Source organism: Coregonus lavaretus, assembly GCF_964263955.1.
Source record: "Coregonus lavaretus genome assembly, chromosome: 17".
Lineage (NCBI taxonomy): Eukaryota > Metazoa > Chordata > Actinopteri > Salmoniformes > Salmonidae > Coregonus > Coregonus lavaretus.
The window spans coordinates 13,788,393-13,860,481 of NC_140004.1; the positions used below are offsets into that span (position 1 = coordinate 13,788,393).

The 72,089-nt window shown below is 42.5% G+C and overlaps 2 protein-coding genes and 1 pseudogene across 3 annotated transcripts in view; 2 read left to right on the forward strand and 1 right to left on the reverse strand.

Moving 5' to 3' along the window:
- Nucleotides 1-22,278: 22,278 nt before the first annotated feature.
- Nucleotides 22,279-45,098, forward strand: LOC311144995 (protein shortage in chiasmata 1 ortholog-like; the record flags this gene model as incomplete). Its single annotated transcript, XM_084181205.1, has 30 exons — nt 22,279-22,307; nt 22,855-22,930; nt 23,265-23,394; nt 23,634-23,724; nt 23,890-24,092; nt 24,358-24,520; nt 24,731-24,836; nt 25,769-25,910; nt 27,665-27,781; nt 27,956-28,085; nt 28,352-28,446; nt 28,656-28,925; nt 29,053-29,082; nt 29,250-29,795; nt 29,950-30,126; nt 32,250-32,426; nt 32,700-32,792; nt 32,918-33,099; nt 33,282-33,354; nt 33,575-33,644; nt 33,743-33,925; nt 34,207-34,308; nt 34,413-34,524; nt 34,849-34,964; nt 35,047-35,134; nt 35,241-35,372; nt 38,706-38,855; nt 39,302-40,151; nt 40,318-40,393; nt 45,035-45,098. The coding sequence occupies 30 exons, from the start codon at nt 22,279-22,281 to the stop codon at nt 45,096-45,098; spliced, it is 4,773 nt and encodes a 1,590-aa protein (XP_084037331.1).
- Nucleotides 45,099-46,132: 1,034 nt separating this feature from the next.
- Nucleotides 46,133-46,471, forward strand: LOC311145082 (T-cell acute lymphocytic leukemia protein 2-like; the record flags this gene model as incomplete). Its single annotated transcript, XM_084181260.1, has 1 exon — nt 46,133-46,471. The coding sequence occupies one exon, from the start codon at nt 46,133-46,135 to the stop codon at nt 46,469-46,471; it is 339 nt and encodes a 112-aa protein (XP_084037386.1).
- Nucleotides 46,472-67,363: 20,892 nt separating this feature from the next.
- Nucleotides 67,364-72,089, reverse strand: part of LOC311144996 — an 8,071-nt pseudogene continuing 3,345 nt past the window's right edge. The window contains exons 6-15 of the transcript in view: nt 71,432-71,495; nt 71,131-71,272; nt 70,691-70,779; nt 70,539-70,612; nt 70,335-70,439; nt 70,104-70,173; nt 68,461-68,506; nt 68,192-68,330; nt 67,834-67,954; nt 67,364-67,455 (exon numbers count right to left, since the gene is read on the reverse strand). The product of the transcript in view is annotated as an uncharacterized misc_RNA (transcript). The remainder of the gene's footprint in view (nt 67,456-67,833; nt 67,955-68,191; nt 68,331-68,460; nt 68,507-70,103; nt 70,174-70,334; nt 70,440-70,538; nt 70,613-70,690; nt 70,780-71,130; nt 71,273-71,431; nt 71,496-72,089) is intronic.

Genomic DNA, 72,089 nt, shown 5'->3' on the forward strand with positions numbered 1-72,089 from the left:
TCAAGTTTGCAGACGACACAACAGTAGTAGGCTTGATTACCAACAATGACGAGACAGCCTACAGGGAGGAGGTGAGGGCTCTGGGAGTGTGGTGCCAGGAAAATAACCTCTCACTCAATGTCAACAAAACAAAGGAGATGATCGTGGACTTCAGGAAACAGCAGAGGGTGCACCCCCCTATCTACATCGACGGGACCGCAGTGGAGAAGGTGGAAAGCTTCAAGTTTCTTGGCGTACACATCACTGACAAACTGAAATGGACTACCCACACAGACAGTGTGGTGAAGAAGGTGCAACAGAGCCTCTTCAACCTCAGGAGGCTAAAGAAATTTGTCTTGGCACCTAAAACCCTCACAAACTTTTATAGATGCACAATTGAGAGCATTCTGTCGGGCTGTATCACCACCTGGTACGGCAACTGCATTGCCCGCAACCGCAAGGCTCTCCAGAGGGTGATGCGGTCTGCACAACGCATTACCGGGGGCAAACTACCCGCCCTCCAGGACACCTACAGCACCTGATGTCACAGGAAGGCCAAAAAGATCATCAAGGACATCAACCACCCGAGCCTCTGCCTGTTCACCCCACTATCATCCAGAAGGTGAGGTCAGTACAGGTGCATCAAAGCTGGGGCCAAGAGACTGAAAAACGGCTTCTATCGCAAGGCCATCAGACTATTAAACAGCCATCACTAGCACATTAGAGGCTGCTGCCTATAGACATAGACTAGAAATCACTGGCCACTTTAATAAATGGAACACTAGCCACTTTAATAATGTTTACATATCTTGCATTACTCATCTCATATGTATATACTGTATTCTATACTATTCTACTGTATCTTAGTCCATGCCTCTCTGACATCGCTCGTCCATATATGTATATATTCTTAATTCATTCCTTACTTAGATTTGTGTGTATTGGGTATGTGTTGTGAAATTGTTTGATATTACTTGTTAGATATTACTGCACTGTCGGAGCTAGAAGCACAAGCATTTCGCTACACCCACAATAACATCTGCTAAACACGTGTATGTGACCAATAACATTTGATTTGATTTGGAGGAGGAATAATGGTCTGGGGCTGTTTCATGGTTCAGGCTCCTTAGTTCCAGTGAAAGGAAATCTTAACGCTACAGCATACAATTACATTCTAGACGATTCTGTGCTTCCAACTTTATGGCAACAGTTTGTGGAAGGCCTTTCCTGTTTCAGCATGACAATGCCCCCGTGCAGAAAGTGAGGTCCATTCAGAAATGGTTTGTCGAGATCGGTGTGGAAGAACTTGACTGGCCTGCACAGAGCCCTGACCTCAACCCCATCCAAAACCTTTGGGATGAATTGGAACGCCGATTACGAGCCAAGCCTAATCGCCCAACATAGACACATCAGAGCCAGATGAAGACAGTGGATATCAATGTTCCCTGGACTACAGGGCTGAAGTTTGTGTGGGCTTTCCCTACTACTCTCCACATTTTCTCCTCCTAACTCTTCCTGCCAAATTCTCTGGCTACAGATATCCCCATCTCTGTCACCGCCCAGTTCAAGAAGCCGTTGTTAGTTCCAGGAATAGTGACCATCAAGTTTTAGGAGATTGCACTTGCGCAATCCTCTCCAGTGTGTCAGCTTCCAAATGGAGCAGTACGGGAGGAAGATACCTCACGTCATGGGACAAATCTGCAGGACTACAGTAGAGGAAGTGAATTAAGATGCTCAGTTATAACATTGTATAAATATCATGTAGATGAATTTGTATCGTTACGAACCGTCTCGTAGCCCGTAACAAAGAGGGAGACAACACGGAGATAAAGGAATAACAAAAATATATTTATTAAATAAAGTCAACTATGTACACAAGTAACAAAGGTGTGTGTAGTCAGTAGTGTAAGTGAGTGGCTACATGCATAGACAGTGAAAATGAGGGGTGTTGAGAGGTGCCAAAACAAATGAACACAAAGAAGCCCCAAATTGCCACAACGAAAACAACAGTAGGTCTGTATGGAGAGAGTCTCCTCGATGTATGGGGGAAAGGTGTATTTATCCCCGGGACACACCCGAGCCCAAGTGTGTCCCATTTCGCTGACGACCCTCCCAGCTCCGCCCACTGACATCCTATTAAGGAAAACAAGAGCAGAGAGAAATAATTCGGCAGACAGAGTGGGAGGGTCGTCACAGTATGAATCTCATCTTTGCCAATATGTGGCATCATAGTCAGTGTGGCATAGACTTTATGGTCCAGCAGGTGTTTTACACAAATGCATCTTCAATCCAAAGTACCCCAATACTGCTACCCTGTAGAACAGATATTTGCATCAAACAAGAACTGAGGTGTAAAGGCATTTTCTGTGTCCTCCTCTACAACTCTAATGCTGCTATGTTCACAGAAGCATAGGCTACAGTACAAGACTTCTGCTAATGCAGGCATGACCCCTACAGGGAATGGAGACTTTTGAATATTTTATATCCTTGTTCACTGCCTTCATGTATGTGAAAGTATTTTCTCTTGTATTATTCATTGTAAAACATTTGGTTATATGGGACGAAGAGAAGGAATTGTCATGCTTCCCTGCACTAGTGTGATGATTCTTAGAGGGGGAGACTGTTCCTAACATGTTCTCCCTGAGGTGTAGACAGGGTAAATATGTAGAGGAACATCAACAGTACTGTATCACGGAAATGTTTTGTAGAGATCCATTAATTAAACTATACTAATGTTTAATGTCAGCGTCTACTCAAGCATCTTTTCTGAGTGGAGATTAGATTTTGTCTAGTATGTAAATGCTCAATAAATATGACTAAAATGAATTGTAGTTTCAGTTCATGTGGTGAAGGAATCATATTTTTGTGAGTGGATTAGGTGGTGTAAAATCATTATATTGTCTGCATGCCCATAGAGATGTAATTCTGCTGTTGTAGAGGAAATATCATCTTTAATATGTGATCAGAAGCTCAGATCTCTTCCGCCTTACTGTATGTGGTGGTCGTGTGAGCGTAATCAGTGGAGCATCCCATGGCTTCCTTTCCTTGCACAAATAGTATATGTATTTTCTGAGTGCATGAGATGAGGGAAGGAGAGGGGAGGGGGTTGTGAAGAAAGGCATCTCTGTTTGTAGACCTTCATATCACTGGATAACTAAACAGCGCCTGACAATATTTACATTCTGACTGTCCACTGATCAAATCCTGCCAATATGTCCTACATGTGATGTGACGTGATTTACATTAACCCCCTGACATCTTGAAGAAGAAGCTTGAAGAAGGTTGACTGCTCAACTGAGGACTACACAACCTTTGGTAAAACATTTATTTATCAACATTGCTCTGTGATTGTTGTTGAATATGATTGAGGAAACAGTAAATCATACCTATAACTTTATTGTAGGTAACATAATGGCATGGTTGGTCTTACTACAGCTTATTATGATGTGTAGCAAAGCTTTGAATGAATCATACTTCTGTTTTTTGTTGCAATGAAAATACACCTAATTCCACATTTTATTATTCCCCACTCAGTGACCACAAAGCAGCATTTGCACCTCATGTATCATCATGCAGAGACAGATGACTGGATTCTGGAACTATTCAAGGACATATGAACAGGACTATCCACTATTTTAAAGGTAAGTCCCAAAATGAAAATGTATTAGCTTTGATAGCTTTGTTATACACAATCAGACTTTGTGCAACTGTTTCTAACTTGAAATGCAAGCCAGAAAGCACACTGATGCTTTACCAAATGGGTGTTCACTGGGATATTATTGGGACCCCATTTTCCTTCCACATTTGTCTTCACAGTCAGTTGTAACATGCCATTATGACTTAATACCAGGAGTGAAAGTACACTGAACACACATATAAACACAACATGTAAGGTGTTGGTCCCATGTTTCATGAGCTGAAATAAAAGATCCCAGAAATGTTCCATTCGCACAAAAAGCTTATTTCTCTTTTTGTGCACAAATTTGTTTACATCCCTGTTAGTGAGCATTTCTCCTTTGCCAAGACAATCCATCCACCTGACAGGTGTGGCATATCAAGAAGCTGATTAAACAGCATATATCATTACACAGGTGCACCTTGTGTGGGGACAATAAAAGGCCACTCTAAAATGTGCAGTTTTGTCACACAACACAATGCCACAGATGTCTCAAGTTTTGAGGGAGTGTGCAATTGTCATGCTGACTTTAGGAATGTCCACCAGAGCTGTTGCCAGATAATTTAATGTTCATTTCTCTACCATAAGCCGCATCCAATGTCGTTTTAGAGAATTTGGCAGTACATCCAACTTGCCTCACAACCGCAGACCACATGTATGGCGTCATGTGGGGGAGCGGTTTGATGATGTCAACATTGTGAACAGAGTGCCCTATAGTGGTGGTGGGGTTATGGTATGGGCAGGCATAAGCTACTGACAACTAACACGATTGCATTTTATTGATGGCAATTTCAATGTAGGAAATACCGTGACCAGATCCTGAGGTCCATTGTGAGGCCCATTTTTTTAAGGTGTCTGTGACCAACATTGGCAAATCTCAATTCCCAGTCATGTGAAATCCATAGATTAGACCCTAATTAATTTATTTCAGTTTACTGATTTCCTCATACAAACTGTGACTCAGTAAAATCAATGAAATTGTTCCATGTCCATTTATACATTTTTGTTCAGTATAGATTCATTTTCTTACAGGTATGGGACACCCAAGTGTCGATGTTGTCTGATCCATATAATCGGCCTTCGAAAAGGGGAGACAAATACAATTACATCCATCTAACCTGGAGGACGAAATTATTGTCCAAAAACAAACAAAAGTGGCACTGACCCAATGATAGACAATGAATATGCACACTCACCGGGGATATGGCCGATGTTCTCCGCTGGTGCCAATAAGATAGGCTACTGTTCGCTCAATTAAGTTACAAATGTTGATAGGCTAACTTAACGACAGATTGGAGTCTTTTCATTGTCATTTCTTTACAGCAATAGCCATTTGCTTTCCAAACAGTTTTTCCACGATTGTATTTTTAAATATTGCGATATGCCTGGCTGGGTCTCTCTGCTTTTCACTGAAAGGTGCAATTTAACAATCATCTATTTGGTATTTGCAGCGCGCGCTGCCCAAATTGCGGGCCCTTCCGACTGTAGGCTATGCCATTTAAAACGATCCACAGCTTTTTTTTTTGAGAAGCTATTAATCGCCAAATCATGCTTTCTGGTGTAGTTGCCTATTTTATTTATTTATTTATTTATTTATGTATATACAGGAGTAAGCAAATTAGGCTATATGATTTTGGCAATTCATTTTACTTTAGCCTTATGGACACGGCGCCTATGCCTTTTAATGTGGTGTAAACTGCGCCTTAACAAAATGTAAGTTTTCTCCTCAGCGCCTTAAGAAAATTTAAATTTTCTCCTCAAACCACAACGCAATTTGGAGCGTATACTACCCGTTTTCCAGTAAATTGGCAAATGTTTCATGTGGCTGACATGCAGTAATGTTAAATAATGGTGTAATCGCCTATAGTTTTTTGGGCATGTTGTATTAATTGTGATAGGCTCACGTTTTACCAGTATGGCGTACCCCCACTATATACTGGAATGACGCCTTACTTTCACCCCTGCTTAATAATCTCTTCTGTGGATAGAAGAACCTATTGTTCAACTACTGTACTGTATGTGCAATGTCACAGCATACTCTCTTACAAAATCATGCAATAATTGTGTAATTTCAAATCATATTTTCATTATTAATCAATTTTCCCTCGACCACTCAGTCTTTAAAAAAAGTGTTATTCATTAATGGAGTCCCTATTCTGTCATGCTTAGAACAGTCAAGTGTAACAGCGCCAGTCCATTAAACTATGGAATGCATTCCAGTTAGTGTGTCTGGAATGGCAGAGCCCTGCAAATGACTAAAAGCCTTAGCTATGTCTGGTTGGATGATAGTGTGGTTAAATGTCCCATCATGCCCTGCTCACTGGGAACACACTGGTTGAATCAACGTTGTTTCCACGTCATTTCAATAAAATTACGTTGAACCAACGTGGAATAGAAGTTGAATTGTCGTCTGCGCCCAGTGGCTAGTACCGTTTTCCCTCAATTTAGATTATGTAAGGCTTTTAGGGGCCAACTGTAGAAGGAGCAATGTTTGCATCATCCCATTACAACAATTACCACAACATCTATTAACCAATTGCTAGACTAACAAATTCATATCCTAAATTGATACTTTGCCCCAAACATGTTCTTACTAACAACTGCTCACTAAATGTGTGTGGCAAGGTAGTGTCTTATGGAGCTGCTACTTTTAGCAACTGTCCCTCAGTTACTTACTCACTTAAAGGGATCATCTCCACACTGTCCTCTCTTGAAAGGGTTTAGATCCTATGGGAATTTCAGTTATTGTTACCTCTTTTTTAAAGTACTCACTTCATTTATTTATCTTAAAAGGCCTATACTAAATGGAAGCATGTTCCCTCTTTGTACCACTCAGTTTGTTATCATACTGACTACTATTTCACACACTCCTGAATGGACTGTTTTGTTTGATACAATATTGTGCGCTAAACTAATCTAAAGGTTTTAACCAGCACACACTGGATAAATCAGAAAAAAAGCAATTGAATAAGAGTTTTATTGTATTTCACAGGTGTTCTCATAATTGCTAAGCATGGTCTCTGAGGACAACCATCACAACGTTAAAGCTTGTAAGTCTGTAGCTCTTTTAGCTCAAGTGAAATAAAAATGTCTAAGTGGTGTAATGACAAAGGGTGATGATCATTTCATTTTCTATTTCAGTGCAGCAAACCTCAAAGAAGTGCATGAAGAAACAAAGAAAAAGCGAGACCAGCGCCATCCACCTCACCCTCTCCAGTGGCGGAGGGCCAAAGGAAGATTGATGGAAGCAGATTGACGGTTTATGAGGACGGCCAGAAGGTGAAGGTGGTGTATGAGGTATATCCTGGTGATGTCCGCATCATGGAGAATGATGCCCACTCCCAGAAACTGTGCCAGGTCACCAGCAGAGATGGTAGAGGAAAGGTGCCCTCTCCATCGGACGTAGTCACCAACGGCAGGGGACAGAACGACCTACAGGACCAGAATGCTTCAAAGGTCAGTAACTTAATGTTGATTTGTGATGCCTCCAGCAGCCAGCCCTGCTCTGGGCCTGAGGACAACTCAACAGATGCACACGAGACTCTAACAGAGACTTCAACTATGACCTTTGTGGATGCACACACCATTGATGAGTCGGGGGAGACACACAGCCTTCTTGGTGTAATGGAGGTACACATTAATAAGGAGTTTGTCCTCATTGATGATGATGATGACGGTGACATGTCCCTAAGAGAGAAGACTGTCACTAACATGTCCATCATGGATGGTAATGCTGCAGACCTGGTCTGTGGCAGACTGCTGTCCATCTCTACTGACACGTCCTCTGAGTGTAAAGAAGAGAGTGTGGCCCCGGAACCCACTGCACAAGCAGACATGCACACTAAAAAGCAGCCCTGTTGCTTCTGTTCCATTCTATGATCATTCTATCGGTTCCTTTTTATGACCATTTCATCCATTCACACTGTATCAGAGGCAGAGCACATACTATAATAATGTTTAGTTTTTGTAATTTTGAATCAATCAATCCCTATTGTCTTCAAAAGCTGCCCACTATTCTGCACAAAATGAGTGTGGTGATGTTCAAATTATTTGTCATTTCATGTCTCACTTCCAGTATGTGTCACTGCACAGCCTGCATCGATTTTGCATTCTTATTTATAGTGTTGGGTTATATGAAATAATCAGCATTTCTCTTAGCTACTTAGGACCACTTTGAATGCTTCTTGAATCAAACACTGTGATCTGAATAATAGGTTTTCTACAGAAAGGCCTTGAGTGATAAGGTGTTGATTTCCATTTATGTTCTGCTTGCTCTTCTTCACTTTAGATAAACTTTTAATACTTGTACTTTATGTACTAATCTTTGTCCTTTGTTTACCATACATTCAATAAACTTAACATTTTTAGCATTCCTAAATATTGTAATCAAATGTCTTGAGAAAAGTCATCTGAAATAGAGGCCCATGCCTGCTCTATGCATTCTACGCCTATCTAGTTAAAATGTTGTGTTACTATACATTGCATCCTCCTCTGTACAGTATATGGGAGAGACCCTAGTGGAGTGTTTGTTTGGTGGTTTTTGGGCTCATTGGGGGAGTGATAGAGGGAGACCCCTCTGAGTCCTGGTGGGCTGGGCGATGATAGCAGCATGGTGGACTTATCTCCCCCTCCCACACTACTGTAAACTATAACTCGCTACCCAAGAACCAACTGGAAACACAGCTAAATGGTGGATGGGTGTTCTCACTGTGTTGACCCTATTGGTGCAATGATGAGCCAGTTTTACTCCATTTCACACCTAGTTTTTTTAGCATCATGGGACAGGGTTTTCCTTAAATATGTGACAGAGCACCTAGTGTGGATTGAAGTTATCACAAACACTGTGCATAAAGTGGATTCAGGAAAAGGTAGGATGGATAAACAAGTAGGCCTGCCTACTCTTTGAAGATTAATTTACTTTTATTAATTGTATATCACCAATTGTTCATGTCACTCCCACATCTATGTTTATCATTTAGACATTGGACTGTTTATTTACCTAGTTTTAAACTTCTTTAATGAATAATGTTATGTTCAAGATGAAGCCCAGGCGGGTTTGCTATGCCATATATAGCTCTTATTAGCATACACAGCATGACTGTGGAATTTGCAAATGTGTTTTAGATGTCTCCCAAAGTGTGGAGTACATAATCATACATGTGAAGTTTAACTGAATAGGTCAAACATGCTGATGTTGACAGACATGTCCCCAAACCACCATTGCCAACATCACCATTGAGCAAAGACAGAGCAGCGGTTGGATTTCATTGTGACCTCAACTAACTCTGATACCCTTCTCTCAATCCTGGTTATCAAATCCGCTCAGCACCCCGGGGTCTGCAAAACGGAAATAAATAAAGATGCGGATAAAAGGATGTGTCTCTGCAATATCCCTAAGAGAGGGAGAGGAACATATATTGATGGATGTATTGGAGAACAGCAGTTTTGACCTTGGCCTTTCTTATTCATTCCATTCCAGGTGAGTGGATTAAGACAAATCCATGACATTGGTAATATACAACTGAATATCGACATAATCTTAAATCATAATGGTGATGTTTTTTTTACACTACATAGAGCATCTTTTTAAATAAATACCATTTATGGGTGACTGTTACGACAAACAAAGACTTCTCTTTATAGTGTATATTTTATTTATCGTAGAAATGCAAGTGACTGGTCAAACGTTGGATGTGTGTGTGGCCGGGTGTCAGTGTGATGCGGTAGGACGAAGTCAGGCGCAGGACACAGAGCTAATCGAAAACGTACTTTTCTCGTAGGTAAGGTAAATAACATAACCTCCACGCAGGGAGGAAACAAACCCGCTCACCAGACGACAACCAAACATGAACAAACACGCACAAAATACAGTGGGAGCCAGAGGGTTAAATAGAGAAGTAATCAATACATAATGGGAACCAGGCGTGAACAATAAAGACAAGACAAGTAGAACACAGAAACATAGATCGGTAGCAGCTAGTACTCCGGCGACGACGAACGCCAAAGCCTGCCCGAGCAAGGAGGAGGAGCAGCCTCGGCTGAATCCGTGACAGTGTGCCACCTGTCACCCTAATGCCACCTCTGAGGAGAAGGTGGATGGTACCGCCAATGTCTGTACCTGCATGTGTGGTTTTGTGGGTAATGGAAAACTTACTGTCAAGGTGTGTACCTCCAGTTATAAACTCAAGATGAAGATTTGTGAAATGAGTTATCTTTTAGTTAATAGGTATCAGTTGTATTAACAATATGCTAGTATTGATTGATTATTCGATTATTTTCCACTATTCTTATCTCTTACAGACAAAGATGAGTGTCAGATAGGAGCCAATAAGATATGTGGGCAGCACACTGCAGGCCATAACACCTATGTGTGAGACAGTCCTTCCAACAACATGGCCATCTTCATCCCCAACGATGGCACCCACTGTCAGGGTAAGTTGCAGTGATTAGCGATGCTGAATACTTCAAATTATTGCCACTTTGGAAGATATGACATGTGATTGGTTAGACTTCATAGACACAAACTTGATTGTCAGGGGCGACGTGTATGCGGTGAGTGAAGTCAAGCGCAGGACACAGAGATACTAGCAGACGTACTTTACTAATAGTAAAGAACATGCAAAACAATACCTCCTAACAGGGAGGAAAACAAATACACGTATACGACAAAAACAGCAATGCCGATACAGCCTAGACACAAAACAATAAACACACAATACCAAACGAGAGACATGGGTAAATATAGGGACTACAATCAAACATAATAGACAACAGGTGTAACCACTGTTTAACTATTTTAAGATAATGGAACATTATCAGAGAGCTGTATATATTTTTTTTAATGTATGTGTCAGAATCTCTTTGCCCGCCCTATACTATACTGTAGCCACTGGATGTTATTCAACTCTGTAGTGTTGTCCTTTTCTCAATGTGTCGCCATTGATTGTGAGCAGCCACCCTCGGCTGAGAATGCAGTCCAGCTGTCAGCCACGGGAAGTTTAGTTGCTCTGAGGGATTCCTCTGGAAAAGCGGGGAGAACTCCTCGGTTTGTGTGGCAAAAGGTGTGTGGAAGTCTTGTTTGTGAAGGTAAAGGAAATTAAGCATTGTTTAATTTAGTTTTTTGGTGTACTTTTGCATTCTTTCATGTATTTGACATGTAGATGGATGAATGTTTTGTTTGTAGAGAACAAATGTTATCATGTACTGTGTCTAGAAATGGTCACTTTCATTGCTGTGCCTCCCAAGGTTGACTGTGGCTCGCCCCTGCCATCGCTCACCCAGTAATGTTTTGGGATGGGCTCTGAGGTGGTTTATCAGTGTAACTCTGGATATTACAATGTGGGAGAGGGAAATGTCTCAGTATGCACTGCCATTGGAAAGTGGGACCAGACATATTTTCTATGTAAAGGTATTACATTAGAAATGTCTGTGTGTTCTTGATACATTTATAACAATTACATACTGTATGAAACCAAATCTCATAAAACCACTATCCCCATTTTAAAACCTCTTAGATATTCTGGTACCGGTTCTGACCAACATTTTCGCTTATAAATAGATCTCTGGACACCGCAGATCGAAATGGCTTGCATTGAGCGATAGCCCGGTTGCCCATGGACACAGTAGTATATTTTCTGAGCCTGTGTGACGTAGGATGTGAAATCTGAAACCACTTAAAGCTAGGATGTCCCTCCTACCATTTCATTCACTATTCTGACTGTCCATCAACTCCTGGTTGAACCCTACATCACACCCCCTGACAAAGCACATGCCTGAAATCCATACAGTACATAGCGCAGCAGGAGAGAGTGATGTCATCACTGTAGCACATTCAGAGATCGATTTATAATTAATCGATTTTAAACAAAAAACACTTTCTGTTTGTCATAGACAGACAAGATTAATATGAGATGAAAGGTCGAGTTCCTAACAAGTTCAGGAAGCCAAAAGCTAGAGCTCTGTGAGACGTTCACAGCGATGAGTTGGACCGCAGAGTGAAGGAAAAGCAGCCAACAAGTGCTCAGCATATGTGGGAACTCCTTCAAGAGTGTTGGAAAAGCATTCCAGGTGAAGCTGGTTGAGAGAATGCCAAGAGTGTGCAAAGCTGTCATCAAGGCAAAGGGTGGCTACTTTGAAGAATCTCAAATATAAAATATATTTTTATTTGTTTAACACTTTTTTGGTTACTACTTGATTCCATATGTGTTATTTCATAGATGGATGTCTTCACTATTATTCTACAATGTAGAAAATAGTACAAATAAAGAAAAACCCTGGAATGAGTAGGTGTGTCCAAACTTTTGACTGGTACTGTATGTAAGGATGGATTTTACCAGGAGGGTGGAAATAGTCTCTCAACTTGTACACCATCAGGGTAGTGGGGAATTGTTTCAATAATATGCAAAGGTAGGTAACAATATAACTGTGAACTCATTATATTGTGTTAAAGTGCTCACATTCAAATGTATATGTTGTTTGTCATGTTTGCGCCTACCCATGGAGAGACGTTGCTTTCAGCACTTACTACTCTGTACCAGAAGGGGGTAATGTTGTATTGGGTAATGGGTTGTATTGAGAGTTTGTGTCTGTGTTGTAAATTAATGTTTAATCATGATCCTGAGTATGTTGCAACAAAATAATCAAAACTAGTATTTATATATACTGTATATTGTAATCTAATATTTTATGGTAATCGTCACAGGATCTCCTTTGTATAATTCAATTGATCTGACTTCTACCATGTTTTTTTACAGTTAAATGCGGGCCAGCCCATGCTCTGGCCAACTCAGAGGAGATATGGCAGAATATAAGTGTTGTGTTCTATCGCTGTCTGGAGGGATTCCACAGCTGGAGAGGAAGGAACACCTCTGTGTGTGACATCACCGGGACGTGGCAGGCTGCTACACTGCAATGCCGAGGTATGCCATTCATGAATCTGGAAACCATAGTTCACTTGAAAAACCTTTCAGTATGTGGAAGGAATTTGCGTAAATCAGTGAACTTTTTTATTTACTTTTTAACTTTTCTTAACACATTGTTTCTCATCTCTTGTGAATACCAGAAATCAAGCCTGCCATCAGCGACTTGGTTGTTTTAATGAAACATTTTTGCTTTGGAAAGCAGACAAGTATGAAGAAGACACAGAAAATTACAGGGTAAGTTTATCTTAACAAGGACCATAAAATATGACAAAATTATTGATTAGAAAAAGTGCTCTCTGAACTGCATACACCTATGCGTACACCTTGACATAGTTATTTGATCTGTCTACCTGTCTATTACAGGTAGCATTTGTGGGATTCAGGGACTATCAAAGGTCATTCCATGACAAGAGGAAAGCTCGTCAGCTCCACTTCAGACCACCCTGATATCTGCCTGCACCTGCTGCCTGTTACCACCTATACCATCAGCATCACTGCACTGTGCAGGTTCACGTCCACGGTCACAGCTAAAACCAGCCTACAAGGTACACTACAAACAACCTCAACTAACAGTGACAGTTTGATGATGAACTATTTGAAGATATTATGAGAAACATGAAGCAGAATATTGCTTTTAATTTTGACTTTGACTTGGATATGATATTTAAATGTGTCAATAATTTCTTATCTTATAGAGCCTCGAGCCAAATACATTTTTACAGAGAAGCTGAGGCTTGCCCACTGAGGCTACACAGATTAACTAACACTCTGGACCCAATTAGGTAATTAATAATTTTACCTCTATCCCTCTACCTCACTAAATGCTGATTTAGTATCTTGAAATGGACCCAGTGAGGTCTGCCACTCTTGACTGGCTATTATGACACAAACACTTTTCTCATTTGTTCCTGGGTTTACAGTTTCTACCAGGTGCCACTGGAGGGGACCCGTGTGTTTGACTGCAGCTCTCCTAAGAACCCAGACGTCTCCAGTCAGAGGAAGTCCCATGGACAGTCCATCACTTCCCAGGTCCAGCTGAGGGATGTTGGGAAAGAGATCACCCTAACTGTGACCGATGGACGCTGCTATTGTGACTTCTACAATGCTCCATTACAGAATGGCAGAGACTATTACATCATATTACGAGCTGTCAGTCAATGGGGAGGGGTAAGACCAACTGCTATGCATTGGAAATAAATTATATGTGGAGTTTATTCATGAAAAATAAATGACAGTTTTGACGATCTTTAACAAAGTTATATTGATTGTTGATCTTATAGAACTCCTGTGCTAATAGTTAGTAATTCTGTGCCATTTTAACTCTTTTCTAGGATTTCAAGCACACTTGTGATATCTGGGCAAAAGTGAGAGGTAAGGATCCCTTTTCTCATCTTTAGCCATTTGGCTTTGTTTTGGTTTAATCAGATTGTTGTCTGATGTTTTCTCTCGTTTGCCAGGTACATCCAAAATAATGCAGGTTTCATCACTTTTTGCTGGAGGATCAATTGGAGTCTTTTTATTTATTTATTTATTTATTTATTTTTTTGGGGGGGGAATGGATCAGCTTAATATTGCAGATAGATTGTATCTTCTATCAATGTAATTGTCTGCATCACTTCCAATCCCACATGTTTTATTTTATTTTAATTTTTTATTTTAAATATATATACTCCCCTTTATTATTTTTCAACCCCACCATCCTTTCCCTACTTGGAGTAAATTAGTGAACAACAATGCCCAGGCCTCTACTTCCGGTCTATACTTACTATCTACACCTTATGGACAGAGTTAATTTTAATTTTACAATAATTCTACTATATACTTTATATTTATTAATTTTTTGCTCCTGAACTTCTTCTACTCTCAACCTCTCCGATCATTTTCATGATGTCCATCCGGTTTGCTTCTATATGCCATATCTTTCTAACTGTGCTCTTTCCCAAAAGCTCCCAACATACAACCTATATACTTATTATGGACACAGTATGCTTACATTATTAGCTATCTTTGTTATTATTTGTTGTTATTTGTTATTAGTCCCATCCTTCAACTCTATTCAATACCTCCCATCTATCTCTTAGCACCATCCATATAGGATTTCTATTTGCCATATATATTTCAACCGTACTGGGATGTTTTACAAAAGTTCTGAACCTTTCTATTCTCATTGCTTCTACAGATTGTGAATTAAAAATAAACATTTTTGCTAATAGTATTATTATATTATTGATTGATTGATTATTGATCAATTGGAGTCTTTGCTTTGGTCATTTGTCTGGGAGACTGTTACACCTGGTAAGAAATATCCTACAGTGTGTATGCCTATATATGACATTTTCAATATGTGCATTTTTTTTCCAGTATATTGATCAAATCTGACTTAATACATCGCCTACTAAACCTGTTGTATCCCTTTTTCAGGTTTTGTAAGAAGACATGACAGTCATCTTGATAACTGACTTTTTCATTTGGGTCAAACTTGGTAATATCAGCATAATGTTCAATGACATCTACCTGTAATATTGTAACTGTGTAAAAAACGTTTAGTATTATTATTTGTGATAAAATACAAGTGAACATGTTTTTAGAATGAAATAAATGCAATACAAGTACTATGTTATAATAGATGATATGACTGAAGTTGAACATAGGCCTATTAGGTTTCTATTATACACAAAATTACAATATTTCATGAAGGAAAAATAAATATTCTGTGAGCAAACACTTTTTCTCATGAATGTCAACTCTGTGTTCAATCACACTTTCGAATAATCAGATCATTGAGCTCAAGGAAGCATACAAATACAATTCTGCGTGAAAAAGGATGGGAGCATAGATCCTGGGTCGTCACTAGTTAACACAGCCACAAAGTCATAATTATGGCTAAACCCCCGGCCATTTCTACAATGTATCTTCTTACAGTCTAAGCCTAACCGTAACCACACTGCTAACCCTATGCCTAACTATAACCTTAAATTAATACCAAAAAGCTAATTTATGTAGCCAATTTTGACTTTGTGGCTGAGGAATCTGACTTTGTGGTTGCATTATCTAGTGGAAACCGAGATACTGGGAGAAGGTCTGACTCGTGACGTCATGATTTTCTGTCAAGTGAAGGTCGTGAGGGCATCGAAAGGTGAGACTGAAGTAAAAAAGAGGTTGTTCTTTCATTCGTTTTTAGATGAAGGGAGGTCATTGGCGCTGCCATGTAAGTGTCATATAATAACGTAGCTAGCTAGCTAGCTATAAGTATTGAACAAAAATGTATGATTGGTCATATACAACTGTCTTCCTGTTATTTTTTAGAGAGCTTGCTTCCATGTCCAGAGCTTGCTAGCTTAGCTAACCCACATTTGATTTGTTTGGGCAGTGAAGGTAGCTAACGTTAGCTAGCTAGCCGACAGTGGCCTGGTTGGCTTTAGCTATCCAAAATCATACTAGAGAGCGAATGTCGATATTTAAAAACAGTTAGCTAACAGAATCCTTGTAATGTCTCTCTTAATGTACTTAATGAGAATAGTAGATAAATAAATTAGTCCTAATTTGTATTACAACGAAGACATTGGTTTTGTATAACACAATCCACTCATGAGAATATAGTTAATCTCTCTTTGCAACAAAAACACATGGCTAAAGATCATACAGTAAGTTTATTTAGGCCCTGGGTAATGTATTGTAGAAAATACAATACAGTATCGGCCAAGCGCTAGCTACTTAGGCCTATATCAGAGGCCTATATCAGAGGAGTTTCTCTTCAACAGGGTGTACTAACTAAAATTAATCACAAGGTGAAGCTAATTTACAGCTAAAATAAACTATTAGCTAACAGAACAACATAGCCTAGTCCAGGGGTTCTCAAATTATTTTGGGGCGGGGATCCCATTTTGTGATAGCAAATTCATCAGGGACCTCCTCATAATCAGTGGTGATTTTAGCATGTAAATCTTGGTGGGGCAAAAAAAACAAAAGTGGGATGCATGCCAGGAAAGCCACTACAACACGAACAATACATTAATTGCACTATAACGGTGACAAACGGTGCTCACAACCTGTTAGGGCCTACATAAAGCTGTCCCAAACGCAGAGTCCCAACAGCAGTCCCAACACCTTAATACTGCTACACCTGGCTATCAGCGGAGCCTTGTCTGGTGGGCGAAACAGTTCATTCAGCCTCATTTACTGCCTTTAACAAAAACATAGCTGATATGGCTGACTTGCTTAAACATTTACATTTACATTTTAGTCATTTAGCAGACACTTATCCAGAGTGACTTACAGTTAGTGAATGCATACATTTTCATACTGGCCCCCCGTGGGAAACGAACCCACAACCCTGGCGTTGCAAGCGCCATGCTCTACCAACTGAGAAAATGTGGTTTCTACTGACAATTCAGATGTACAAACTATGGCATAAGGGGACAACAAGCGGATAAGAGGCAATCCGTAATTTCGATTAAGACAATGAGCGAGCTAGGATGGACGTAGTCAATATAACGATTTGTTCAGCACTTTTGAAATGTACAGCGACAGAATTCAGAACATGGGCTGTTCTTACAGTGTTCTCCCTGTACACCAAGTCAGAACCGTAGGATAAATAAAGGGGGCATATAAGAAGACAATGAAATCTCTTACAATATTCGATGATTACATTTCTCTAAAACAGGTTATAGGCTACATGTGCACCACCAGTTATTGGGGTGAGGCACATGGCCTACTAACAGCTGCTTACTACACAACATACACTTAGTATTACTTTCTTAGCTACAGTATACATGTCTCCCTGGCATATTACATCATTTATGCAGCAGCATACAAGACATTTTTGGACTCACCTTGTTGTGCTGTGCTCACTTGAACAGGAAGGTGGTGCGATGGTCCTTCGTGGGCAAACTTTGTCATCAAACTTTGCTTTCAAGACAATTGGGAACTCTGAAAAAAACAAGGTCAAATCATGATGACGTCAGTGATCTTCAGGTCGTAGCTCTAGAAAGAGGCCCGCGTTTCGGATGTACAATTCCGAGTTGGATGACCGTTCCAGAGACCTGGCCGTGTGGTGCCAGGACAACAACCTTTCCCTCAATGTGATCAAGACAAAGGAGATGATTGTGGACTACAGGAAAAATAAGTGGACCGAACACGCCCCCATTCTCATCGACGGGGCTGTAGTGGAGCAGGTTGAGAGCTTCAAGTTCCTTGGTGTCCACATCACCAACAAACTAACATGGTCCAAGCACACCAAGACAGTCGTGAAGAGGGCACAACAAAACCTATTCCCCAAAGGAGACTGAAAAGGTTTGGCATGGGTCCTCAGATCCTCAAAAGGTTCTACAGCTGCACCATCGAGAGCATCCTGACTGGTTGCATCACTGCCTGGTATGGCAACTGCTTTGCCTCCGACCGCAAGGCACTACAAAGGGTAGTGCGTACGGCCCAGTACATCACTGGGGCCAAGCTTCCTGCCATCCAGGACCTCTATACCAGGCGGTGTCAAAGGAAGGCCCTAAAAATTGTCAAAGACTCCAGCCACCCTAGACATGCACTGTTCTCTGCTACCGCACGGCAAGCGGTACCGGAGCACCAGGTCTAGTTCCAAGAGGCTTCTAAACAGCTTCTACCCCCAAGCCTTAAGACTCCTGAAGATCTAATCAAATGGCTACCCAGACTATTTGCATTGCCCCCCCCCCCCCCCTTTACGCAGCTGCTACTCTCTGTTTATTATCTATGCATAGTCACTTTAATAACTCTACCTACATGTACATATTACCTCGACTAACCGGTGCCCCTTGCACATTGACTTGGTACCGGTACCCCCTGTATATTGCAGTTTCTGCAATTCTGCTTTTTTTTTCATGGGGCACAGATTTTCGGTTGTTGCCGCTTTAATGCTAATATGCTGCAATTCTACACATTTTGCCATGAGGCAGAGAGAAAACTTTACAGTTTCAAAGCATAAATTACAGTGCATTGATGTTTTGAGTTGAAAAAATGTATAATTGGTGGAGTGCTGTGCATACCAATATCCCTGTGAGCCTCCCAGGCCCATGGTGCCCAGGGTTAAGATGATAATATTTCATTATATTGTATTACACACTTTCAACTTATTCCACAGATCCTTTGGCCAAAAGTTGTTTAATCTGTTAGTAATATTCATTATTCATGTATTTTTATTTTTATTTTCAAGTCTGGCTGCGGACCCCCTGCAGACCCCAATTTGAGAACCCCTGGCCTAGCCTAATATCACGATTTTAAAGCTACAGTCTGGGAATCTGTTCAATAGTTTAATTCTCTAAGAATATAGGCTAACATAGCTACATTTGAGGTTAGCACAACTGTCATACCCTATCATAACACAAAGTATGTGTTTTATTACTCCATTGTTTACAAACAAAAAATATAAACAAACCGATGAATAGAGCTATACATTGCTCATCCAATTGTGTTTGAAATTATCATGTGGATGTCATAGACTGTCAGCTGTATACCAATGTCAGGGTGGCCAGTTTGTTGTTTTTCTAATCCCAGACTGTTGCATTAACAACCCAAATTGGGTCAGACCTGTGGTGTGGAAACGTCTCTCCTGTGAGGAGTGTCAGATTTACATCTGTCTGACTGAAAAGACTGATGCGTCTATTAAGCAAATCCACCCACAGCCTGAACACCTATGTTTGTGTGTGTGCGCGTGTCCATGTGTGAAAATAGGCTACGTGTTTTTGTGATTTTAGCAACTGACAAGGATAATAGAGGAGGGGTAGTGTCCACCTCAATGGGCATCTCTTGGACCCCGTTGATGCAAACACCGGGAACAATTCCGCTATATTTGATTGATGACAACAACTAGTAATGGGATATCGTTTACTGCCACAGATGGTAGTCATGAGAGTCAAAATGATCCTAAAGGCCTTCATGTTATTTCCCGCCTTCCTCGCTCCTTCCCCGGGCCCGGGCTGTTTAAGAGCCCTGAGAACTGAGAGGCAGCACAACAACATAACCAAAAGGAATCAGGAACAAGACGAAGATCCCATAGTAGAAGATTCCAAAGACCACAGAATTAACCACAACTACAAACCAAACCACTACACCACACCCTGTATCTAAGGGGTCTGAACTTTAAGAAATCCACAGGGTGGACCACCACCAGGTAGTACTCCGCACAGACACAGCACTGGAACAGGGGACAACCAATCCAGATAAAACTCCACATGAAGGCTGCCACTTTTCCAAGAGGGATGTTAACCCCCATTATGGTTGTATTGGTTATCTATGCAGTGGAGGATCTCAGTCATGCTCAACTTCAGGATGACGATCTCTGCAGCCAACCCAGAGCCAGTCAAAATCAGCCACACCACCCAATCGTTAACAGGAAGGCCAACTACAAAGAAGGAGACTTGACAAACAGTATACAGTGCATTCGGAAAGTATTCCACATTTTGTTACATTACAGCCTTATTTAAAAATTGATTAAATTATGTTTTCCCCTCAATCTACACCCAATTCCCCATAACGACAAAGCAAAAACAAGTTTCGATTTTTGCAAATGTATTAAAAAATTAAAACGGAAATATCACATTTACATAAGTATTCAGACCCTTTACTCAGTACTTTGTTGAAGCACCTTTGGCAGCGATTACAGCCTCAAGTCTGCTTGGGTAAGAAGCTACATGCTTGGCACACCTGTATTTGGGGAGTTTCTCCCATTATTTTCTGCAGATCCTCTCAAGCTCTGTCAGGTTGGATGGGGAGCATCGCTGCACAGCTAATTTCAGGTCTCTCCAGAGATGTTCGATTGGGTTCAAGTCCAGGTTCTGGCTGGGCCACTCAAGGACATTCAAAGACTTGTCCTGAAGCCACTGCTGCGTTCTCTTGGCTGTGTGCTTAGGGTTGATGTCCTGTTGGAAGGTGAACCTTCGCCCCAGTCTGAGGTCCTGAGCGCTCTGGAGCAGGTTTACATCAAGGATCTCTCTGTACTTTGCTCCGTTCATCTTTCCCTCGATCCTGACTAGTCTCCCAGTCCCTGTCGCTGAAAAACATCCCCACAGCATGGTGCTACCACCACCATGCTTCACCGTAAGGATGGTGCCAGGTTTCCTCCAGACGTGACGCTTTGCATTCAGGCCAAAGAGTTCAATCTTGGTTTCATTAGACCAGAGAATCTTGTTTCTCATGGTCTGAGAGTCTTTAGATGCCTTTTGGCAAACTCCAAGTGGTCTGTCATGTGCCTTTTACTGAGGAGTGGCTTCCGTCTGGCCACTCTACCATAAGTGCCTGAGTGCTGCAGAGATGGTTGTCCTTCTGGAAGATTCTCCCATCTTCACAGAAAAACTCTGGAGCTCTGTCAGAGTGACCATCAGGTTCTTGGTCACCTCCCTGACCAAGGCCCTTCTCCCCCGATTGCTCAGTTTAGCCGGGTCGGCCAGCTCTAGGAAGAGTCTTGGTGGTTCCAAACTTCTTCCATTTAAGAATGATGGAGGCCACTGTGTTCTTGGAGACCTTCAATGCTGCAGACATTTTTTGGTACCCTTCCCCAAATCTGTGCCTCAACACAATCCTGTCTCAGAGCTCTACAGACAATTCCTTCGACCTCATGGCTTGGTTTTTGCTCTGACATGCACTGTCAACTGTGGGATCTTATATAGACAGGTGTGTGCCTTTCCAAATCATGTCCAATCAATTGAATTTACCCCAGGTGGACTCCAATCAAGTTGTAGAAACATCTTGTCACGGTACACTTGTGGATGTGGTGGTGAAGTCAGGCGCAGGACACAGCGGATAAGTCAAAACGACTTTACTGAGACTCAATGAACAAATACAAAATAAATGGCCTCGTAAACACAGGAGGCGAAAGACTACGCGCAACGCGTAAAATACAATCATGCACAAAATATACCGAACCTAGACAAACGACAGGCGGACAATAACACACAACTGCAAACAAAACCAAAGGGTAACTTATAGGTGACATAATCAATACAGAAGACGAAACAGGTGCACAACTAGACAAGACCAAACAAACATCGAAAACATCAAGCGGTAGCAGCTAGTACTCCGGGGACGACGACCGCCGAAGCCTGCCCGAGCAAGGAGGAGGAGCAGCCTCGGTGGTATTCGTGACACATCTCAAGGATGATCAATGGAAACAGGATGCACCTGAGCTCAATTTCGAGTCTCATAGCAAAGGGTCTGAATCCTTATGTAAATAAGGTATTTCTGTTTTTTATTTTTGATAAATGTGCAAAAATATATGAAAACCTGTTTTCGCTTTGTCATTATGGGGTATTGTGTGTAGATTGATGCGGGAAAATGTTTAATTTAATCAATTTTTGAATAAGGCTGTAACCTAACAAAATGTGGAAAAGGTCAATTTGTCTGAATACTTTCCGAATGCACTGTAAATATTAATTGAAGAGTAGTCTTGTTAAGTTGCTATAGGAGAGGTTAGAGACTCCAGGGTGTTAATTCTCAGTGGTGTTCATCTCCTCTTTGGTTGTAGTCTGGGTCGTCTGAAAAATGCACTTGGGAGTATCTGTGGACATGAAATCAAAATAGTGGTCAGTTATTTCCGGTCTCTGAAATGTGATTTAAATCACATTATACTGTAGGTGTAAAACTCGTTACAGCCGGCACACCACCCACGTTGCTTCCTACTGTGTCCCTAACTGAGTTCTCAAGGATTGCCATCAGACATTTTCATTGGATGTCGACGACATGAAGCCAAATACATTCTTCAAATATACGTATGTACGCATTGTGTACCTTCTTTTAAAATAAAATGGCTGTCAAAAGTACATTTCTCTTGATCTCTGAGTTGGAGTGTATTTCACAAGTCAAACAAATGCAAATGTTTCAAGACAAAATACGATGAGGAGCCATGCATGATACATAATACTCTATTTTGCTCAGATTAATAATTTATTGTTTGAAAATATTTGAAACTCAATTGAACCTGGGCTGACGGAATTATCTTCTCTTAAGTAGTGATACATTTAAAAAATAATTTTTTTATTTACAATCTGTTGCATCTGACACAGAGTCCAAATACCTGTGTTAGTTTGTGTGCTTATGTTCATGCAGCAACTGGCTCACATGTCACCATCTCACACAATACTATAGGCTAATAAGTCATGCAAATACAGTATGTTAGCGTTACAGGACCAATATCCATCATTTAAGTCTGTTTCTCTAATATGATCAATGTATTAGAGTTATTAAAATTCTGCACAACAAGTGCTACTCAGATCTTGACTCTCCAGCCTTGTTCTACTTTTGTTTGTCCTCCTCCAGGTCTGAAGATGGGTGCTCTTTCTCAAGTCATATTTTCTCAGCAGTCAAATATAGAGCTCTCGACTATTCTTCTGAGGTGAGTTGACTACTTACTACTTTACCCTCAATCTGAAGCCTGTGTGTTAGCCAATGATTTATCCCCTGTTTATTCTTTCTAGTAAACATAAATTAGTGTTTTATATTGTTACCAAACCTGTTTTTGTTTTTTATTGGTTCCATTGCAAGAGGCAAACTCAACTGAGCACAGCTAAAGTATTTGAAATGATTTATTCAAGGTATTTTCTCGGCTTTGCCCCGTACCTATGACCGCAGCCATGCTAGAAAAAGTAGTTTACTATGCCCTGTCGTATAAAATTGGTTTATTTGAACCTTGGTCTGATGTTACATTGCATTGTTGTCTCAATCTAAAGGCTTCTACTAGTCTCAAGTTGACCATGAACTGGTTTGCCCTGCCGATGCCCTACCATCTGGGCAGCAGTGACCTCTACCCTCACACTGGTAACCCCCCTGAGGTCACCTACAGGAAACCATGGAGCAGAGGTATGATGAGTTTCTCTTTTTATTTACATCATCTGCCCAAATCTACCCGACTACCCAGCAGTTGGCCCTATTCCAAGGTTTTTCAATGTAGATGTAAATGTTTTCAATGTATATGGCTCAACACAGATTTGTATGATCATGATTATCTATAGGAAGGAGTCTAACCATTCACATTATTGCATCAGCAGTGGTTAGATAAGGACTCATAGACAAGTTTTTCCTATTCCTTGTTTTGACAGGAAATGTGATTTCCAACTGCAAACTGTTTGTCAGTGGATCTGTACTAGATGACTTGGGGATTAAAGGACAACCAACATACTCTCTTGAAAAGTAAACACTTAATTTGAAAACATGTATATAGGCTACTGTATACCTACAGTATGTGTGTTTAAAGACAAACCAAATGCTTAAAGTTCAGTTTACACCTGAGAAGTTACTGAAGGATTGTATGCGCTACATTTGACAGGGTTTTCTCATCATGATGTAATTTTTCAGGCTGAATGTTAGTCTGAACCAGGTGAGAGTGGATCTTCTGGAGGTGATACCGAGCTCCAACCCCAACTCTCAGCTTGATTTAGATAGAGATGAAGCAGCGTGGCTCCTGAGAGAGGCTAGGAAGGACAAGGGACACTTTGTCTGTAATGAATCCTTTAACAAGAGCACAGGAGAGAAAATGAGCCCAAGACATCTGCATGATGGTCAGTTCATAACATAATGCTTCAATGATAATATTCCTAATCTGTGTATCAGACACCCCTGTTATTGGATGAATAACGATAAAGAGGAAAATACCTTGAATTATTTTGAATTGTGCACCCAAACATTACATATCCAGAGATATCCTGTCCTAAGGTATCTACTATAAGCTGTGTCTATGTCAATAGAGGTAAGTTAAAAGAAACAAGTCGCAAAATATCTATGTGGACATGTGCTGATATAACCAAACCTGTATTTTCCTCTCAGATCTTGTCATGCCGGAGGAGGTTCTGTTTGTTGATCACTTGCCACAGTTCAGGAAACATCTGCCCTCCTTGAAAGCCAAGTTATGCAGACTGAGGAACCTGCCTGTGTCAGACCCTCTTTTCAGCTCCACTGGAGGCATCCTGTCAGAGGAAGCTATATTCAGGTAGGCAACAGGATTGGGGTCATTTCAGTGAACTCTGGAAGGGAATTGAAATTCAATTAACTAATCAAAAAAATCCTCATAGATAATTTTAAATTCATTAATTAGATTTCAATAACTCATGGTGGTAATATACAATTGTCTGTGTTGTGTAGTGTTACTGAATGATCTGTTTTTGTTTTGTAAACTATTTCATGTCAATTGGGCTTTCAGGCACTCTGCGGCCTATGAGGTACCCCTTGATGCAGAGACGGAAAGCTCCAAAACCTGTTCAAACACTGACGAGGACTTTAGCAACGAGTCGTTGTTGAATGAAGAGGTCATTTATTTGTATTTGTATTATTATTATTTTAATGTTTTATTATAATATAAATATAACAAAATATAGTCATACTTTGCAACACAGTATATAAAACAAAGACAATCTTTATACATAGGGTATACACATTTAAAGCTACAATATGTAACTTTTTGGGCGACCCGACCAAATTCACAAAGAAATGTGAGTTATAGATCTTTCATTCTTATTAAGTCTAAGAAGCGGTAGATCTGTTCTATGTGCACTATTTTTATGCTTCCCGTTCTTAAGTTTAGTTTTTGCGTCTTTTCCATAATCACAAATATTGTATTTTCAGCTGTTTGAAGCTGGTGTACAAAGCTGAAAGTAAAATATATTTCACAGCGGTTTAGATGGTACAATGATACTCTACACAATGACTGCTTGTTTTGTCACATAAACTGAAATTAAGCAAACTATTAGAATTTTAGCAACCAGGAAATGGTGGAGCGGTTTCTGCATAGTGCATCTTTAAACAAAAATACATAAGGCTTCACAGGCATTTTGGGTTCGCTTTGCTTTATAATTTTTTATTTATTCATGCAGCATTTTAAAGTAATTTTCAGGTTCAATTTAAAAAGTAAGAATCTTGGCTTTTCTTTAGCCGACTTGCATTTATGTATAAAGTATTTACCATACATAATAGGGATTCATTATGTATACTTTGTTCTGATCTAAATCCTGATGATGAAATAAAAGTAATACATCCTTACCATCAAGCTGAACCCTAGCACCAGTTGATCTAAAAAAAGGAAATGCTCAAGGTTTGTCCCAAAAAATCTTAGTACAAATACAATCATAGAGAATGAAGAGGTGATAATAAATGACACAGAGGAGGAAGATTATATAACAAATCTGTTTAGCAAATAGTTACCAGATTGAATAATTTATACAATGTTATTCCTTTCTTATAGTCTCTAATGTTACCTGTTGAAATGGACACCTGCACACTCAAGATGGAAGATTGCATCCCTTTTTCAAATATTCATAAACTATTGAATGTTGTACCAGAATTGATAGAGGACCAAACCTCTTGCCTGGATATGCTCACTAAAGGTGGGGGATAACTACACTGCTCAAAAAAATAAAGGGAACACTAAAATAACACATCCTAGATCTGAATGAATGAAATAATCTTATTAAATACTTTTTTCTTTACATAGTTGAATGTGCTGACAACAAAATCACACAAAAATTATCAATGAAAATCAAATTTATCAACCCATGGAGGTCTGGATTTGGAGTCACCCTCAAAATTAAAGTGGAAAACCACACTACAGGCTGATCCAACTTTGATGTAATGTCCTTAAAACAAGTCAAAATGAGGCTCAGTAGTGTGTGTGGCCTCCACGTGCCTGTATGACCTCCCTACAATGCCTGGGCATGCTCCTGATGAGGTGGCGGATTGTCTCCTGAGGGATCTCCTCCCAGACCTGGACTAAAGCATCTCCTGCCAACTCCTGAACAGTCTGTGGTGCAACGTGGCGTTGGTGGATGGAGCGAGACATGATGTCCCAGATGTGCTCAATTGGATTCAGGTCTGGGGAACGGGCGGGCCAGTCCATAGCATCAATGCCTTCCTCTTGCAGGAACTGCTGACACACTCCAGCCACATGAGGTCTAGCATTGTCTTGCATTAGGAGGAACCCAGGGCCAACCGCACCAGCATATGGTCTCACAAGGGGTCTGAGGATCTCATCTCGGTACCTAATGGCAGTCAGGCTACCTCTGGCGAGCACATGGAGGGCTGTGCGGCCCCCCAAAGAAATGCCACCCCACACCATGACTGACCCACCGCCAAACCGGTCATGCTGGAGGATGTTGCAGGCAGCAGAACGTTCTCCACGGCGTCTCCAGACTCTGTCACGTCTGTCACATGTGCTCAGTGTGAACCTGCTTTCATCTGTGAAGAGCACAGGGCGCCAGTGGTGAATTTGCCAATCTTGGTGTTCTCTGGCAAATGCCAAACGTCCTGCACGGTGTTGGGCTGTAAGCACAACCCCCACCTGTGGACGTCGGGCCCTCATACCACCCTCATGGAGTCTGTTTCTGACCGTTTGAGCAGACACATGCACATTTGTGGCCTGCTGGAGGTCATTTTGCAGGGCTCTGGCAGTGCTCCGCCTGCTCCTCCTTGCACAAAGGCGGAGGTAGCAGTCCTGCTGCTGGGTTGTTGCCCTCCTACGGCCTCCTCCACGTCTCCTGATGTACTGGCCTGTCTCCTGGTAGCGCCTCCATGCTCTGGACACTACGCTGACAGACACAGCAAACCTTCTTGCCACAGCTCGCATTGATGTGCCATCCTGGATGAGCTGCACTACCTGAGCCACTTGTGTGGGTTGTAGACTCCGTCTCATGCTACCACTAGAGTGAAAGCACCGCCAGCATTCAAAAGTGACCAAAACATCAGCCAGGAAGCATAGGAACTGAGAAGTGGTCTGTGGTCACCACCTGCAAAACCAGTCCTTTATTGGGGGTGTCTTGCTAATTGCCTATAATTTCCACCAGTTGTCTATTCCATTTGCACAACAGCATGTGAAATGTATTGTCAATCAGTGTTGCTTCCTAAGTGGACAGTTTGATTTCACAGAAGTGTGATTGACTTGGAGTTACATTGTGTTGTTTAAGTGTTCCCTTTATTTTTTTGAGCAGTGTATATCTAGGAACAACATTTACAATGTAGAATGACTGTGATTGAGGCTAATCGCAAAGTCCTGTGTCATTTGTTTATTTAACCTTTAGCCATTTAAGTCATTGAGAAGAAATTATCCTTACCAATAACAACCTGTTTTTTATATTATTTATTTCAGCAACTCCCTCAGATGCACTGGAGTCAGTGGACATATCCCAGTTTGAAGTGCCACGGCTGCCAGTCGATGACTCTCACTGTGAGATTAATGAAATCCTGCTGGATCTCAAGTCATCAGGTACAAAACTATCGCTTTACTGTAGATTTCACTTTACTGTAGATTCTCATTATGTGTCAATAATCAATAAATCAACAGAATGGCTACATACACTGTACAATGTATTATTGACATACGGTATAACCAAATCAATGTGTGAATTATTAGAATTTCCACCCCCCCCCCTCCTATCAGATCACTTGGTGTTGCCTACTCAGATGGAGATGGACCTACCCCTCACCCCCTCTCCCAAGCCCAGCCTGACCCAGCTCTGTCTGGCCTCCTCCCAACTCCCAGCTGAGCAGATCTCTCCACTCTACAGATAGTAAGTCACCTCTTGGGGGTAAGACTAGAGATATAATACCATGCATTTTTCATAGCTGGGGTACATTCCTTGGCATGTTCTACCACTACAGATGTGGCTACTTATATCAGGATACAGGATATAGCAACCTGCAATGTTGTTTGTTCTGAGATTTCATCACTAAGTGTGCTGCCCCATATACACAGTACATCATATCTCTATATATGGCTCTGTAAGCGTGCCACTAAGTGATGCAGGGTCTCATGGTGCCAGTGATTTCCTTGTAGTTATTTAGTGTCTGAGAAAGATCAGGAGGAGATGGAACAGGCACTTTGGAGGGCAGAGAAGCACCCTGACTTGGTGCTTGGCTTTCTTTTGGCAGGTAAGAGCATAGTACTGTAGTTGTATGAGGTGTGAGACATAACAAGACTTATCACAAATTACAATATGCACTCTTACCAGTTCACAGTTACCTAAGTTCCCTCTGTCACACTTCCTTTGCCTGCATTCATGCTGCAGTTTGCACATTGCATTGTTAGCAGCATTGCATTACTAAAAGTACATATTCCTCTCTTTGCTAAATGCTAACAGAGCCCCAGAAGTCGGAATCTGTTGTGCAGTTCCAGCCTTTGACCAAAGCCTTGAAGTTATTAGGGATTGGTCGGGACAACTCTGTGAGACTCGATGAAGGAATGGAACTATCACTTTTGGGAACCAGCTCACCAGGACTGACAGGGATGAATGGGAATGTTTCCTCTGACTTCACTGAGAGTATGATGATCTCGGAGCAACCCCACCTTATGGAGACATTGAGCAGTAAGATAGAGGACTTCACACAACTATCACCCTGCCAGATGGACAGTGAGTTTGACTGATCTATAAAACATATTGTCCCGCTGCAGTATTGCTAGCTACCTGTCTAGATAACTTTGTAAATTCTTTCAAAGTGTGAAACTTATTGAGGATGTGGTGTTATCTTGTTTTACAGATATACTGAGTGAATCTGTAGATGACTCTAGTAAGTGTAATATCAGGCCGATATATGAATCAGTTTATTACTATATAATATAATAAGCACCTTGCTGCTGCTATCTTCCACAGTACCTCAAAAAAACATTGAAAATGTGTATAATATGTATAATATGGCTGCAGCAAAGTTCTGGATCTCGCTCTCTCTGTCCCCAGAGTTGTCAGGCCCACCAAGTGAGATAAAAGTCAAGTCTATCCTGAAGAATGCAACACCCATGGTTGTGCCATATCATCAGGAGAGCGAGAGAGCTGGGAATACAGTCGTTTCAGCAAAGGCTGTTGCCACTTCCCAGGAGAAAGAGAGAACTGGGAATGTGGCCCTCACAGCCCAAGCATCTATTTCTTCCAAAGAGAAAGAGAGATCTGGGAATGTGGTCTTTTCAACGCAGGCTGTTTCCACTTCTCGTGAGAAAGAGATAGCTGGGAGTATGGCCATCTCAGCAGCACAGGCTACCACCACTACTTACCTGGAGAAATTGGACCATGCAGTTAGACCTCAGAAGAAGGAGGAGGGTTTACCTGACCAGAGAGCTAATGTATCCAAACTCCCAACCCCCAGACCCAGTGTGAGAGACAGTCACATGAGTCTCCCAGTGGCTAAATCTCAGAAGGACTTAGACCCTCTGTCCACTTTCATGATGTTAAGGTCCCAACAGATAACCTACGTCTCTGTGTCGCCTCAGAACCATACAAGCACCCCAGGTAGAGTATTATGTAGATACAATATGATATTTTACTGTTCATGTTCATGGCAATTCACCATGACAAGCAGTATTCACAACAACATGAGTTTGTGAGGTTATTTTAGGCCCTCATCGCATTGAACACATTAAATAAGTCAGTAAGTGATTTTCAGTGCCACAGGTGGAGCAGCAGACACCACAGCCACCTACGACAGAAATGAGGCCTGGCTTAGATGTCAAGCCTGTTGCCTATGCAGTCACAGGAAATGACATCAGAGCCCCTGAGGCAATCATTCAGCCTGTCCCCGAGGACAGACATAACAGCAATGTCATACATGTCCAAGCCACAGGTACAGTGCAGTGTTGTAGTACACATTTAACTAAATAATCCTATTAAATATGTTCACCTATATTAATAGCTAAATACTTTTACTAAATATGTACAGTGGGGAGAACAAGTATTTGATACACTGCCGATTTTGCAGGTTTTCCTACTTACAAAGCATGTAGAGGTCTGTAATTTTTATCATAGGTACACTTCAACTGTGAGAGACGGAATCTAAAACAAAAATCCAGAAAATCACATTGTATGATTTTTAAGTAATTAATTTGCATTTTATTGCATGACATAAGTATTTGATCACCTACCAACCAGTAAGAATTCCGGCTCTCACAGACCTGTTAGTTTTTCTTTAAGAAGCCCTCCTGTTCTCCACTCATTACCTGTATTAACTGCACCTGTTTGAACTCTTTACCTGTATAAAAGACACCTGTCCACACACTCAATCAAACAGACTCCAACCTCTCCACAATGGCCAAGACCAGAGAGCTGTGTAAGGACATCAGGGATACAATTGTAGACCTGCACAAGGCTGGGATGGGCTACAGGACAATAGGCAAGCATCTTGGTGAGAAGGCAACAACTGTTGGCGCAATTATTAGAAAATGGAAGAAGTTCAAGATGACGGTCAATCACCCTCGGTCTGGGGCTCCATGCAAGATCACACCTCGTGGGGCATCAATGATCATGAGGAAGGTGGGGGATCAGGCCAGAACTACACGGCAGGACCTGGTCAATGACCTGAAGAGAGCTGGGACCACAGTCTCAAAGAAAACCATTAGTAACACACTACGCCGTCATGGATGAAAATCCTGCAGCGCACGCAAGGTCCCCCTGCTCAAGCCAGCGCATGTCCAGGCCCGTCTGAAGTTTGCCAATGACCATCTGGATGATCCAGAGGAGGAATGGGAGAAGGTCATGTGGTCTGATGAGACAAAAATAGCGCTTTTTGGTCTAAACTCCACTCGCCGTGTTTGGAGGAAGAAGAAGGATGAGTACAACCCCAAGAACACCATCCCAACCGTGAAGCATGGAGGTGGAAACATCATTATTTGGGGATGCTTTTCTGCAAAGGGGACAGGACGACTGCACCGTATTGAGGGGAGGATGGATGGGGCCATGTATCGCGAGATCTTGGCCAACAACCTCCTTCCCTCAGTAAGAGCATTGAAGATGGGTCGTGGCTGGGTCTTCCAGCATGACAACGACCCGAAACACACAGCCAGGTTAACTAAGGAGTGGCTCCGTAAGAAGCATCTCAAGGTCCTGGAGTGGCCAGTCTCCAGACCTGAACCCAATAGAAAATCTTTGGAGGGAGCTGAAAGTCCGTATTGCCCAGCGACAGCCCCGAAACCTGAAGGATCTGGAGAAGGTCTGTATGGAGGAGTGGGCCAAAATCCCTGCTGCAGTGTGTGCAAACCTGGTCAAGACCTACAGGAAACGTATGATCTCTGTAATTGCAAACAAAGGTTTCTGTACCAAATATTAAGTTCTACTTTTCTGATGTATCAAATACTTATGTCATGCAATAAAATGCAAATTAATAACTTAAAAATCATACAATGTGATTTTCTGGATTTTTATTTTAGATTCCGTCTCTCACAGTTGAAGTGTACCTGTGATAAAAATTACAGACCTCTACATGCTTTGTAAGTAGGAAAACCTGCAAAATCGGCAGTGTATCAAATACTTGTTCTCCCCACTGTATATAGCTACAGTATATTGATAACCAAATGCAGACAATGCTGTGAAAAATGTACCCCTGATTCCATTGTCCCCTAACCATGAGCAGGTTGGCATTTATTGGGATGACTCATATACTGGAGGCAGCTCTGCAGGGTAGTCACTAGCTGGCACAGCCACAAAGTCATACAATCTTTTTAAAAACCTAACCTTAACCACACTGCTAACCTTATACCTAGCCCTAACCTTAAATTAAGGCAATTTCATGAATTATTACAATATATAGTACATTTTGACTTTGCAGCTTGCCAATCTAGTGGAAATCACGTAGTTCTGCCTCCAGGACAAGATTCATCCCAATAAACATTAACCTGCTATCTGTGGCACATGTCCAATTCTGAGCACAGTTACAGCCGTCTCACCTCCCTCTCTCCCTCTGTGCTCCTGCAGAGAGTCAGTTCTGGGCGTACAGAGAGCTGCAGGCATTTGTCCTGCCCTGCCTGTCCAGAGCCAGGGAGCTGGGGCTGACTAACACAGCCTGTGGAGACTTCAGCACCCTGTACCCGGACCACACACGCTTCCTACTGAAACAGCAGGAGAAGGAGCTCAGCATTCGACAGGGCCAGGGTGAGACACACACATTTACCAAACACAACCAGTCAGGCACCCATCATGCTTGGACACTGGTGTATATTTGTGTTGGCTTAATCTGGCGTGTACTTCATTGACTTTCCATTTGTTTAGTAGATTTCTGATCTGACAAAGCATGTTTAAGCCACGATTGAAAGTATTAAAGTAATTAAAATTAAGGTAATAATATACTGCACCCTAGTAATTGAATCTGAACGTCCCATTTTATTGCCTGACATATAGCATAAGTTGTTTGATGTTGTATTGCAGACCCAGAGGCTCTGTATGACCATGTGGCACTGATACATGTCCTTGTGACAGTGAAGGACCTGCTCTTCAAGTGTGACCTCAGCACTGCAGTGGGTCAGTATACATGAGTTGAACATTAAACTCCAGCACACTGCTATTCCACAATGCTTTTAATTGATCGCAAACCACGGTTTTGTCCTCTATGCATCTGGAACTCCCCTCTTTTGGTCCTGTAACAGAGTACCTGTCCAAGGCCACAGAGGCCTGCGCGGGGCAGAATCTGGACAGGTTGGCGAGAAAGCTGGAGATTGTGCTGTACCTCAGTCAGAAAAAACAAGAGCACAACCCTAAGATACTGGAACTGCAGGAACAGCTGACCACATGGGTGCAGAGCAAGAGCAATGGGGTCCAAAACTCCAACGTGAGTTTTCTTTCCTATCAAAATGCATATGGATATGAAAAAGAAATGTTGCAATTCATTCAACATGACAGCTAAAAGGCACAGTAGGATTTACAGTATGTGAACTTCACCACAAACCATACTATGTGGTGAAGGTCATCACTATTGATATATTTCAGAGGTAATTCTGTTTTCTATTGTAGGTTCTGGTGATAATAACAGTGGACTTGGACTGTGCCAGAGCTATGCTCATTAAAGGCCTGAGCCAAGTCACAGGTAAGGAAACTTTATTGCTTCTCTCAACAAACTTGATCTAATATTGTCTAGTTTGTATTACTCAGTAATGCCAATTCAAGTAGACATGGCCTGTTGCGGTGCATTTATCTTACACTTGCTCTCGGTTGTGTTTTTATTCAATAGTCTTATGCAAGATTACTTTAGTAATCAGCCCCACCCTATCTGAGTGTGTGTGTGTGTGTGTGTGTGTGTGTCCCAGGTGAGGCTGTAGCTGCAGTATGTCCTGAGGAGAGTAGAAGTAAGCTGGAGGGTGCGAAAGTGCTAGATAGGTGTGTATCTCCCAAAACACTCTATTTATACATCTTTATTTTGTTTATAGGAACTCTTATTGAGAAATTGTACTGTCATGCCTTCTCCCTTCTCCCAGCCTGCAGCATAGCTGCTGTGTGGTGGTGTGTAGTCAGCACATGGGAGCAGACTTCCCCTGGCACTGTTTCTCCCTGGTGGTGGAGTACGGCCACACAGAACACTCCCCCTGGGCTGCTGTCTGCACAGAGAGGAACATCACACACATTACCTTCCAGACCAGAATACCTAATTCCTCTGGTTTGTATTGAACTCTGCAGGAAGATCTTTGAAATGGTGTTAATTGCTTCTTGGCCATTTCTCATTAAATTCTGAAATGATCAATCAATTATGATAATCAAATGTATTTATAGAGCCCTTTTTACAACAGCAAGCAGTTGTCACAAAGTGCTTATACAGAAACAGAGCCTAAAATCCCAGAGAGCAAGCAATGCAGATGTAGAGGCACTATAATAATCAATTCTCCTTTCACCAATTTCCATTTGTGTGTCCTTGCGTGTCTGTTTTTATGAATCCAACAGTTAGTGACCCTGAGTCTTGGTCCCTGGAGCAGAGTGTCCCCTTTGTGTTGTTTGTGACTGAGGGGCTGCTCAGCTGTCCTCTGTTGCTTCAGATACTGGAGTCAACGTGAGTCTTCTTCCCACTGAATCATTTGAAGTCACTTCTGAAATCAGTTGACTTTATTGGCCTTATTTTTGGAGTAGGTTTGAGGATGTGTCTCTTTGTTGCAGGTATAATATGACTGTATTGGAGAGGAGCCACTCTCAGTCCTTACAGATGCTTGGAGGGACTCACCACTATGCTGTGATTACAGTAGACGAGAGCACTGCAGTCATCATTCAAGTAGGTCCTCCTAGCCAGTCTCAGTGAGGAGAGTGCCTTGCTCTGTCTGTCTTTAGAAGGATCTTATCCTTTGTTTAGTTGTGTCCCAATAAATGTTCTTCAGAAGGATGTCTCTTCACAAAAATGTACTGTATGCCCATGGCCTTTTCCCTTCATACAGTTACCTCCCTATCCTATTATTACAGTGTAGAATACCACATCATTTCCCCAGTTGATAACACTTTTCTATTCTGTTTCTGTCTCATATCTAGAAGAAATGTAGGTTAAGACATTCAACTCAAACTGTGCATATGTGTTCTTTGCTCTGGTCTCCCCCATCACCAGGAGCAGGCGGAGCTGTGTCAGGAGCGGGCCTGTGAGAGTCTAGTGATTAGACTGACTGCTCTGTCTCTGCAGTACAGCTGCTGCTGGCTCATCCTTCACTGCCAGCAGGACTCAGGGTTAGTACCCATCACAAACACACACACATTTCCCACAGATTACATTTTTGAATTGTCTTTGTGGTTGTCTCTGTGGGTGTAGGTTGACCAGTGAGGGCTTCAACAACCTGGTGTTGGTCTACTCCTCTCTGGTGCTGTTTGGCCTCAAGACTGAGGGCCTGGATGTCAAGGTAAAATACATTTTAGCTCTCTTCAAAATCAAAATAAACCATGCAAGTCTGATCCAACATTTCTATGAATGCTTTTTTTTTGCTGACTTATTTCTCTCAATACCAGGTGCTAATTGTATCAGAAGTTGTGGACATTGCCAAATGGATCTGCCAGATAGCCTTCCATACACTGCTGTCCAGTGAGAGAGATCCTTCCAGCTACCTGGACAGAGAATGGCTTTCTGTGATGCCCTCAGAGGTGACTAGTAACTACTGTAGTCTTACCAAAGTGACTTTTATCTCCGTAGCATGTGGTATTTTCATCCTCTCCACTGCTATTATCATAATCTGTTTCAGGTTATTAATCAACCTACCAGGGTGTTTACAAACACTACAGGAACAAGATCATCCACATGTATTGATTACATTTTTACTAATACTGTAGAACTTTGTTCTAAAGCTGTATCCGTACCCATTGGATGCAGTGATCACAATATAGTGGCTACAGTGGCTTGCGAATGTATTCACCCCCCTTGGCATTTTTCCTATTTTGTTGCCTTACAACCTGGAATTAAAATGGATTTTTTGGGGGGTTTGTATCATTTGATTTACACAACATGCCTACCACTTTGAAGATGCAAAATATTTTTTTATTGTGAAACAAACAAGGAATAACACAAAAAAACAGAAAACTTGAGCGTGCATAACTATTCACCCCCCCAAAGTCAATACTTTGTAGAGCCACCTTTTGCAGCAATTACAGCTGCAAGTCTCTTGAGGTATGTCTCTATAAACTTGGCACATCTAGCCAGTGGGATTTTTGCCCATTCTTCAAGGCAAAACTGCTCCAGCTCTTTCAAGTTGGATGGGTTCCGTTGGTGTACAGCAATCTTTAAGTCATACCACAGATTCTCAATTGGATTGAGGTCTGGGCTTTAACTAGGCCATTCCAAGACATTTAAATGTTTCCCCTTAAACCACTCAAGTGTTGCTTTAGCAGTATGCTTAGGGTCATTGTCCTGCTGGAAGGTGAACCTCCATCCCAGTCTCAAATCTCTGGAAGACTGAAACAGGTTTCCCTCAAGAATTTCCCTGTATTTAGCGCCATCCATCATTCCTTCAATTCTGACCAGTTTCCCAGTCCCTGCCGATGAAAAACGTTACATTTACGTTTTATAAAAAAAAACATCCCCACAGCATGATGCTGCCACCACCATGCTTCACTGTGGGGATGCTGTTCTCGGGGTGATGATAGGTGTTGGGTTTGCGCCAGACATAGCGTTTTCCTTGATGGCCAAAAAGCTCAATTTTAGTCTAATCTGACCAGAGTACCTTCTTCCATATGTTTGTGGAGTCTCCCACATGGCTTTTGGCGATGAGGAATTTAAACATTGTATGGTTGAAAGAGATGGGGCAAAAGGAATGGCTAATACGTCTGGCTGCACATCTGACTGAAATTTAGAAATTATGTGACTAAACTCAACAAAAGAAGAAGAAACTGTATTATGAAGCCAAGAAAAAAAACTTGAAATGAAATTATGGGCAGAAAGACAAATTCAACTCACACCTTTCATCGAATCAGATGGCTTATTCAGCACAAAACCATTTGATGTTGCCAATTATTTTAATGATTACTTAATTGGCAAAGTGGGCAAACTTTGGCAGGAAATGCCAACAATGAACAGTGAGCCATCGTACTTGTGCATAAAAATACAAATAAGAAAAGAAAAGCATTGCAAGTTAGAATTTTTTAAAGTTAGTGTGGGAGAGGTGGATTTCTTGTATCAATCAATAATGACAAACCTTCTGGCATTGACAACTTAGATGGAACGCTACTGAGGATGTTGGAAAACATTGTTTGACCAAATACAATGCCATTTCTCTTTAAACAAATGAACAGACTTTCAGCATGCTTATAGAGAAGGGCATAACTGCACTGACACAAATGTTTGATGATTGGTTGAAATAAATGGATAATAAGAAGATTATGGTACCTGTACTGTTAGATTTCAGTGCAGCCTTTGACATTATTGACCATAACCTGTTGTTGAGAACTTATGTGTTATGGCTTTTCAACCTCTGCCATATCGTGGATTCAGAGCTATCTATCTAATATAACTCAGAGGGTTTTCTTTAATGGAAGCTTCTCTAATGTCAAACATGTAAAGTGTGGTCTACCGCAGGGCAGCTCTCTAGACCCTCTACTCTTCTCTATTTTTACCAATGACCTGCCACTGGCATTAAACAAAGCATGTGTGTCCAGGTATGCTGATGATTCAACCATATACGCATCAGCAACCACAGCTAATGAAGTCACTGAAACCCTTAACAAAGAATTGCAGTCTGTTTTGGAATGGGTGGCCAGTAATAAACTGGTACTGAACATCTCTAAAACTAAGAGCATTGTATTTGGTACAAATCATTCCCTAAGTTCTAGTCCTCAGCTGAATCTGGTAATGAATGGTGTGACTGTTGAACAAGTTGAGGAGACTAAATTACTTTGTGTTACCTTAGATTGTAAACTGTCATGGTCAAAACATAGATTCAATGGTTGTAAAGATGGGGAGAGGTCTGTCCGTAATAAAAATATGCTCTGCTTTTATGACACAGCACTCCAAAAAGCAAGTTCTGCAGGCTAGTTTTGTTTTATCTTGAATATTGTCCAGTCGTGTGGTCGAGTGCTGCAAGGAAAGACCTAGTTAAGCTGCAGCTGGCCCAGAACAGAGTGGCACGTCTTGCTCTTCATTGTAATCAGAGGGCTAATATAAATACTATTCATGCCAGTCTCTCTTGGCTAAGAGTTGAGTAGAGACTGACTGCATCACTTCTTCTTTTTATAAGAAACATTGTGTTGAAAATTCAAAATTGTTTGCATAGCCAATTTACACACAGCTCTGACACACACACTTACTCCACCAGACATGCCACCAGGTGTCTTTTCACAGTCCCCAAATCCAGAACAAATTCAAGAAAGCGTACAGTATTATATAGAGCCATTATTGCATGGGACTCCCTTCCATCTCATATTGCTCAAATGAACAGCAAACCGGATTTTAAAAAACAGATAAAGCAACACCTCACTGCACAACGCCTCTCCACTATTTGACCTAGATAGTTTGTGTGTATGTATTGATATGTAGGCTACGTGTGCCGTTTTTAAATGGATGTAGTTTTGTCCTTGAGCTGTTCTTGTCTATTAATGTTCTGTATTATGTAATGTTTCATGTTTTGTGTGGACCCCAGGAAGAGTAGCTGCTGCTTTCACAACAGCTAATGGTGACCCTAATAAAATACCAAATTAATGTAGTTAATTTCAGAGTGCTGTATAATTGTGCCAGTGTCATTATTTAGTTAATTAATGATGGAACCATACAGTTTACACAGAGATAATTAGTTGTCCCAGTGGATGGTGTTTGTGTGCATGTGTGTGAATATGTTTGTGTTTGCGTGTGTATTTGTGTTTGTGTATTTGGATGTATGTGTGTGTGTGTGTGTGTGTGTGTGTGTGTGTGTGTGTCTTTGTGCATGCATGCATGTACGTGTTTGTTTATTTGGTCTCACCGGCTGCTCTTCCCCTATGTCTTCCCCCTAGGAGGAGAGGTGCCTGCTAGGGTTCCCCTGTGTGAACCCTCTGGTGGCCCAGCTGATGTTGAGTAGGGGCTCCTCTCTCCACTGGCTCCTGGGGGCCTCCCTCTCCCAGCTGCAGGAGCTGCTCCCTGAGGTCCCTCACAAAGTCATCAAGGTGACCTGGCCAGCCATCTCCTTTCACTTGAGTTTCCTAGTCTTGTCATACACCTTGCCTTCATTGGGAAGAAAATATGGGGTTGTATATTACTTCTTTGTATATTACAATGTAGATGTATGCGTTTTCCATATGCTATGGAGCAGCTGCATCCTCATCATTACGAACTTTGTCTTCAGTTACGTTTTATCAGCCAAACTCTGTGATGGTGCTATATTGATAATACAAACTTGAAGTAATTACCTTTCGGCAGGTAGCTTAGTGGTTAAGAGCGTTGTGCCAGTAACCGAAAGGTTGCTGGTTCTAATCCCCGAGCCGACTAGGTGAAAAATCTGTCGATGTGCCCTTGAGCAAGGCACTTAACCCTAATTGCTCCAGTAAGTCGCTCTGGATAAGAGCGTCTGCTAAATGACTAATTATTATTATTATTATTATTATTATTTCAGCTCTTCAGTGACACAACATCTCTGTACAAGCTGACTGCAGCTACCTCCTCTCCAGAGTCTCACACTGACTTGACGCATCAGAAAGACCACAATAGCCCCACTGAGCCTAGGGCCACAAGCAGAGACAACCAATACACACACACCGACCCTCATACAAGCCGCAACCCACACTCCGACTGCAACCCTCACCCACACTGCGCTCCACACACACACCACGACCCAGAACCATTAAACCCCAACTGCTCCCTTGCTGGCTCCCCCAGTGCTGAGAGTGTAGCTGGGAACTTCTATGAAGAAAGCTCTGTCATGACCAAGGAGGACAGTGCAGACATCCAGGTGGACTTGAGTCCCTCCTTCGGCTTCCAGCAGGCCCCTTTTCAGCACACCTGGAGCCACAACCCATGGGAGGTTGAGGAGGAGAGTGATGAGGTGAAGTTTGTAGGCTGGAATAGAGGAAGAGGAGCAGAGGAGTGGACAGGCAGTGCACCCCTACACCAGGAGACCTGTGGCTCCCCCAGAGACTACGTGCCAGAAAATCAATTTCAGACAGGCCTCTCATCCTCATTCAGCTACAGCACAAACACACAGAGACCAGCGTACTCCGACAACCAGATGTACTCGTTCTCTACAGTAGGGTACAGTGACCAGCAGCACTACCCTGATGTCAGCCACTACCCCAGCCTGGCCTCGCATAGAGGAGCTCTGTCATGGGGGGGCAGTAGCAGTGGCAGCCCCTACAGCACTGCCCAGTGGAGGGGAGACATGAGTGTGTCACCTGACTATGGGACCAGTTACAGAACGGGGATGGAGAGGAAGAGGAGAGCAGAAGGCCCAGAGATGGTTGGCACAGGTGAAGACTGAGAGTAACATGTTTAGAGTCCTTTAGTGGTTTGGGAAAGTTCCAATATAGCCTGAAGTGTGAAAAGAACATAATTATTGATGTAAATGTGAGCAATTAGGAGATTATTTTGTCCTGTTTTCATGTATTTTTTCTCTTATTTCTTATTTTCCCCCAGTTGTAACGCCATTGAAGAGGGGAAAGCTCAGTTATGAGAAGGTGCCAGGCCGAAGTGATGGACAGACAAGACTAAGGTTTTTCTAAAATGTCTCATGAAGTGGCGAAATGTTAAGATTGGCCTGAAAAATGAACAGACAACTCTTAGAATTTACAAGGATAGCATCCTGTCAGTCCCTTGCCCTGTCTACAACTAGGGATATTCGGTATGTAAGAAATATAGGTACAGTGCCTTCAGAAGGTATTCATACCCCTTGACTTATTCCACATTTTGTTGTTACAGCCTGAATTCAAAATTAATTACATTTATTTTGTTTGTCACCCATCTACACACAATACCTCATAATGACAAAGTGAAAACATTTTTTGAAATTTATTGAAGATGTAATACAGAAATATCTCATTTACATAAGTATTCACACCCCTGAGTCAAAACTTTGTAGAAGCACCTTTGGCAGTGATTACAGTCTTTCTGGGTAAGTCTCTAAGAGCTTGTTTTAGGTTATTGTCCTGCTGAAATGTTTATTCATCTCCCAGTGTCTGGTGGAAAGCAGACTGAACCAGGTTTTTCTCTAGGATTTTGCCTGTGCTTAGCTCCATTCCATTTCTTTTTTATGCTGAAAAACTCCCCAGTCCTTAACGATTACAAGCATACCCATAACATGATGCAGCCACCACTATGCTTGAGAGTGGTACTAAGTATTGTGTTGTATTGGATTTGCCCCAAACATAACACTTTGTATTCAGGACAAAAAGTGAATTGCTTTGCCACATTTTTTGCAGTATTACTTTAGTGCCTTGTTACAAACAGGGTGCATGTTTTGGAATATTTATATTCTGTACAGGCTTCCTTCTTTTCACTCTGTCAATTAGGTTAGTATTGTGTAGTAACTACAATGTTATTGAGCCATCCTCAGCTTTCTCATATCATAGCCATTAAACTCTGTAACTGTTTTTGGCCTCATGGTGAAATCCCTGAGCAGTTTCCTTCCTCTCCGGCAACTGCGTTAGGAAGGACACCTGTATCTTTGTTGTGACTAGGTGGAGTGACTAGGGATATTCAATGTCTGCTTTTTTTTATATTTATCCATCTACTAATAGGTGCCCTTCTTTGCAAAAACCTCCGTGGTCTTTGTGGTTGAAATTCACTACTTGACTGAAGAACCTTACAGCTAAATTGTATGTGTTGGCTACAGAGATGAGGTAGTCATTCAAAAATCATGTTAAACACTATTATTGCACACAGATTGAGTCCATGCAACTTATTTAGGCTTGCCACAACAAAGGGGTTGAATACTTCTTGACTCAAGACATTTCAGCTTTTCATTTTACATTTTATATTCCACCTTGACATTATGGGGTATTGTGTGTAGGCCAGTGACACAAAATCTCAATATATTCAGGCTGTAACATAACAACATTTCTAAAAAGTCAAGGGGTATGAATACTTTCTGAAGGTGCTGTAATATACCATAGGTTCTTGAGCGTTTAAAGGACACTATTAAATGTTCAACTGTTGTTAGGAAAGTAATCGTACATTTTTGTGTAAGTTATGTTTTTTTAATAACATTTTTGTGTAAATAGACCGTTTTGTGTAATTTTGACTTTTACAAATTCATATACAAAATATGACGTTAAAGATCAATTATTTTACGTTATGTTAGGACAAATACTTTTTAAATTAAAGCTATCTGAAATGTTGTCCTCTATCTTTCTTTGCTTTTGCCAGAACATGTTAAGAATTGTATCAAGACCATGAACAAGACCGGATTAATATTTATGAACTCAAATTAATATATGTCAGTAATTTCCATGAATTCAAATGTTCACTTAGTGCATATCTAAACATCTTCTGTCTAGTCTAATGCTTTCGTCCTGTGACCTTTCAGTAGCAGTCCAGTGTCTCCGTGGTTAGTGTTTTTAGCTGTGCCGCAGTGAGAAACAGCAGATGGACTGGACATCAGGACTGCAATAAAAGCTCCTTTCACAAGCATGGCCACTGTATTTACCAACAATAAGGGACTAAGACTATACTGGTCCCAAATACATCAGTTACGACTTGTAAAAATGCTTTATTATGTAGTCAGACAGACACTGCATTTCCACTGCAATGTTGAATGGTTGCTGAGAGAAACGTTTTGCAGGGTTCGAGTGAAAATTCCAAAAGGAATACTACATATAATTTATTTGGGAGATGTGTGTGAAATAACCAATGGGAAAGTAAAATGTGCTTTGTATTTGTTTTTGCTGGGGATTCAGGTTTATATGGATTGTCCATGCAATGAAAATAGGTATACTTTTTACTTTGTAATTGACCTGCAATTTAGTCCTTGCCATTCCGACTTGATACATAAATAATTGTACATTCTAAAAGTAGTCTGTTTACGTTAGATTAAATACCCAGATACATTATTATTACGAATACTACGTTTTACATAGAATAATATTTCATAACATTTTATGAAGGTATTATTTTTCCAGCTAAAACTGATAGTCTCCCCCCCTTCATTTCGGAACGCAAAAGGTAGTTTTTCATTTAGCACAGAAATCCTCTTATCACTGTCTCTCAGAGTGTGGAGAGAGTGCTTATCTCCACGAGCCAGCAGACTAAAGCCTGCTCCCGCAGGAATGAGCCTCAGACAAAGAGCCCCCCAGGGCATTGATTCCTGCCAGCAGCAAACCTCCTCTGTCCATAAGCTACACACACACACAGACACAGACACACCATAAATAACCACCAAGCTAGCCTTTCGTTTTGGTTATAAGTCACTGGCCACATTGCCTTAACAACAAGCCTAACAAAAAGACCAAAAGGGGGTGTTTTTAACGGCAAGCGAAACAAAAGCTGAGGGAGAAAATGATTAAAGAAGTCCAACACGTGGAGGCTAAATCAACATCAGTGTAATGGTCCAGTAATTGGTCCTGCTTGCCACACTTTGGCCCTGGATTGAGTAGGTGACATATTGTGAGAATTAACAGGCTGTTCAAATCTAACCTTCAGAGCAGAATTCTTTCCTAACCACCTCAAAGGTCAGGCTACTACTGTGGTACAGTACTTTGATTGGACAGGCTCTCGATGGGGACGTCATTTGAAAGAAGACGTTAACATTTACTTTTGTCATTGTAGTCTCTGTGCATAGTTGTTTCTTTTAGCTACACTGATGTTTCTTTTTATTCTGATGACAGCACTACAGCATGGCTATCTTACTGCATATGCTGTTTATACTGTTCAATAAGATCTACAATTGAACAAAACTGACTAATGTATTTTTTTCTCACTTCTCCATTATGTTGTTTTCTTCAGGGTCGTCAAGCCGATTTTGGTTCTTTACCCCCACACACTACCCTCAGTGACAGGAAAACCAAAGCTAAAGCCGAACTACAGTCCACAGCTCTTCAGATAAAAGTCATTTGCTGAGCTGAATGTTATGATCATGGTCATGGTGGGGTACATGTCAGAGTGGCATGTTTATTCTACATAATACATTTCTATCTGATCTTTCCACAAAGTTGTGCCCTGGCCCTGCTGAATGCGGCCCTGGGGTGTATTCATTAAGTCTTGCAACGTAAACCGTTTACTGTTTAAGAACCAAATGGAAGCAAACAGAGCAAACGGAACGAAACTGGGAGGGATCTATCTGAATTTGTCCAATAGAAATTCTAGTTTTCGTTGCAAAACGTTTTCCGTTTAGAGTGAACGGTTTCTGTTGCAATTTTTTTTGCCACAGAATCACCGTAATGAATACACCCCTGGTGTGGGGATGGGGACAGAGGGGCAGGCTGGCTGGCTGAAGGGGCCTACTGCCTGCTGTGAGTGTGTCTGCAGACCTGAGGCCGAGTAGAGTGGAGAGAGCAGGGGAGTGGGGGACCCACCACTGCAGGTGCAGCCCCTTGGAAGTGCAGCAAGGCCCATGAATGGCAGCAATTCAGGGCCGGCCCCATTGGGCCTGTTCTCCAGACCCCAGCGCTAATCCCAGGCCCTAATCGGATTATGTAAATTCCTACTCCACACAGAGAGACTTTTATGGAAGGCTGCGTCTTTGAAACAACACTTGAAGGGTGTAAAAAAGAACAGTAACAATTGGTTAAACTAGACGTCGTTTAAAAAAATCTGAAACGGAGGTTGAAAGTGGGAGGCAGAGAGAGAGGGGGTGTAGGAGAGGTGGGCCGAGGAGTAGTGATTGTAGAGAGATGGCTTGTGGCTCAGGGAAGGACTAGCCCGCTCGCTCCCCATGCTCCCCTGTAATTTATGTGTGGCCCCTGGAATGGCTCAACAAGATTACCATAGTCATAACAAAACCCACATTGTTAAACTGTCAATCTGGATATGGTATTTTTACCTTTTGTGGCCCAATCAGGGTGAATTCAGTGGTAGCAGGACTGGTGATATCAAAGTTTTACTGAACAGGTTACCAATGGTTGATGTTTGCACATAGAAGGGAACAAGTGTCCGGAATTGTAAGGGAAGGATCAGGAAGGGAAACGTCTCAGTTTCAGCTCAATAGGAATGTATTTGTAAGCGTAATGTTACCTTTTAATAGTCACATCGTTCCGTATTAAAAGTAATGAATGATTTAGTGAAATGACTCAACAAAAAGAAGTGGATGATATGAAAGTAAAAGTTTCCCAATATTCTCAGAGATTGTAAAGCATTGTATGATATTACATCAGTATTCATATGTTTACAGCTAACCTATTGGTCATTTCTTTGTTTACAGACAGAATAGTACACCCAACGGGAAACACAGTGGTCTGCGGCTGGAAACATCACTCTTGAGTTGAACACCACAATGCAGCAGACTGGAGGAGAGGCTCAACGACCGCACACGTCACACAATAGGGGCTCACCCTGCTATAAAAATGTGAGATGTGTGCGCCAGCCTTCCCTCTCTCCATCCCTCCCTCTCACACACAGTCATCAGAGAGAGTATGAGAAGGCTGGACTGACTGGATCTACTATACACAGGACTGGACTACTACATTGGGCTACTGCAGCAGCCAACACTGATGACCTGAGGTACACACTTCTGATACCTCTGTCTGACGCTACAGCACTTAACAGGTGAGATCATGGACAATAAATTCCTTTATTGAATTAAACATGTTGGAGGAAGGAATTGTTGGAATGAAAATGTTAAGGAATCTCATGAAAGATGGAACACATTTTCAGTTTGCATTTTTGAGGGTACCATTTAGAAATAGACAGTTCAATACAACAGAAGTGTAATTATTTGTATGTACGCTAATCGTGACGAACACACTAGCATCCTCTGTATGCATTGACTGAAGGTCAGACATTTTCCATAAACATGTATTTTCATGATGTATTTCTCATCCTCTGAAGATTAAACTGAACTCCAATATCAAATACATTCCATGAGTAATACTTAAACTATATTTTACATCTATTTCTTACCATTAGGGTGTTAATACACCATATTTTAGTAATCGTGGAGATTTAGGTGCAATTAAAATGTTATGTGACACCACCATACAGTATTTCTGCCTGGGGTCTGCGTGAGAAATGGCACCCTATTCCCTAAACAGTGCACTACTTTTGATCAGACAAAAGTACTGCACTATAGTGCCATTTCAGACTAAACTCCAGAGAAAAATGTCACATAACATTCAAAGAACATTTACTTTTGCCCTGGGCTAAGTAGTGCACTATATAGGGAATAGGGTGTAATTTCAGGGATGCCATAAACAACATTCCCTCTCTGCCTTCCAGTAGAACAACACCATGGTAGTTTTATTCTGTGTCGATTTCTCTCTAAAACGCTCCCCTATCTTCCTCCATCCAGGAGAGCAGCACTATGACCAAGAAGGTGTTCACCAACACACGGGAGCGCTGGCGGCAGCACAACGTCAACACTGCCTTCACTGAGCTCCGCAAGCTCATCCCCACCCACCCACCAGAGAAGAAGCTGAGCAAGAACGAGATCCTGCGGCTGGCCATGCGCTACATCAACTTCCTGGTGCAGCTGCTGGAGAGCCAGAGTGGTCAGCCGGCCTCGCACTCCCCCACCGCCCTGCTCACCTTCCTCAGGGGAAATGTGGAACGTCTCCACTCCTCCTCCCGGACCTGGGGCCTGGCCAGCGACACTGATGCCCCCTCCCCTGGATCAAGCTGTGACAGTACCGAGGCCTGGTAGTGTGCCTGCTGCAGTTTCCTCTGATGGGTGATCATCCACCACTCCCTGGGGTAAAACTGTCTGTCACCATGCCCCCATCCATAGACTCCATTTTAGCTCTGCGACACTTGAGGAGGACAGTGTTGGTGGTGATGGCAAGCAGACGATGTTTGTGTGGTGTTTGTGGATGATGCTGTCCCTGCTGAATTAAAGAGATGGAGATGACTTTATTTAGCTACACTTATATGTTGATATTATGACAGGGGATGATGGGAGCCTTGTGAAATGTAATCTGTTATCTGCATGGATGTACCGGTAGCTTGGATGTATTCCCATCTTCATGTCTGACATGTATGTTCATCCTGTCGGTAGTGAAAGATGTCTGCATCAAAAACGTTTAGTTTTGAAATGAGAAATAAGGATGCATTAAGGCCATGAAGGACAATTTAAAGGATTAAGAAATAGAAAATGTCAAGGAATTTTTTGGAGGAAAGTCATTTCAGGAAAGATAAAGTCTTGTCCAATTCACCAAGGACTGCAATCCAATTACAAAAATCTATGGGGACTTTTTTTGTGTGTGCTGAAATTACAATTTTATGATGAGACCTTGCTTACTTGCAAAGCACTATTTATTATCAAATCCTGCAATATGACCACATTCCTTGAGTGACACATTGCTCTTATATGTACTGATTACGTACAGTATTGATTGATTATTTATTTGGACAACAGGGAATGAGCTGTAGGATAACACAACTGACAATCCTCTTTGAAATATGTTTCAATTGCAGGACTGTATTGAATGAACAGATAACAGGAATAGTTTTTCTCTGTCCATTCAAGTATTTATTCATCTTGCTCTTTTTGTACAATAAGCATGTCATGTAGCCAAAGATTTTTATTTGACCATCTTTTGTCAAGGCTATTGTGATTAATATGCTTTTTTTTGTAAAATGTTGGTTAATATTGTTAATGTTATTTATTGGAACTATTTATTTAATAAATTATTTGTAAATGTAAAAAAAATACTTTGATTTAGCAAAAGTAATTAAGTACCATCCTCTTATTGTAAAAAAAAAAAAAAAATGGTAGTCCGTTGACACCATGCAATCATTTCTACTAATGTAACAAACAGTGCCGAGCCAGTAAGTCAAGAGTACAGCTGCTCCCTGTGTGTTTGTTCTGGTCCATTCTGGACCCTCTAGTCTAGTAAAGCCCTTGTTCCCTCTCAATGGGCCAGTAATGGCCATCCCTCTGATTGTCCACTACAAATACTCTGACCGCCTTGTGGACACAGAGACCACCCCTGACCTCTGAACCCTTATCTAGTGTCCGAGGGCAGAGAGGGGGGAAGAATAAAAGGACAGCTTAACTTGTGCCCTGCAGTCACACAGGTCACCATGCAGTCAAACCCTGACCACTGACCCAACTGGCAGATATAGCACTGAAAGTCCTGAGGGGCTCCCATGGGCTCTTGGTGGGTTTTTCAAATCACACATTTTCGTAAACAGTACGTGTAGACTAATAGTGAAATGCTTACTTACGGGCCCTTACCAACAATGAAGAGAGAAAAAAAGAAAATAAAGAAAAATGAGAACACAAGTTATAAATACACGAGTAACGATAACTTGGCTATATACACGGGTTACCAGTACCGAGTTGATGTGCAGGGGTACGAGGTTATTGAGGTAGATGCACTACATTACCAAAAGTATGTGGACACCTGCTCGTCGAACATCTCATTCCAAAATCATGGGTATTAATATGGAGATTGTCCCCCCCCCCCCTTTGCTGCTATAACAGCCTGCACTCTTCTGGGAAGGCTTTCCACTAGATGTTGGAACATTGCTGCGGGTCTTGCTTCCATTCAGCCACAAGAGGAATTATTGAGGTCGGGCACTGATGTTGGGCGATTAGGCCTGGCTCGCTGTCGGCGTTCCAATTCATCCCAATGATTATGATGGTGATTCAGTTCTAACCATAAATTAATATTTTGTGCCACTGGCCTGAGACGATTGAAGTTCAATATGCAGCCTAGATGTAGCTTAGTAGGCTCACGTTAACTAGCTAACTTAGCTTGTTCATTGTTGCACATGCGAGGAAGTTAGGCTAGCAAGCATTTTAGCTAGGTAGCCTATGACAACAAAAACGAAAAGTGTACTTACTGTATGACAGAGCCATAGACCGTTTTGCGAATATGAAAGAGAGGAGGATGACATTGGCATTCAACTAACCCACAAGTAGGTGAGTCACACATTTTTGTTTGTTTTACTTGCGCATGCACAAACACAAATCAGTACCATGGACAGCTACATTATATTTAGAAACATTGATTAGACTAAATAGTTTTCGGTATCTAAGTTTGTTTTCAGTGTATTAAACTAAGCATATATAGCCTTGTTGATGTTTGAATGTTTAAGTTGAAATGGTGGTGGAGTAGCGGAGGCAGTGTTCTTGTTGTCTTTGTGCTGACTTGTGGTAACTCCATGGTTCTAAATCAGTAGTTAAGTAAACTATAAAAAATATTGCATTGGGTCAATGCGGGTAGCTATTTGGTTAACTTTTTAACTAACTATTTAGCAGTCTTATGGCTTGGTGGTAGAAGCTGTTCAGGGTCCTGTTGGTACCAGACTTGGTGCATTGGTATCACTTGTCGTGAAGTATCAGAGAGAACAGTCTATGACTTGGGTGGCTGGAGTCTTTGACCATTTTTAGGGCCTTCCTCTGACACTGCCTGGCATAGAGGGCCTGGATGGCAGGGAGCTTGGCCCCAGTGATGTAAGCACTACCCTCTGTACCACCTTGCGGTCGGATACCAAGCAGTTGCCATACCAAGCGGTGATGCAGCCAGTCAAGATTATCTAAATGGTGCAGCTGTTGAACTTTTTGAGGATCTGAAGGGCCATGCCTAATCTTTTCAGCCTCCTGAGGGGGAAGATGAGTTGTTGTGCCTTCTTCACAACTGTGTTGGTGTGTATGGACCATGATAATTCTTTGGTGATGTGGACACCGAGGAACTTGAAGCTCTTGACCCGCTCCACTACAGCCCCGTTAATGTGGATGGGGGCGTGCTCGGCCCTCTGTGTCCTGTAGTCCACGATCAGCTCTTTTGTCTTGCTGACATTGAGGGAGAGGTTGTTGTCCTGGCACCACACTGCCAGGTCACCTGACCTCCTCCCTATAGGCGGTCTCATTGTCGACGGTGATCAGGCCAACCACCTTTGTGTCGTCAGAAAACGTAATGATGTTGTTGGAGTCGTGTGCAGCCACGCAGTCGTGGGTGAACAGGGAGTACAGGAGGGGACTAAGCACGCACCCCTGAGGGGCCCGCCTGTTGAGGCTCAGAGTGGCGGATGTGTTGTTGCCTACCCTCACCACCTGGGGGCGACTCATCAGGAAGTCCAGGATCTAGTTGCAGAGGAAGGTGTTCAGTCCCAGAGCCAGAGCTTAGTGATGAGCTTGGAGGGCACTATGGTGTTGAACGCTGAGCTATAGTCAATGAACAGCATTCTCACGTAGGTGTTCCTCTTGTCCAGGTGGGGGGCAGTGTGGAGTGCAATAGAAATGGCATCATCTGTGGATCTGTTGGGGCGGTATACGAATTGGAGTGATCCAGGGTGTCTGGGATGATGGTGTTGATGTGAACCATGACCAGCCTTTCAAAGCATTTCATAGCTACAGATATAGTCTATTAGGCAGGTTAACTTGGTGTTCTTGGGCACAGAGACTATAGTGGTCTGCTTGAAACGTAGGTATTACCGACTGGGTCAGGGAGAGGTTGAACATGTCAGTGAAGATACTTGCCAGCTGTTCAGCGCATTCTCTGAGTACGCAGCCTGGTAATCAGTCTGTGAATGTTAACCTGTTTAAAGGTCTTACTCACATTTGCTACGGAGAGAGAGATCACACAGTCATCTGGAACAGCTGGTGCTCTCATGCGTGGTTCAGTGTTGCTTGCCTTGAAGCGAGCTAGAAGGAATTGAACTTGTCTGGTAGGCTCGCGTCCCTGGGCAGCTCGCGGCTGGCTTTCCCTTTGTAGTCCGTGATAGTTTGCAAGCCCTGCCACATCCGACGAGCATCAGAGTCGGCATAGTATGATTCGATCTTAGTCCTGTGTTGACGTTTTGACTGTTTGATGACTCGTCGGAGGTCCTAGCAGGATTTTCCCCTTACTGAGGCAAAATGTCACTGAAGTCAGATGCCAGTGTAGGTTACACAGGCTTGGCCATTTCTCTGTCCAATGGTTTAATTGTGATATTTTCCCTTGATATAGATATGCACATATTAGATTTATTGAGAACAAAGGCCTATTTTGTCAAGTAAATACCAAAAAGTACCCATTGTTACCCCCACATAATTTCCTATTCAATACAAAGAAAATACCAGTGGAAACAGTCATGTAAAATAAAGTGCCACCGATTGGTGAACAAAAGTAAACAGAAAGAAAAGTTTCCTTGTTCCACCCATGTGTTGGCCGTGATGTCATCAGCTAATAAGACGATTACACCCCCAGGTCACAAATCTACAGCTCTAATCACCTAGCCTGGTTAAACCAGCCTAAATGCAGAGCTCACCATTGTTTAACATTTAAACAGGCTACTAATCACCTATTGTCACTGTTTAAATCTGCCCCATGTCCTGCCAGTGCCAACATGCTGCAACTACTGAGCTGAAGAGTAAACAGTGAGTTGGTTTAAGGCCTTTTCTCCACCACCATTAAACCTGCTAATGGTGTGTAAACGGAGCAATATGCAGCTGCTGGACACAGGCATACAGCCTGTGGGAATGGACAGGCAACTGCTCTTAATCCATTGGGGATACACTAGACTAGAGTCATACTTTATTGGGACGATAGTACTACAGTACCAACAGGTTCTCTATACAGTTATCTCGACCTTAATCCATCCTCAATTACAATACAGCATTCAGGTTATTTACAATGTATAAAAGTCTGCATCTTTTTGCTGTGCTAGTATTGATATATGGTCGAGAAAATGCACACATGGTGCAGTACATGGATTTATTGTTGCTCAGCAAACTATAGAACTCTTTTAAGGCCAAACAAATGTGACATTTTCAACACATCACATAGGCCTTCAGTGTAATCATATTAAATCAATGTATAATTTACTGTGTCATTTATGCACATTATTCGCAGAAAATATCCAAACACAGTTGATCTTTCTCTTTTTTTATGACTAACTCACTAGCTACTGAAAATCAAATCTGTATTCTGCTCATCTCATTCAAGTATATTTGCCTGATTGACTATTCTCTCCCAAGTACAGGGGTAGTGGTCTATTGACAGCACATTTCCTTATCTGCGTCTAGCACACTGTCTGAATCTGTTATCACAATGGACCAGATCAGTGCAGGCAAGCCCTCTCACTCCCGGCTGAGGCGCCATGAAAAAGAATTTCTGGAGCTGGGTGCCAACCGATAGGCCCTGAGCTCTTTATCCCCTTAAACCAATTCACACTCTGCATGTTTAAATATTTCTTCCCCATCCCCTCCTTTCCTCCCCCTCTTTTCTTCCTCCCCATTGCTCTGGTCTTCCCCCAGCAGCGTGGACAGAGAGAGGAGGGCAGCCCAATGAAGGATGGATGCAGGTGCAGGCTCATCGAGGGAAGGGGGACCCCATTGTTGGCTGGACAGCACCCTCTCCTCTGGAGCACTTTCTTACAGGGCCTGTCACAGACAAACCCACATTCTAATCAGATTATGCAAATGTATACTTCAAAAAGCAACATGCTGTAACCCACACCCAGGCGCTGAGAGAGAGAGAGAGAGAACACTCCACGCTAAAAGTTCCCTAGACCTTATGTATATAATACCCACGTCCTTCACCATAAAAGTAGCATCGAACCATAAAAGGAAGGCTGACTTTCTTAGAGGCAGGCAAATTAACCATTCAAATCCTTCTTGTTTTCGCAGACACTCCTGGATCCAATGTCAAAAGGAATCTACAATGATAATGAGGGGGGCCAGAGTGCCGTGGCTGAGATTTAGATTTAGACACCCTCGCAGTAGGAAATGACATTATTTCCCAGAGAAAAACAGTCAGTCACAATACCACAGCTTCCTAAAGGACCCTAACCCTGGGAGAACCCTGTGGCCCCACACTCAAACCAGCTGCCTCATTCACCTGATCACTATACTAGTGCTACATTTCACATTAAAAACTGAGATTGGGTCATATAAAACAAACTATACTATACTTAGTGAGAAAGTTTACTTAGTTTAGAATTGTCTATTCCCAATTATAATAATTGTCTGTCACACATAATAGTAACACTAACATTTTCAATGATTACTTCTATTCACTTTTATATTCGTTCTACTCTGTTGACATTCTCTGTTTGTTAACCCTGTTCAGATTTACAATGTAGGCTTTTACCTTTCACACACAAAGACCAGCTGTTGGCTCTTTCATCTTGTGACATGCGATACATTGAGTGTAACTATGATTCAGAGTTAAAGTTATTCTGTTAATGTTTGCTTTACTTGAACGATTAGTTTAAAAGGGATTACAGCTGAAAGAGTGCATACCAGTTTGTATAATCATACAGTTATGTATCATAGGGCGCATAGACTGTGGAAACATATTAGTCAGGCCCACTGAAGACAGTCACTGGATCAACTTCAAGCCTGTATTGGACACTCTGATAGACAGAGGACACAATGTTACAGTGCTGGTGCACAGTGCTTCTCTATACATTGACCCCACGGAACGCTCTTGCTTCAGCTACGGACCCTTTAATGTCTCGGTCTCTGTGGAAGCCTTGGAGGATTTCCTTGAGGAGTTCATACACTTCTCCGTGAACGAGATGGACTACCTGTACTACTAGCAGATCCACTGGAGACTTTATGAACTTACACAAAGAGAAATTCAGTTTAACGTTCAGATTTTGAATGGACTGCTAAGGTCGGAGTGAGTCATGGGGAGACTGAAACCTTCTGTTAGCTGATCTCATTTGGCCCGGTGGTGAGCTGGTGGCTGAGATGCTGGGCATTCCTCTCATGTATACCCTGCGTTTCTCTATCGCCCACACCTCGGAGAGGCAGGAAGCTGCCCACATCTCAGATCAGCTAACAGAAGGTTTCAGTCTCCCCATGACTCACTCCGACCTTAGCAGTCCATTCAAAATCTGCACGTTAAACTGAATTTCACTTTGTATAAGTTCATAAAGTCTCCAGTGGATCTGCTAGTAGTACAGGTAGTCCATCTCGTTCACGGAGAAGTGTATGAACTCCTCAAGGAAATCCTCCGTGAAATTAATGGGAAAAATTAGCTTCCTGTTCTATGCATCCCAGTACATGACAATATACAGTCTGTGGCCATGATACGGATGACTACTACAGTGAGGCTATGGGTGAGCTCATTTACAATATCATTGAGTGAGGTCAATTTGATGATCACACCACACAATAACGGAGTATAGTGTATTTATTTACGTTTGAATGGAGGTGCCAAACCTACTTATATTCTACTGATTTGTAATGTCTAATTTTAAAGGAAAGCCAACAACAGCTTGTGAAATGATAGGCAACGCTGACCTTTGGCTGATCCATACATACTGGGACTTTGAGTACCCCCAACCTTTCAAGTTTATTGGAGGAATTACTTAATTAATAGCCCGGAGCATGGTGTAACAGGCAGGCAGTTGCAGCTGCACTCAACGCATGTATTGGGTTCATTCCAATACTCTACATTTTAGTCATTTAGCAGACGCTCTTATCCAGAGCGACTTACAGTTAGTGCATACATTTTCGTACTGGCCCCCCGTGGGAAACGAACCCACAACCCTGGCGTTGCAAGCGCCATGCTCTACCAACTGAGCTACAGGGGACTGCAATGATACCGAAAGGTACTCAAGTGCTACACCCCCTGGTGGTGTGTATGTGTATTGAGGTTAATACCACATTCCTCCCCTCTTAAGATTTCAATATAACATCTACACAAATAAACCCTTTTTTAGGATATACAACATAAGACATTCCCTATGCTTTTCTATTGCATTAATGTACCATACAGGTACTGGTCTGGTCGGGTGAGGTTGTGTCTTCTCTAGCGGGAGGTAAGCAGGAGGTAAGCTTGGCTTCTTATATGGTGTCGAGTAAAGCTTAAACCATGTATTTAGATTGTAGGTAGGTATTGTAGTTAGGTATTGTAGGTAGTTTATCTAGGTAGTTATTGTAGGTTATTGTAGGTCATTATTGTAGGTAAGTATTGTATTCGGCTGAGCCCGGTGAAGCACGAGGCTAGCTAACCCACCTGGACCAATAAAGCTAGCTAGCTAGCGGGTAGCTACTGGTAACTATTAGCAACTGTGGATAGTTGTTTCCAATGTTATTTCACGCTTAAGAGTACCTGTAATTATGCCAGCTAGCTACCTACCATTCAGCTGTTTTTCTAACCTCATTATCTGAGGTAGTTAGTAGCTACTGTACTCGAAATGTAGCTAGCTTGTTGCTACCTGGATAACTAACTAAACAAAAGCTGGAACGACCTAGCTGTAGTATTTGGAGACGCTTTCTCTCCGTTGGGACAGACGCGAATTGGCTGAATCGATTCAGTGGCTAGCTTTGCACTTAACTGGCTAACAGTAGCTACTAAGGGTAAGTTATAACCTACATTTATTTTTGTTTTGTTCTTACATACTGGTAACAAGAGTCGTTCAAGGGAATTCGGGACATGGGTGACTAGTTAACGTCAGCTTGGCTCTCTCTGTGTGTTTCGTGGAGGAGGAGGGGTGGTTCGTTGGCAGAGAGCAATGGCTAGCTAGTATGCTAACTATTCTAGCTAACTAACTGGCTGAATAAGTTGACGACGTACTCACTCAAACTGTAAAAACTAACCCAAAACTTTATACAACGTTAGACACGGACACGAATGATCTGTTTGGCGCGTTAACACACTGGTTTGTTGTAACCGAGTATTGATGCTAAACCGTGTTATTGGAGGCTGGCATGCTAGTTGGCTATGGCGTCATAGGATTCGGTGCCCTGGACGGTTTTCACGGAAGAATACTGTACCAAGTTGAATAAACTAAGTTAGAGTCTATTCCTAGAAAACATTGAACCGCAGTAGTTTACAACAATTATAATTTCTAAAGTGGAAGTTGGGAGAGTTATATTTGAGTATTTCAGTGAAACGTAAGTGAGGGAGGCCCCGCTCTCTTGCTTTCCCAGATGTTTAGTTCATTTCATTCCGATCTCCTTTGCATTATTGTAGCCTTTTTCTGTATCCTGTCAACTATGTGTCTGTCTATCCCTGTTCTCTCCCCTCTGCACAGGCCATACAAACGCTTCACACTGCGTGGCTGCTGCCACTCTAATCTGGTGGTCCCTGCGCGCACGACCCACGTGGAGTTCCAGGTCTCCGGCAGCCTCTGGAACTGCCGTTCTGCGGCCAACAAGGCAGAGTTCATCTCAGCATATGCTACCCTCCAGTCCCTCGACTTCTTGGCGCTGACGGAAACATGGATTACCACAGAAAACACTGCTACTCCTACTGCTCTTTCCTCATCTGACCATGTGTTCTCGCATACCCCGAGAGCATCTGGTCAGCGCGGCGGTGGCACAGGAATCCTCATCTCTCCCAAGTGGACATTCTCTCTTTTTCACCTGACCCATCTGTCTATCTCCTCATTTGAATTCCATGCTGTCACAGTCACTAGCCCATTCAAGCTTAACATCCTTGTCATGTATCGCCCTCCAGGTTCCCTTGGAGAGTTCATCAATGAGCTTGACGCCTTGATAAGTTCCTTTCCTGAGGATGGCTCACCCCTCACAGTTCTGGGTGACTTTAACCTCCCTACGTCTGCCTTTGACTCATTTCTCTCTGCCTCCTTCTTTCCACTCCTCACCCTCTCACCGTCCCCCCCTACTCACAAGGCAGGCAATACACTTGACCTCATCTTTACTAGATGCTGTTATTCTACTAATCTCACTGCAACTCCCCTCCAAGTCTCCGACCACTACTTTGTATCCTTTTCTCTCTCGCTCTCCTCCAACACTACTCACTCTGCCCCTACTCCGATGGTAATGTGCCGTCGCAACCTTCGCTCTCTCTCTCCCGCTACTCTCTCCTCTTCCATCCTATCATCTCTTCCTTCTACTAAATCCTTCTCCATCCGATCTCCTGATTCTGCCTCCTCAATCCTCCTCTCCTCCCTTTCTGCATATTTTGACTCTCTATGTCCCCTATCCTCCCGGCCGTCTCGGTCCTCCCCTCCTGCTCCGTGGCTGCTCCGTGGCTCTCTACATTCTCTTCCTCTGTTTCCGCTGCTAAAGCCACTTTCTACCACTCTAAATTTCAAGACTCTGCCTCTAACCCTAGGAAGCTCTTTGCCACCTTCTCCTCCCTACTGAATCCCCCTCCTCCTCCCCCTCCCTTATCCCTCTCTGTGGATTACTTCTTCAACGATTTTGAAAAGAAGGTTGACGACATCCGATCCTCATTTATTAAGTCAAATGACATCGCTGGTCCTGCTCACACTGCCCTATCCTATGCTTTGACTTCTTTCTCCCCTCTCTCTCCAGATGAAATCTTGCGACTTGTGATGGCCGGCCACCCAACAACCTGCCCGCTTGACCCTATCCCCTCCTCTCTTCTCCAGATCATTTCCGGAGACCTTCTCCCTTACTTCACCTCGCTCATCAACTCATCCTTGACCGCTGGCCATGTCCCTTCCGTCTTCAAGAGAGCGAGAGTTGCACCCCTCCTCAAAAAACCTACACTCGATCCCTCCGATGTCAACAACTACAGACCAGTATCCCTTCTTTCTTTTCTCTCCAAAACTCTTGAGCGTGCTGTCTCTAGCCAACTCTCCTGCTATCTCTCTCAGAATGACCTTCTTGATCCAAACCAGTCAGGTTTCAAGACTGGTCATTCAACTGAGACTGCTCTTCTCTGTGTCACGGAGGCTCTCCGCACTGCTAAAGCTAACTCTCTCTCCTCTGCTCTTATCCTTCTAGACCTATCCGCTGCCTTTGATACTGTGAACCATCAGATCCTCCTCTCCACCCTCTCTGAGTTGGGCATCTCCAGCGCTGTTCACTCTTGGATTGGGTCCTACCTGACAGGTCGCTCCTACCAGGTGGCGTGGCGAGAATCTGTCTCCACACCACGTGCTCTCACCACTGGTGTCCCCCAGGGCTCAGTTTTAGGCCCTCTCCTATTCTCTCTATACACCAAGTCACTTGGCTCTGTCATATCCTCACATGGTCTCTCCTATCATTGCTACGCAGACAACACACAATTCATTTTCTGCTTTCCCCCTTCTGATAACCAGGTGGCGAATCGCATCTCTGCATGTCTGGCAGACATATCAGTGTGGATGTCGGATCACCACCTCAAGCTGAACCTCTGCAAGACGGAGCTGCTCTTCCTGCCGGGGAAGGACTGCCGGCTCCATGATCTCGCCATCACGGTTGACAACTCCATTGTGTCCTCCTCCCAGAGTGCAAAGAACCTTGGCGTGACCCTGGACAATACCCTGTCATTCTCCGCTAACATCAAAGCGGTGACCCGATCCTGCAGGTTCATGCTCTACAACATTCGCAGAGTACGACCTTACCTTACACAGAAAGCGGCACAGGTCCTAATCCAGGCACTTGTCATCTCCCGTCTGGATTACTGCAACTCGCTGTTGGCTGGGCTCCCTGCCTATGCCATTAAACCCCTTCAACTTATCCAGAACGCTGCAGCCCGTCTGGTGTTCAACCTTCCCAAGTTCTCTCATGTCACCCCGCTCCTCCGCACACTCCACTGGCTTTCAGTTGAGGCTTGCATCTACTACAAGACCATGGTGCTTGCCTACGGAGCTGTGAGGGGAACGGCACCTCCTTACCTTCAGGCTCTGATCAGACCCTACACCCAAACGAGGACACTACGTTCATCCACCTCTGGCCTGCTAGTTCCCCTACCTCTACAGAAGCACAGTTCCCGCTCAGCCCAGTCAAAGCTATTTGCTTCTCTGGCACCCCAATGGTGGAACAAGCTCCCCCACGACGCCAGGACAGCGGAGTCACTGACCACCTTCCGGAGACACTTGATACCCTACCTCTTTAAGGAATACCTGGAACAGTATAAAGTAATCCTTCTTCCCCCACCACCCCATAAAAAATAAATTTAAAAAAAGGTGGTTGTCCCACTGGCTATCATAAGTTGAATGCACCAATTTGTAAGTTGCTCTGGATAAGAGCGTCTGCTAAATGATGTAAATGTAAATTCTGAAATAAAGTTCCTTCAACTGAAACATTCTTTAAAACTTGTTATGTGCTCTACTGATCTAAACAAGTCAGTGTAAACAATAAACATGACATTTCACATGTTCACAATAATTTTATTTAATTTTCACACGCTTGGGTAACTGTTAAGTATTTAACTCTTGAGTCTCTTTTACTGTGAGTCTTTTAGTTGTATTTTAAAAAACAATTTCTATCAGTTCTTTTTTTTTCTTCTCTTTTAAGCAGCTTGGAAGCTTTGCATGCCTCTGTGAACGACGAACACTAGGGGTAGTATTAATTCTCAATGGTGGAAAAGCCACCAGCTGTTTCTGACCCGGGCTCAGAGTATTTGACTGAAACTGGGTTCTGCTCTTGGTGAACTGTTTTCTCTGTTACAGTCTCTGTCTGTGGAACGTGCACCACAGAAGCACTTGGATAGCTAGAGAACAGCCTGTCCTCTGTAATCACAACTGGTAAATCACTTGTTGTTCCTTCCCGTCTGGCAATAATCTGATCAAAATGTCTGCGAACCACTTTACCATCTCCCAACATTCCCTTGTAGGAGACAGGACCAGTCACTGAGTCTATGAATCCAGGAATCCATTTTGGCCCCTGACTGAAATTTCTGGTAAGGACAGGGTCCCCCTCTCCAAAACTTTGGCCCTTGGTACGTTTGTCATGGTTCTCTTTCTGTCTGTTCTGTTTGCGTTCAAATGTACTTTTCAGGTCTGGATAAACTAGGTCCAGTGTGGAGCATAGTCTACGACCTAATAACATCTCAGCAGGAGAAAGTCCTGTTGTGGGTTGAAGTGTTAATCTGTAGCTGAACCGAACACGTGAGACTTTTGCTGCTATGCTCCCTTCTGCACTTTTCTTCATCATTTCTTTGAATGTCTGTACTGCGTGTTCCGCCAGTCCATTTGAAGATGGATGATATGGAGCAGATGTCACATGCACAATACCGTTGTTTCTGAAGAATTCTTATGTTTCTGTACTCATGAAACAGGTTTTATTGTCGCTCACCACCCTCTCAGGTATCCCTTGATTACCTAAGCTCTGTCGTAGGCCATCTATAGTAGTGGTGGATTAAGCAAAACTAACAGGATACACATCCATCCATTTTGAATGTGCATCGATGATTATCAGGAACATTTTCCCATTAATGGCCCTGCATAATCTATATGCAATCTTCTCCAAGGTTTCTCTGGAAACTCCCATGGGTGGAGTGAAGCTGCTGCTGGTGCCTGTGTTCCTGACACGTGTTACATGTCTTGACTAGATTCTCTATCTCCTTATCTAGTTTTGGCCACCATAAGTAACTCCTAGCCAATGCTTTCATATGTGAGACCCAAGGGTGACTCTGATGTAGCTGCTGTAGGATAGCCTGGCATGCTGGCTGTGGAATAATCACTTGTGCTCCCCACAAAACGCAACCATCCTGTACGCACAACTCTGTTTTCCTGACTCTCAAATTCAGTCCCTTCTGTTTGTTGTGGTCATCCCCTTACCACATATTCTCTAACTCTAGACAGTACTGTATCTTTACCTGTCCAGGATCTCACTTGCTCTGCGGTCACGAGTGCCGGGTCTGTCCACGAACATCAGCACTCTGTCCTCTGTAGCTGTTATGATGGTGTGTACGGCAGCCGAAGACGGCTCAAGGAATCTGCGTTCCCATGGTACTTTCCTGCCTTGCTCGTACGCCCTCAACGTTACTGCCCACCTCTGAATACTCGGAGACACCATCTGTGGAACTGCCTTCATTTCATTGAAAAGAGACAGTAAAGGTTTATGATCTGTACATATGATCAACTTCCTGCCATATATAGTGCATTCGGAAAGTATTCAGAACCCTTGACTTTTTCCAACAGCCTTGTTCTAAAATTGATTAAATTGTTTTTTTTCCCTCACCAATCTACACACAATTCCCCATAATGACAAAGTAAAACGTTTTTTTTTTGTTGTGCTAATTTATTAAATATAAATTAATGAAATATGACATTTACATAAGTATTCAGACCCTTTACTCAGTACTTTGTTGAAGCACCTTTTGCAGCAATTACAGCTTTGAGTCTTCTTGGGTATGACGCTACATGCTTGGCACTCCTGTATTTGGAGAGTTTCTCCCATTCTTCTCTGCAGATGCACTCAAACTCTGTCAGGTTGGATGGGGAGCGTCGCTGCACAGCTATTTTCAGGTCTCTCCAGAGATGTTTGATCAGGTTCAAGTCTGGGCTCTGGCTGGGCCACTCAAGGACATTCAGAGACTTGTCCCGAAGCCACTCCTGTGTTGTCTTGGCTGTGTGCTTAGAGTCGTTGTCCTGTTGGAAGGTGAACCTTCGCCCCAGTCTGAGGTCCTGAGCGCTCTGGAGCAGGTTTTCATCAAGGATCTCACTGTACTTCGCTCCGTTCATCTTTCCCTCGATCCTGACTAGTCTCCCAGTCCCTGCCGCTGAAAAACATCCCCACAGCATGATGCTGCCACCACCATGCTTCACCGTAGGAATGGTGCTAGGTTTCCTCCAGACTTGACGCTTGGCATTCAGGCCAAAGAGTTCAATCTTGGTTTCATCAGACCAGATAATCTTGTTTCTCATGGTCTGAGAGTCCTTTAGGTGCCTTTTGGCAAACTACAAGAGTGCTGTCATGTGCCTTTTACTGAGGAGTGGCTTCCGTTTGGCCACTCTACCATAAAGGCCTGATTGGTGGAGTGCTGCAGAGATGGTTGTCCTTCTGGAAGGTTCTCCCATCTCCACAGAGGAACTCTGGAGCTCTGTGAGAGTGACCATCGGGTTCTTGGTAATCTCCCTGACCAAGGCCCTTCTCCTCCAACTGCACAGTTTGGCCGGGCGGCCAGCTATAGGAATAGTCTTGGTGGTTCCAAACTTCTTCCATTTAAGAATGATGGAGGCCACTGTGTTCTTGGGGACCTTCAATGCTGCAGACATTTTTTGGTACCCTTCCCCAAATTTGTGCCTCGACACAATCCTGTTTCGCAGCTCTACGGACAATCCCTTCGACCTCATGGCTTGGTTTTTGCTCTGACATGCACTGTCAACTGTAGGACCTTATATAGACAGGTGTGTGCCTTTCCAGATCATGTCCTAATCAATTGAATTTACCACAGGTGGACTCCAATCAAGTTGTAGAAACATCTCAAGGATGGTAAATGGAAACAGGATGCACCCGAGCTCTATTTTGAGTCTCATAGCAAAGAGTCTGAATACTTATGTAAATAAGGTATTTCCGTTTTTTTATTTTTAATACATTTGCAAATATTTCTAAAAACCTGTTTTTGCTTTGTCATTATGGGGTATTGTGTGTAGATTGATGAGGATTTGTATTTATTTAATCCATTTTAAAATAAGGCTATAACATAACAAAATGTGGAAAAAGTCAAGGGGTCTGAATACTTTTTGAATGCACTGTATGTATTTGTGGAACCTCTGAACCCCAAACATTACTGCTAACCCCTCTTTGTCTAGTTGGGAATAGTTATTTTAAGAGTTAAGAGTTCTCAACATAAACCCTATTGGTCTCTCAGTTCCGTCCTGCATACGGTGTGACAGAACTGCCCCTACCCCATAGGGTGATGCATCACACGAGAGCATGAGGTCCTTCTCTCCATCGTAGTGAACCAACACATCCGATGACTGCATCAGTTTCTTTGATTTTGCAAACAAAGCCTCCTGCACTTTCCCCCACTGCCACTTTGTCTCTTTACGCAGTAGTGTGTGAAGAGGTGCAAAAACCTGTTATAATAGTTTAGCAGTCCCAGGTAAACTCAGTCACATTTGTAGGAGCAGGTGCGTTCTGGATTGCTTGTACCTTGTCATTGAGTGTATGGATACCGGTGGCATCCACTCTGTGTCCTAGAAACAGTGCCTCATTCCCCATGAAGGTACACTTACTCCGCTTGAGACGTAAACCCGCACTCTCCAATCTCTGTAGTACCTCAGTCAGCGTGCTCAGATGCTCCTGGTCACTCCTCCCCGTCACCAGGACGTCATCCAAGTAAATGGTGACATGTGGAATCCCTTGAAGTACGCCCTCGGTGGTCCTCTGAAAAATAGCAGGACTGCTGGAGACACCAACAGGTAAACATTTATACATAAACAACCCCTTGTGTGTGTTTACTGTACAATACTTCTTAGATTCCTCATCCTGTTGATATGCATGGCTCATATCTAACTTCGTGAACTTCTGTCCACCAGCCAGATTTGCAAATGGATCCTCTGTTTTTGGAATAGGATACTGCTCTAATTTGGATACTCTCTTAACAGTCAATTTGTAATCCCCACAGATTCTCACAGTATTGTCAGGTTTCAAAATAGGCACTATGGGAGCTGCCCATTCTGAGAATTTGACTGGTTCCATGATGTCCTCTCTCAAGAGACGGTCAATCTCTGCCTACCATTGACTTCATGGCACAGGTCTTGGTTTGTAAAACTTTGGTGTGTCCTCCTCGTCTACATAGATTTTAGCTGGAGGGCCTTTCAATCTTCCAAGTTCCTCTTTGAACACATTCTCATGCTTTGTCAACACCTCTCCCAATGTCCACCGTTGGCCCTCATCAATCTGATTTAATGTTCCCCAGTCTAACTTCAGTTATTTTATCCTGCCCCAACCTAGCAGGTTTGGTCTGGTGCCTGATTCTACTACAGGTAGCTGAGTCACTGTCTCTGTGCTAAACAGTTACCTAATGTGTCTAGTCTCTCACCTGTGTATGTTTTGAGACGCAGAGAACAAGTCTTGGAACTTTTGCACTGTCCCACAACTTTGAGTACTCTGACCTGTTCATTATGGTTACACTGCACCCTGTATCCACTTCAAACTTCACATCTGATTCATTGACTTTCCATTTCAATGTGATAGGAGCCACTTTTGGAACGTTATTTGACATGTTGTACATTGTAAACATATCCTCTTCTTCCTCTTTGTTTTGTTCAGCTTCCCCTCTGATGTAATGTGTCCCATACTTTTTTTACTCCTTTTTCTTGCTTTTGCTTTCCTCCCCCTTTTGGATTGGAACTCTCTGCCGGGATTCAGCCCTACATGCTCGTTTTATATGTCCTTGTTTACCACACTTATGTCCCTTTTCATCCTGAAAATGGCACTCACTTCCCATGTGATCACCTTTACATCTCACCTAGCTTGTGCTGGTTTCTCTTCCTGAGGCATTCTTAGCTTGTGCACACTTCCCTGGTATGTCCATTGTTTCCAATTCACATTAGCACTGTCCACACATTTTCCCTGGATTTATTTTCCATCCTTGTTGGCAGTCTCCATTGCTTGAGAAAGGTCAAATGCTATAATCAAAAGTAAGTCCAGTCTCGGATAATAACTTCGGTTGGATCTGGTCATTATTTAATGCCGCAAACTAGCCTCATTCAGCATTTCCTTCAGATTGTCCGCATAATTGCAATCTTGTGATAGTTTACGCAAGACAGCTACATAGTCCACAACACTCTCATCCGCATTTCTGTTCCTTGAATTAAACTTAAACCATTGCACAATCTCACTCGGCTTCCGGTTGAAATGTGCTTTTAGCAACTCCACCAGCTCCTCAAAGTGTTTATCTCCAGGTTTACCAGGACTATACTTAGCAGGACTGCTAAATGGGACTGTCACATCTTCCTCCGAAGCTGCCTCCCCTCCTTGTTCGGGCAGGCTTCGGCGTTCGTCGTCACTGGCTTACTAGCCACTGCCACTCCATATCTCATCATTCCATTTGTCTTGTCTTGTCATTACACACACCTCGTTCATATCCCCTCATTAGTACATGTATAAGTGTTCCCTCTGCCCCCCTTGTCCTTGTGGGCGATTGTTATTTGTAAGTTGAGTGTAGCTCGGTTGAGCTACCCGTACCTTGTATTTCCGGGGATATTGTTCCCTGTGTGCCTGTATTTTGTTGACGCTATCTAGCGTAACTGTGTCCTACGGAATAAACTCTGTATTCTGTGATTTACCCTCCTGTGCCTGACTCCTTCAAATCACACTCTCACAGGGACAAATGGGACAATTCACTTGGAATAGCTTTTCAGGATCGTTTTGTGATTGTAGGTGCTCGAACCATGTGTATTATAAAGGAACATTTTACCCAATTTTTTTTTTCATAAGATTGTAGGTTTGGCTTCCCTATGAACTCAACAGAATGGCTATTTTCTTGTCATTATCTACAATTTCGTTTGCCTCGAAAAAATGACCAAGTACTTCACAGTATTCCTCCCACGATTGCGTCTGATGATCAAAAGGTGATACCTACACAGATAGATATTTCACTAGATGTATAAATGTGAAGCATCTGATTGGCGTTTCCACTCACTACCAAATATGGTAGTAAGAGGCAGCCAAGTGGCCGGCAGTGGGAGAAGATGGAACGAGATGGATTTTGGCCGACATTCTGCTAATTTTCTCATCTATGAAACATTTGATCTCAATACAGTTTTCTGCTCCCAAAACTACAATCTGTTATGAACAGAGTGGACTAAGTTTTGTAGACTTCACCCTTTGCCAAAGTTTATAACAATTGCATTGTTTAGGAGTGCAAAGGCAAATTCAGTTATTGCACACATGCACTTCACAGAGTAGGCGTTCCCTAACGGAAATATGCAAATGTATGCTAGAACGCGCCAATATGAACTAGCTAGCTGTTGCTTGGCTCTGCCTACCTCCTTGCTTGTTCTGCCCACTATGACTAAATTGTTCCGATTTGAAACGACAGGCTGTGGTCTATCTTGGTTTAGTTATAAAAATCTTTGATAGCGATCCTATCGTGGCACCGTGGCAGCCATTTCTCTGTTAGCAGCTAGCTTTAGCTTTCCAGCTTGTGAATCCTTATAAATCCCTGGAATGTGAACTTTTCATGCAGCCAGTAATTATTTTCATCATCCTTTTACCTCGTCGCCACTTATAATAACCCACGGAACTCTTTATACCTTGGAAGGAGTGAGGGAGTAGCTCTTTATAAACAGTTTACTTTATTACTAACCCAGAGCTTTGTGTAACAGGCAGACAACTACACTCAAAGTTTTTATGGGGTGCATTCCAATACTCTACAATGATACCAATAGGTACTCAAGTGCTACACCCTCTGGTGGCGTGTATGTGTAACGATGTTAATTCCACATTACCACACTATCCCAGGGCCAGTCTGACGTGGGGATAAGATAGCATGGGGCAAGTGGCGACCCGTCATTCAGGGCAGGTGGAGCAGCTGATTTGAGCAACACCTTTGTAGCTAATGTGGTGGGGCAGCCAGTAGAAAATACAGAGCGTAGGGGTTGGTAATGTTCTCTAGTTGCGTCGTGATTGGCTCAGTGTGCTGTCACTCATAGGGACACTACGTCGCTGTCAAATCTAATAGTAGAGCTCGAAAACTCAAGCCCCTTGGGTGCTGCCATAGAGTTACATTAGAAGTGCCCATCAAAGAAGGCTCAAAGTCATTGGCCACAGATCAAATTACGTCAAATCACGTTATATCTACAGTAGCTATGATTGGACTGATCATGTCAACATCATACTTACAAAATCTTAGCTAGCAGTCATCATCATGAATCAAGTCGACAATCTACTGGAAAATCCTTTTTAATCCTTTTCATATGAAGATAAATAATGAAGAGAAATTATAGATAAAATGTATCGGTGCTCTTTCCCATTGGACATAAACATTACACAACAAGTTGGAAATCGCAAATTCAACAATGAGTGGTTTGGAAGGAATCAGTGGTTAACTGCAAGCATTGCAAAGCAATCACTAGCCTGAGTGGGTGTGTGGTCCCAAGTCTGGGTTTAAGGGTCTCTTTTCCAAGCTTACATTACATTTGAGTCATTTAGCAGACGCTCTTATCCAGAGTGACTTACAGTTAGTGAGTTTCATACTGGCCCCCCGTGGGAAACGAACCCACAACCCTGGCGTTGCAAGCGCCATGCTCTACCAACTGAGCTACAGGGGACTAAATGATAAACATTCAACATTGACCATGCTGTCAATCCAGCATGATTTCTGCCACGCTCAAAACAACTGTTAACTCGGAACTTTGAAATCTGACTTCAGTGAGTTCAAGACAACCGGGAACTTGGGAAAAAACGAGCTCCGACTGGGAAAATACGTTTTGAATTCAACTCGGAATTGTAAGTCGGTAACTCTGGCCTCTTTCTAGAGCTACTACCTGAAGATCACTGACGACCTTGTTTTTTTTCCAGAGTTCCCAGTTGTCTTGAAAGCACCATAAATCCAGAGAATGCCAGACATTGATGACAAAGTTTGATGACAAAATTTGCCCATGAAGGACCGCCGCGCCACCTTCCTGTTCAAGTGAGCACAGCACAACAAGGTGAGGTGCTGCTGCATAAATTATGTAATATGCCAGGGAGATATGTATACTGTAGCTAATAATGTAATACTAAGTGCCAAGAGTGCGCAAAGCTGTCATCAAGGCAAAGGGTGGCTACTTTGAAGAATCTATTTTCATTTGTTTAACACTTTTTTGGTTACTACATGATTCCATATTTGTTCTTTCATAGTTTTGATGCCTTCACTATTATTCTACAATGTAGAAAATAGTAAAAATTAAGAAAAACCCTTGAATGAGTAGGTGTGTCCAAACTTTTGACTGGTACTGTACATCTCTGTGATTTCATGAATTACGGAGGTGGGCGATGCCAGTTTTATTCAGATCACCATTGTTTAGTTTTGCCATCTTCTTTGACCTTCCACAGCATGAGCTCTATACAGCCAGCAGCATCTTCTGCAGAGTCATGGCCACCTACTGGAAGGGAGCAGAACAATACCATACACACAGTTACTGTAAACCTAGCACACACACACAAAATCTGAAAACCTTGGATTAGGAATGATTCTCAAATTAGTGGATACACGTTTAGGACTGTTGCCTACTACACAACACATGATAGTCTCTCAGATTCAGTCTCAACTGCCATGTTCCTTTTTTTTACTAGTGTTCTAAGAACACATTTAACTGTAAGCAGTGAATGGACAGAGTTGGGATTGTGAAACACTTTTCATTAAAAGATTCATGCAACAACTTTCCCTGCTTACATCATGATCAGTTTGACTGTTTAAAACGTAATGACACACAGTAGATGGGCATCCTTCCCATTGCCAGAGACTTGTTTGTTTGACCCACCACTCTCCTGGATGATCCTCCTCAGGTAGTCTGCCGTCAGGTTGTGGAGGGTAATTTTATGAGGCAGGCCCAGGCGGTGGAGAAATGACACAGAGGTGTCCACCACGGTGCCGTGGAGCTGCTGAGACAGGCAGGGGGAGAACCTTTATGGGCCAGTTTCCCAGACGCACAGAGATTAGGCCTAGTCCTGGACAAAAAAATATGCTCAAAGACAATTATCATTGGCAGTTGTAATGTTTTTTATTTCAATATTAATTTATACTGTATCAGGCAACTGATATCGATTTATAGACTTTCCATATCGGTGTGCATTCACTAATAAATAGTTATTATTAATAACTAATGCAGTTCAACTCGCCTTAATTGCAGTGATGGCAGTTTCTAAACCGTGGCCAATCAGTATAGTCTCTGCACTGACAAAGCTCAGAAGAGTCTCCTGAACATCTCGTATGGACGAGCTTGTTCCTTTCACATCATCTTCACTGATGCCTGAAAACCTTAGCAGTAGAGAGCATTAGTGACTGCCATGCCATCTTTGTTTAAAATGCTGGATTAAATAAAATGCTGGATTAAATAAAACAGTCTGTCGAGATTCTATATTAATTCTGAAGTGTTATGTGGTCTTACCTGGTGTTGTAGTCAATGACTTCATTATCAGCTTTCAAAGGTGTCATACAGTGGGGAAAAAAATTATTTAGTCAGCCACCAATTGTGCAAGTTCTCCCACTTAAAAAGATGAGAGAGGTCTGTAATTTTCATCATAGGTACACGTCAACTATGACAGACAAAATAAGGGAAAAAAATCCAGAAAATCACATTGTAGGATTTTTTATGAATTTTTTGCAAATTATGGTGGAAAATAAGTATTTGGTCAATAACAAAAGTTTCTCAATACTTTGTTATATACCATTTGTTGGCAATGACACAGGTCAAACGTTTTCTGTAAGTCTTCACAAGGTTTTCACACACTTGTTGCTGGTATTTTGGCCCATTCCTCCATGCAGATCTCCTCTAGAGCAGTGATGTTTTGGGGCTGTCGCTGGGCAACACAGACTTTCAACTCCCTCCAAAGATGTTCTATGGGGTTGAGATCTGGAGACTGGCTAGGCCACTCCAGGACCTTGAAATGCTTCTTACGAAGCCACTCCTTCGTTGCCCGGGCGGTGTGTTTGGGATCATTGTCATGCTGAAAGACCCAGCCACGTTTAATCTTCAATGCCCTTGCTGATGGAAGGAGGTTTTCACTCAAAATCTCACGATACATGGCCCCATTCATTCTTTCCTTTACACGGATCAGTCGTCCTGGTCCCTTTGCAGAAAAACAGCCCCAAAGCATGATGTTTCCACCCCCATGCTTCACAGTAGGTATGGTGTTCTTTGGATGCAACTCAGCATTCTTTGTCCTCCAAACACGACGAGTTGAGTTTTTACCAATAAGTTCTATTTTGGTTTCATCTGACCATATGACATTCTCCCAATCCTCTTCTGGATCATCCAAATGCACTCTAGCAAACTTCAGACGGGCCTGGACATGTACTGGCTTAAGCAGGGGGACACGTCTGGCTCTGCAGGATTTGAGTCCCTGGCGGCGTAGTGTGTTACTGATGGTAGGCTTTGTTACTTTGGTCCCAGCTCTCTGCAGGTCATTCACTAGGTCCCCCCATGTGGTTCTGGGATTTTTGCTCACCGTTCTTGTGATCATTTTGACCCCACGGGGTGAGATCTTGCGTGGTGCCCCAGATCGAGGGAGATTATCAGTGGTCTTGTATGTCTTCCATTTCCTAATAATTGCTCCCACAGTTGATTTCTTCAAACCAAGCTGCTTACCTATTGCAGATTCAGTCTTCCCAGCCTGGTGCAGGTCTACAATTTTGTTTCTGGTGTCCTTTGACAGCTCTTTGGTCTTGGCCATAGTGGAGTTGAGTGTGACTGTTTGAGGTTGTGGACAGGTGTCTTTTATACTGATAACAAGTTCAAACAGGTGCCATTAATACAGGTAACGAGTGGAGGACAGAGGAGCCTCTTAAGAAGTTACAGGTCTGTGAGAGCCAGAAATCTTGCTTGTTTGTAGGTGAACAAATACTTATTTTCCACCATAATTTGCAAATAAATTCATTAAAAATCCTACAATGTGATTTTCTGGATTTTTTTTCCTCAATTTGTCTGTCATAGTTGACGTGTACCTATGATGAAAATTACAGGCCTCTCTCAGCTTTTTAAGTGGGAGAACTTGCACAATTGGTGGCTGACTAAATACTTTTTTTCCCCACTGTAGATGACCTGCAAACTGGAGTTGACAACAGTCACTCTAACCAGCTCCAGACCATGAGTTGTATAGCACTGAAGGAAGAAAGACTACATATATTAGTCATACAGTAAACAAAAAAACTTTACCAGATCACTAATACGGCAGTGTGTTCAAAACACACTGACCTAGCTTTAATTGGCATGTCATGCAAAATGTTGCCTATGATTTCCATAATCAGACTGTTGAATCTCACCATTTCACAGTCGATTGAGATCACCCCCGGGCAGCCCTTATCAGAGGCAGGTCTAGGAAGGGTACTGACAAAGCCATCCAGGCTAACTGTGTCATGGACATGCAGATGAGGGGGAGACGTATGTGGGGGATACAAAATGTTTCATGACATCTTTGAAGGGTCTTATGGAAAATAGGTGTTATCCCCTGTTCGTCTTCTTATTACCTTGAAAACTTGGCATCCAGGGCATCCAACCACACCCTCACAGCAGCTATAGCGTGTTTCCACTCCACCTGGAACTGTACAGTAATAGCAAGTTACTCAAACAGGATTACATTTCTGAATTCAGAAATGTAGAACATATACTGTCCTCTTACCCTTCTTCTCAACTCCTTTCCCAAAGTGGTAGTTACACTCCTTCTTGCGTAGTAAGTGGCCCCACACTGACAGAAAATCCTCTTTAAAGCTTTTTTTTTACCCAGAAACAAAACACACAAGACAAAAGTTGCCAATTTAGGAGTAAAACAGAGTAGCCCTGAATGCAAATACATGATAAAGCTGAAGTATGCCCTATTCTGGCATGATGGGGAATGATGAACAGAGCACGAAGAACAGGCCCATGTTGACTACAATACCCAAAGTAGGCCAGTCCTAGGGAAATGAATCATACCACAGCCTATTGGATCTATTGCCTATACCAAGCATGTAAAAGCATGCTTATGACTAAATCTGTCACATTTCAAGAGGTACATTTTTACATTTGGTCAGCACTCAGCAATATACAACTGAACAATGCTGTGCTTCATGCTGTACTCACAATCAGTAATTCCCTTCTTATGGTCTTCACAGTACAGTATGGCGCTGCCTGGTTTCTCTGGGTGCTGAAGAGGATAGTTGTTCCCTGTCAATATCTCCTGACAGAATGTGCTCCTTCAAACTTTCATAAAATGCAGCACCTCCTTTAGTAGAAAAGGAATAGGAAAGCTAAATTACAGTCATGGAAGTGTCAGAAAAGCAGTAAAAAGGTGATGATATGACGCATAGCATAAGAACTTGGAAGCTTTGGGAAAACCTTATCCGCTAATAAAAATGTGTGTTGAGGGAAGCATGATACTTACCATTTCCCCAAAGTACTTTTTCATTGAGTGGAATATTTCCTCTGGACATCAGTTTCATTTCCAGCTGTAAAAGAGCAGACAAGTCAACAGTAACACTTCAGCTAATAAAGATCCATTATCTTTACCTTGTCGATGTAACAGTATTGCTTCTATCCCTAACTGTCACGTTCGTTTAAGGACGGGTCAGACCAAGGCGCAGCGTGAAATGCATACATGTTTATTACAAAGATCAACACACGAACACCACAACGTAACGTGAAGTCCTCAGGCTAAACACAACACACGAACACCACAACGTAACGTGAAGTCCTCAGGCTAAACACAACACACGAACACCACAACGTAACGTGAAGTCCTCAGGCTAAACACAACACACGAACACCACAACGTAACGTGAAGTCCTCAGGCTAAACACAACACACGAACACCACAACGTAACGTGAAGTCCTCAGGCTAAACACAACACAACGCAACGCAACGTGAAGTCCTCAGGCTAAACACAACACAACATGAAGTCCTCAGGCTAAACACAACACAACGCAACGTAACGTGAAGTCCTCAGGCTAAACACAAAACAACGTGAAGTCCTCAGGCTAAACACAACACAACGCAACGCAATGTGAAGTCCTCAGGCTAAACGCAACGTAAAGTCCTCAGG